We start from the raw sequence: 72,089 nt of genomic DNA on the forward strand, positions 1-72,089 counted from the left end.
CGGACCCTCCGGTCCTAACTCGGTAAGCTCAGAATAATACACAACACAAATCACAAAGACATAATGCAAGATATCACAATACTCAATATAACACATAAGACCCTCCGGTCATACTAAGATTACCACTCTAGGTAAAGTATAGTGAGAAGACTCACCTCGTAAGAAAATCGGATAACCTCAAACTCAAATTACCGGTCTAGCCTCCGCCTAACACATACGATAATTATCTCTAATTAATAACGGATCTCAAGGAAGCTAGACTAACCCTTCTATAAACTCATAAAAGGATAAAAGACCATTTTACCCTTCCATGGCCTTAATAGTCCACAAATTGACCAAACCCTAAAAGTCAACAAAAAGTCAACGGCAGCGCGTACAAGCCCTCTACGTTGGGCGTACTCCTTCAGCATGCATGCGTCGGGGATTCTCTACCCTACGCTGCGCGTACTGGGATTACGCTCAGCGTATGCCCCAGTTTTGCTCTTTCTATTCGTTTGGTCTTAATCTGCTAAGACCTTAGCTCAAATCTCATATCTGGACTCCCTAAAGGCTCTTATTCCCTAAAGTCTGTGACTTTAAGCCTTTGCATGGTTGATAAAGTCTCAAACACCAAAACTCCCACTCTCTATTCTCAAGAATGTTCATATCTCATGTATGGGTTGGTTTACACATCCAAGTCTCGATTTTTATGACTCTACATCACTAAAAACACCCAAAGAAGCTTATAATAAGCTGTGGAGCTCAATATCTCATAAAGCATTCAACTTTGGGACCAAACCCCTAAAATGATGTACAAATCAAAAGAGTGAGAAAGCTTTGAGCTTTATACCTCTAACTGAAGCTCCAACCACAGATAAGCTCAGATCCAAAGCGTGGCCTCCTACTCCTTCCTCTTCAAAGCTCCTTCTTCACTCCAAAGAAACACAAGAACACTTAATAGCTCAACAATGGACACACAAGCTCAAGGGACAAGAAATCAGGGTTTGAGAGAGTTGATGTCTGGGAATGGTGGCCAGAAATGAGGCCATTGTATCCTTTAAATAGGGACTCACCCCAAATTAGGGTTTTCACTATGTGCCTAGTATGCCCAGCGTACTCTCTGGTACACCTAGCGTACTATGTGGCTTTTGCATCAAAAACACGCACATGAGTATGCTGAGCGTACCTCGTGTACGCCCCGCATACTCATTTACCACATTTTTCTCATATAAGGGCCAAACTCAACAATCACCAAAAGAACGAGGGTTTATAAAGTATACCAAGTCTTGGGATGTTACATGGCCCCTAGATAGATATATAAAGCTTTGACTTATGCGCCTCCTCTAGTAACATATTTCTCACCCCACCTGATGTCGGGACACAAACTTTACCACACTGAGTCAACAATCCACGATTTTCCCTAACAAATAAGGAAATTTGCCCCCTGATTTGCTCGACCTTCAAATTATCTTTTTTCAATCCCTCCACTTGAGTTTCCTTGATCAAATCTAACATAGGCGAGGTGAAAACCATTCTCTAGCAAATATCTTTGATAGGAGTACTCGCCGCCTTGCGGTTCAAAGCATCCGCCACCACATTAGCCTTCCCAGGGTGGTACACCACATTGGCCTTCCCAGGATCTTGCAATTGTAACAGCCCAAAATTTCAAGCAAAAATTTTCATTTATATTCTAACAATTCATGTTTAATAGCTAGAAATTCCCATCATAAGTTTTTTCCAAATTTCAATACATAAACATATTATTCAGAAAGATCAGAGTGTCCATAGTAAATAGTGGTGGAAAATGTTGGAGAGTTCACGCTGCGCCATTAAGCCGCACCCTTTCCCTTAGAGCTAAAAGTACCTGAAACATCCAACAAAACTGTAAGCACACGCTTAGTGAGTTTCCCGAAACACACAAAACATATAACCACTTAATGCCATGCACACATATATATAAGGTTGCCATGAATACGTCCATGGTCTGCACTTAGAATGCCATGGGCTACCCCCATGGTCTTATATCACCGAGCCATGGGCTCCTCCTATGGTCTTGCTAAATGCCATGGGCTCCTCCCATGGTCTTCACATAATTCACACATAGATAAACTAGCAACCATCACATATTCAATGACTAAACATTTCATATCAATTAATGGGCCGACCTTGGTGCCTTCGACCCATGAGTGTAGTGAAAAGACTCACATCAAATACTTAACGATAGTTGAATAGGTCTCGACTCCGAATATCAGCTCTATTCAGCCCTTAAACAGAAGCAATTCCTTAAACACAATTCAAAATGCCCTAAAATCCCTTAAAAGTCAAACTTGGTCAAATACTAAAGTCAAAGGTCAAAGCCTACAGTCCGAGTCGACCCAACTCGCCGAGTTGTCCTTCAACCCGTCGAGTTTCTCCATTAACTGCACAAATCGGGAAATTGACAACAACTCACCGAGTTCACTAATAAACTCGCTGAGTTAGGCAGGAATCTAACAGGTTAATGTATTAAGCTATTTCCATCAAATCTAGAAACTCCAATTCTCATATCTCCTTCAAAATGATGTCTAAAAGGGTAAAGTTTCCAACTTTACCCTTAGGAATCAACCAAGTTGAGTCAAACCCAAACCTTAGACTTATTAAAGTGAGGCTTGTACCATTAAGCCATTAAACTCTCAAAACAACGTCCCAATATGCAGGCTGGAAAATTACGTTAAGCTTCCAACCTTACGTCCATGCATGCTAAAAGGAATCCTAGGGCTCCAAAATGGGTTTAATAAAGGACTGAATGTATAAATGGGACCTAAGACCTAGTAAAGTGTCACAACTAGAAAATTTAGCTAGGAAATTCTATCCTTTTGTAAACAATATCAATGACAACAAATTGTAACCTTGACCTGATAATGCATATGATGTTATTCAATGACAACAAACTTTCATCAAAATCCAATTATAAACCCCAAACTTCATGCAAAACACTACAAAGGTCAATTTAGGGTTTGGAAACTCTAAGAATCCTGGCCTAAGTCCATTTATGGATTAGGATTTCCTTATTGGGCCTAATGGGCCAATAAGCTTTCAATTTGATTGTTTTGGGCTTAGAACTCTTAATTGGGCTCTAATTGGATCCACTCTCATAAGATTTAACATTTTCGGCCATAATGGGCCTAAAATGAAACAAATTACCCTAATGGGCCTTGTTGGGCCCTAACTAACCTAATTAGCCTTAATGGGCCATAAAACCCATTCCTTTATGCTAATTGGGCCGTGAACCATCCTTAAGAGCCCAACGGGCTGAAAGATAATATTGGACCTATGGAAATTCGATCAAAGCCAAGATTAGAGCCTAAAATCAATTTCCTTCATTTCATTTGGCCATTCTCGGCCCAAGTTAAAAAAAAAAAAAAGATAACTGAATGAATAAATAATACTTTGACACATCATTTTTATTTATAGGTTAATTTGGAAATTACCCAACAAATAACCATGCACAATCTCATGTATCCATGCATTTCCCTCTTTCCCCTCTCTTTTTCTTTCCTTCGACCGAGAGACAAGAGGCACACCCACACACACACTTCTTCAATCCTTCTTGCAAAAACTCTCTCAAAAGTCTTTCCTTTCCTCCTTCAAATTCTTAAAGAACTAAGGTGCGTTCAAGAGGATCTTTCACTACATCATCAAAATCTTTGGTAAGTTACCATAACTCCTAGATACATAAACTTCATTTTAAGCTAGATCCTTCTACTTAAACATTTTATTTCATGATCCATACTCTAATATTCCATATAATTCGAGATGTACAATGGAGATTTTGTAAAAGCCGAAAATCACATCACTTTCTTCCATGTCTTCTTCAAAACCGAATCCAAAACTTCAAGGTGAGTTCATACCCCCTTGTTTTCGGTTTTTACTTGTTTTTTAGGGGAGAATACAAATGTTATGTGTTGATCTAGGTGTGTATGCATGTTATGTGTGATTTCTTTGGTTATTGTTGTGAAAAAAAAATGTGATAATGCTTGATATATATTTCGAAATCTCTAGTATAAATGAGAAAGACTCATAAACAAAAGCATATTAAACAACATACTTCAAGGATCTAAGTGTTTTTATGTATAAGAAAGGAAAAACAAAGCAAAAGATTGTATAAGTATCATTTTTACAAAAATAACAAAGATATGGGTAAAATATGACCATTTTCGGTTTTATAAGGGTTGTATGGTATTTATTTATATGAAATCTGATTTTTATGGAAATAATACCTTTCAAGGGGTCAAAAACATAAAATTTAGTCTATTGGGTTTACATTTGGGCCTTACGAGTTTTTGGGCCCAAAATTGTAAAAATGAGAAGTTTTGGGGTTGAAATTGTAAATTCATCTAAAGTATGATTCAAAAAACAAACAAACTATTTCAGGGGCTGAAAATGATCTTTAATGCAAGAATTGGACTAAAGTGCAAAGTTTTTAGAATTTGGATAAAAAATGTAAAACTTATGAAATTTGGGGCCAAAAGTGTAAACCTTTTTACAAATAAAGGCTGGAAATATCAAGTAATATATTTTTGGGCTGAAATTGTAATATAAATTATGTTTGGGTCGAAAATGTCAAGAAAAGTAATTTAAGGACCAAAAATATTATTTTTCATTAAAAGGGACTAAAAATGTCATTTTTATTAAGAAATGATTAAAAATGTAACTTTATATGAAAAGTGGGCTAAAAATGGACGAATAAATATTTTGGAGTCAAATATGTTAATATTAAAACAATTGAGCCAAAGACTATATATATATATATATATATATATATATATATATATATATATATATATATATATATATATATATATATATATATATATATATATATATATATATAGTTACAATTCAACATCAAATGTTTTACTATTGAAAATAAATAGTGGGAAAACTAGTGTCAATTGTTGTGTGGTTACATTAGATTATTGTGTCTATTCCCTTTATATAATTATTTTTTTGTTTAGCTTATTGATAGTTTTTAATAATATTTATGCTGTTTAAAAAAAACTTTAAACAATGAATACAGTTTTAAAATACAAAATTAGCCAAAATTACGTTTGTTAATATTTATTTACTCTTTGAAAATAGTTATAACTTATTTTGGATTTGAATGCTATGACGAAAGTGAAGTTAAGTTTGAGTGTGTTTGATTTCCACTTTTACTTTATAACTAAAGTTTCATGTATAAGTTGTCCAAAGTTCCGTGTACAAGTTATGGATGATAAAAGTTCATTCAAAAAACATGTTTCACAACTTAAATGTTCTCTAAAAGTTCAGGTAAATTACAAAAAAAAAAAAAACTATTCTTTTTATATTTAACCACATATTTTAATTTCTTTAACAAAAGCAACCAAATTTTCACAAAAAAAAAAAAAAAAAAAAAAACTATCGCGACCAACATTACGTGTTATTGATGACTCTTCAGAGTTTTTATATTGACATTGTGTATCGTTAACTTACCCGACATATCAGATGTAGGTAATGATGTACTAATAACATATCCACATAAAAAGCATGTACATGTTTTATTCTCGACTTCACCCGATTTGAAGAAAAAGTCCAACTATCAATGATTTCATCTCCTTCAAGCTCTACTTCTCGAGTTCAAGGATGGTGGTTAGCAGAAAATTCACGTGTAATTGTGGAGATCGAGCTCGAATGTGGACTTCCTGCCTTCCTGGACTGATCTCAACCCTAGTAGGGGATTTAATGGATCGACCCCTTAATTTCCCGGTTTTTTTTAACCTAATAAAGTTAACATGTAGTTGTTGTTTGAAGTAATTTTAATTCTTTATAATGGAAATGTGATTTTTGGTGACTTGATGAAAATATATTTGAATACTACAAAGAAAAATTGTATCAACAACACATGATGCAGAAGATGAAGAACCAATCAAAAAATGGAAACAAAATTTGAGAAATACCAGTTGAAAATAATGGAAATGGAATTGTAATTATAGAAATATAAGTTGGAAAAAATAGAAATGGAAAAGAAATTGGAGAAATGCAAATTGCAAAAGAATGAAATAAAAGTTCATAGCTGTAGAGTTGCTTGGATTTACTTTAGTTTTTATGTTTTTTTGTTGTCATGCTGATTTCACTTTTGGTTCTCATTTTTGTAAGGGTCTTTGTTCTTGCATATTATTAATATTTAATGAAAAAGAATTTCTTATTGTTTTCTATCTTAATGCTGTTTAAGAAAAACCATAAATGCTTAAAACTATAACAAAAAGCAGAAAAATAAATGTTAGTTCTTGGACCCCACGTGTAAAATTTTAACTATGATATCAAACCACATACAAGCAATATTTTGCTACATCATATTCTAAATAAAATTTGGTTCCGAGAAAATACAAAACAACAACAAATGTATAATAAGTTGTTAAAACTTAAAAGTATAATAACATGGCACCAACTAATGGCATAATATTTAAGAAAATAGGTGCATGAATTAGTGGAGTGGATTTTTCATTAAAGGTCGATAAACAATCAAAATGTCACCCACAAATCAAATAGGGCTATAAATTTGCCCATCAAACCCTATCTACCCACCATAAAACTTCCATCATATATTCAATGTCTACTGGAGTCCCTAATGCAACCCATATCCATCAATATTTTCTCTAAGGTTAGCATTTGTGATCCCCTATAATGGTCTTTGTATTTTAATTGCAACGGGTATTTGTTTTCTTATATGCAAGATTGATCATCATCTTTTGGACTTGTATGTAAGGAGTAAAATGTAGCAAGTAAAATACGGCACAAGCATGCACACATACTACTTATTCGTAAAGCTCCCATGACCTATATGTGCAATATTTCCAATCTAAGTCCATCATATAGGCTTTAAGTATTCCTCCACTCGGAAAGGAACTCTAATACTTAAACTCCTTTTGAATCTTGCCAACTTGGACATTTTCATGACATATATTGAGATTTCTTCTAACAAAGTCATTATGACTTTCTTCCTTCAACCAACGACATGTAACAATTGGTAAAAATAGGTCAATGCTCGGCAGTTAAACTACTACGAACCCTTATATATTAATGACCAATTGTGAGTAATATGGTGTTTTATAAAGTGTACTAAAGATATAATACTCATATATAGTTACATTTGTAATATCTCAAATTCCTCAACAAATCGTATATCCAAAAATCACAACATAATTACTATTTATGACGCTAAAAATAAAATTTTTGCATCGAGTATACTTATGACCAATTTATGATCAAATCGGACAAATTATACTCTCAAGACTTCATGGATATAAAGAACGTCAAAAACGAAGATTATATGCAGAATATACGTCCATTTTAAGAAATCAAATCAGTATAATACTGATTTTCTTAATAAACAAAAACCGAATTGGTTTGTTGAGGTACTTGCACATCTAATATGGAAATTCCGAGAATGTTTTTGAACTCATACATAGGTATAATATTTGATTTCATAATCACAATATTTTTAACCCATCAATTTATCAAAGCCGCAAAAACTGTCGAATCAAGACGAATTAGACGCGAAAATTTAAACATCTTTTCCTAGAGTTCTACATATCGGACTTAAGGTCCATCTAAATTATTGAAATCCGCATACCCGAGACTACCATTTGCCCTTTTCGGAAAAATTATTGGATGTTGGGAATTTGCACATGAATCGAGAAAGCCCTTTTTATGACATTTATTATGTCACAAGTGTGACATCACTTTGTTTGTACCTTTAACCATGCATTTAGACGTTATCCACCAGCGATGCTACTCCACGCCCTCATGCTCTTTACTTCCTCACACAATGCCGACCCTTAACATATGCCGGGTGTGCGACCGCACAGGGCCCGCATTGTTTGGGGGGCCCGATATTTATATAATTATATATACATATATATATATATATATATATATATATATATATATATATATATTTATATATGAGATGTCGAAATTAAAGTAAACAAAAAATTGGTGGTCGACATGGTAAAGGCGCTTGACATTTATCATTTAGTCCCAAGATCTAAACTTGGCACAAGCAGTTTTGTTTTTTATTTTTATTATAATAGTTCAACATATTCTTTTATTTCAAACGTAACAAACACATCTATCACATAAGGAATTATCTATGTCAAACCCATCTTTAATTAAATTAATATATAAGTCCAATTAAACTAAGTATATCACATAGAATTAGTATCTAACACAAACACACATTTAATTACTACATATAAGTCCTTAGCCTCTTTTATTTATTTGTTGAGTTTGGGCAATTCGGCAGCAAAGGAAGATATAAGAAAAGGTTCGTTTTTTTTTTCTTTCTCTAATGGTAATATTTATAATTCATCATTATTAGTATTTTTTTATAATCATTAGTATTTTTTTTCTAGTTTACATTGTTATTGGTATTGCTCATTCAACCTTTTGATATATTCAATTAGATTTTTAGAGTTCTTTTATCATAGTTTTAATTTTTATCGAGTATTTGGTTGATTATTGTTATTTTATTTTCAGAAATAATGCCTCCTAAGTATTTATCTGGTAGTCAAAAACGTAAAAAGAGAAAAAGAATTGAAGAATCAACAAAGGCTAACAGTGGTTCTCTAGATAAGTTTTTCCAAAAAAAACCTAAAGTTCCTTCTCAAAATCAAAATAATGATGATATTCCTGATAATTTGGGTGTTGATGTCGAACGAGATCAAATTAATGATGTTAATGTTGATAATGTTAATTTCGATGGAGATCGTGTTGATGTTGATGATGGTAATGACGATGGTGATAACATTGAAGATGATGGTGATGATGATGATGATGATGATGATGATGATGTTGATGATGATGTTAATGTTAATAGTAATAATGTTGATATATTCGATCCAAGAAATTGGGATGGACTAAGCACAGACATGGTGAAACGTTTGGTAGAGAAAGGTCCTAAAAGAGATAATACTATTGATAAGGGTCCACCTGATAGATTTTCTAGACGGTTTTCTGCAACTATGTATACTAGAACTCTGCCAAATAAACAGACATGTAACAGAGAATGGCTAGTATACTCGAAAGAGCTTGATAAAGTTTTTTGTTTTTGCTGTAAAATATTTAGAAAAGGGATCCCGAAAGGTCAATTAGATAGTGAAGGTTATGCAGATTGGCAACATCTTAGTACAAGACTTAAAGAGCATGAATTTGGTTTAGATCATCTCACAAATTTAGCTACTTGGTTTGAAATGCGTGAAAGATTGAAAGTTAATGAAACAATTGATAAAGTGGTGTATGATCAATTTAAGAAAGAAAGGGAGCATTGGAAACAAGTACTATTGAGGATTATTGCACTAGTGAAATATTTGGCTAAATATAATTTAGCATTTCGTGGAACAAATGAAAAATTATATCAAAAGAGTAATGGAAACTTTCTTGGAGCGATTGAGATGTTTGAAGAGTTTGACCTGGTTATGAAAGAGCATGTGCGTCGTATCAAAAATGATGAGATCCATGTACATTATCTTGGCCACAAGATCCAAAATGAGGTGATACTTTTACTAGCTGATGAAATTAAACGAGAAATCATTAAAAAAGTAAAGGAAGCAAAATATTACTCCATCATACTTGATTGTACCCCTGATACAAGTCACCAAGAACAAATGTCTTTGATAGTGAGGTATGTAAATTTCTCCTCCAATGATGTTACTGTTGAAGAATCCTTTTTAGGTTTTTTGAATGTTAATGATACAACTGGTAAAGGGCTCTTTGATATTACACACGATGAATTAAAATCTCTTGGTCTTGATATTGATGATATGCGGGGGCAAGGGTATGACAATGGATCAAACATGAGAGGAAAACATCAAGGAGTTCAAAAGAGATTTTTGGACATAAATTCTAGAGCATTTTATACTCCATGTGGTTGTCATAGTCTTAATCTTGCACTGTGTGACATGGCTAACAGTTGTAGTAAAGCTAGAGATTTTTTTGGAGTCATACAACGAGTATATACAATATTTTCCAATTCTACTAAGAGGTGGCAAATTCTGAAAGAGAATATCAAAGGTTTGACTCCAAAATCATTGTCTGCCACTCGGTGGGAAAGCCGTGTTGATAGTGTGAAGGCTATTAGACAACAACTTCCGGATTTAAGAGAAGCTTTACTTGAAGTTGCGGAAAAAGACAACGATGCTAAAATCCAAAGTGAAGCTAAATCGCTAGCAAATAATGAGCTTGGTGGATTTGAGTTTTTGGTATCCATAGTCATTTGGTATCAAATATTGTACATGGTGAACTTAGTTAGCAAAAAATTACAATCAAAAGATATGCTTCTCGATGTTGCTATTAACGAAGTGAATATGCTAATTGAGTACTTCAAAGAGTTTAGAGAAACAGGGTTCTCCAAGGCAATTGATGATGCGAAGGAACTTTCCGTTGAAATGAATATTGATCCGGTATTCTCTCAAAAGCGGCCGGTTAGTAGAAAAAAACAATTTCATGAGAATTCAAGTGATCAAGATGTTGTATTTTCAGCCGAGGAGAATTTTAAAGTTAATTACTTTTTATATATTGTTGATCAAGCGAGTGCTTCTCTTAAAACAAGATTTCAACAATACAAAGCGTATGAAAATATTTTTGGTTTTTTGTTTCCAAAAAAAATGAAGGAATTTGATGACAAAGATCTCAAGTCATGTTGTCGCCGTCTTGAAGCCACACTTAAGTCTGGTGAACAATCAGATATCGATTCTAATGAACTTTATATGGAGTTAAAGCTGCTTGACATGTTCTTACCGAGTGAAATTACGAGCCCTATTGATGTTTTAAAGTATATGAAAAAAGTCGATTGTTTTCCTAATGCAATTATTGCCTACAAAATCTTGTTGACTATTCCCGTAACGGTCGCGTCTGCAGAAAGAAGTTTTTCAAAGCTAAAGTTGTTGAAGTCCTACCTAAGGTCCACAATGTCACAATAAAGACTTAATGGATTGGCGATAATAGCTATTGAGAACGTTATATTGGAGACTATTGATTATGAAGAGTTGGTGAACAATTTTGCTTCCAAGAATGCTAGGAGAGTCTCGCGATTCATGTAGTTGTCTAAGATTATCTATTGTATGATCGTTCTTTTCTTTTGCTTCATATTATAACAATTATGAAATAATTAATGAATTTTTGATATAAGTAAAAAATAAATATATATTTAGGGGCCCATTTTTTAGTTTCGCACCGGGCCCCTAAAATCAACGGACCGACCCTGTCCTCACATAACCTCCCTCATCCTATCTCACATGCACCAAATAGCCAAGTACACATGCATGCATGATTAAAAAGTCAAGACATTGCTTGTTATTTTCACTTAAAGTACACCAACTATGGAGCATAAATGACATCCAAGATAGGAAATTCCTTCACATTTCATCAGCCACTCAAACTCACTAGAAGACTCTTCTTCCATTCTATATTTTTCTTCTTCAATTGGTTGCCAAGAAACACACTGGATGTATGTTGTTTTCCGGAGAGAACAAAGTGGTAGCAATCTCTTTCCATTCCTCTCTTTCATGTCGATCGGAGCTGCCAAACCCCCTGAAGTCGCTGATTTCTTCAGCCACTCCCTTCTTTTGTGTTTCTTGCAACAGAAAAAGAATAGCCTCATGTCGGTCCTCCCTTTAATTGGAGCATACCCTCATCACCATTGTTGATGGTGACAGCCTCCTATCGGTCCTCCCTTTTTCTCGACGGAACAACCACTCTCCCACCACCCTCTCGTTTGTGTTACTTATTCAAAATAGTCCTGATGGTTGTAATTGTAAAGGAGATGATTTTCTAAGCTTTTCAAGTGAAGATACACAAGCCCGAGTTCACGTTTTGTTCAAAAACCTTGAAGGCAAAGTCGAGAAAATCACGAACTAAGCCCCGATCTTCGAACCTAACACGAAACCACTAGGTATAAAATGAAGTTCATAGATAAAACGATGATTCGAGTACATATTTACATTTGTTGATAATAATATGAATGTATGTACTTTTACTTACTGAATCATAATATATATATATATATATATATATATATATATATACACACACACACATACACATATATATATATATATATATATGTGTGTGTGTGTGTAAATTAAAGACATCATTTCATGAAAAAATGTTATTTAACTTCATTTGGAATAAAATATAGTAAAAGTGAGTTTATTATTATTTCGGTTTAATAACTGATTTGTTTGTAGATTTGTTTTTCAAATTATGTTATTTATTGGTTAATTTCACATAGGTTGAAATCCGGATTTTAGTAAAAACACAACTGTTATGTTGTCCGATTTTTGTCAGAAAACTTATACTACAATTTAAAGTCTAAGTTTAGGGATTTAAGCACAAAGTATAGAAAACTTTATAACTTCACTTTTTAAAGTTTCATTTACTTTCTTGAACAACTTGAACAATTTAGTCAAACAAACTTTTCATTAAAATTTAGGGACTTAAGCACACACACACAATTATGGATGTGATAATTACGGGAACCTTTATATAAGAATGGTACTCTTCATCCACTAAGAACATGAAAACTTAGTAAAAGCCCTATGTGCTATAATCGTTAATCACCAAGGAGCATGAAACTTATTGGTATAAATCTATATGGGTTGACAGCCCCGCCTGTGGTTACTAACTACAACCGCCGTCTAACGAGTCTAATCACTGTGTCTTACAGAGGCTTCTCGTTTGTAGTTCGGTTATAAGCTCATTAGAAAACCTCACAAATTCATTCCAGAATGTGCAAGAATAAAATGAGAATGATTTATTCAAATGTTTTAGTGTCAAACATTGATTTAATTGAAAAAATAAATATTTAACTCGAGATGAAATTTTATCAAATTATAACTTAGGTTTGACAAGTTATGTGGATAAACAAAACATTTTTACTTGTATGGGATTACAAGTGTAAAACGTATTGCATTTTATAATTCATTAGTCTAGACACACTTTTGATTATAAAAACATAAGGAGTCAAAACAATAAGCAACCCTCTTTTATTTGTATGGTTTACAAGCCTAGAACATGTTGTACTTTACACTTTATAATCCATTAGTCTGGACACGCATTTGATTATAAAAACATAAGGATTAAGAACGATAAAAAATATCTTTTACTTGTATAGGTTTACAAGGGTAAAACATGTTGCATTTCACTTTTATAATTCATGAGTCTAAACACACTTTCGATTATAAAAAATTACAAAGTCAAAACCTAAAAAGCTCACCAATATTATTATTGACGTATTGTTTTATACATATGTATCTTCAGGAACTAAGAAGTTGGAAGACACATCATGTGTGTCATGAATTTCCTTGTTTAAATGTTTGACAGATTTGTTAGGTATTTTTTATTCAATTTGACATTCGTTTTCTGAACCTGTTTTAGTAATTACCATCTTTTAGTTTAACAACGATGTAATTCCTCATTCTGGATATATGGAAGAACGTAATCATTATATACTTATAAAACTGACATTTTTCCTGTCACCACATTCATTTGAAACTTCCATATATTTTTCCTTTCACCACATTCATTTGAAACTCCCATGACTTTTTAATTTCTTTCTAATAATAATTATAATTTGCTTAATTAGGTTAAATAAATATCAAATCTAAAGTATAATCATACATAAACTAAATTTCAATATTAAAATAATATTTTTACTTCTACTTATAAAGTTATGTTTTTTTTTTTGAACTTTTAACATATAATATTTAATTTATTAGTTTTAATATATTGTTGGATGTAAACCATTATCATTTTAAAGATACAATTTTGGAACTATTTGTATAAAATACTTAAATTATTAATTTAAATATATAACATTATAGTATAAACTTAAATACAAATTTTAGTTTAACTTAAACAACCCAAATAATATTTTGTAAATAGTTAAAAGTGATAAATTGTAGTGTTTTTCTAATAATGATTATAAGTTAGTTAATAATGTTAAATAAATATCAAACCTAAAGTATCATCATAAATAAACTAAATTTTGAATTTTAAAATAATATATTTACTTCTACGTATAAAGTTATGTCTTTAACGTTTAACATATTATAATTAATTTATTAGATTTAATATGTTGTTATATGTAAACCATTATCAGTTTAAAGCTACAACTTTTGAACAGTTTGGACAAAATACTTAAATTGTTAACTTAAATATAACATTATAATGTTGATATAAATATAAATTTCAGTTCCACTTAAAAAACCAAAGAATATTTTGTAAATAGTTAAAAGTAATAAATTGTAGTGATAAATACAAAAACTAAATTGCAATCTGAATTTAACTAAAATATTTCCTAAAGATATTTTTAAAATCATTAAAAGTTTTTAAAAAAGTAGCTTAAAATAACTTACAATAAATTAAAGAAATGAAAACAACTTTTGAGATTTTCCAGATCTTCTTATTTTCTTATTGGGATTCTAGGAAAATTTTCTTTTCAACAGAAAAGGAGATTTAGATTTTTTTTGTGAACAAAATCCTTTACATGCACTATTAACAACGTACTTTGATCATCAAGCCTTTAAGGTTGATGTTTATCACATGCATCACAGTTTGAAGACCATGCATAGACATATTTTTTCATAGTGATGTTTTCAAAGAAAGAATTGGATACATGTGGTGGATAAACATTTAAAGCTTGTAAAAATCCATATTTTAGGGTTTGACATAGGTTTCGGTCCTTGGATTTCACCATCAAACATCATGCATGTTGTTCTTTGGTGAATTCCTACCACAATCATCATCAAACTCGACATTCATGGTTATGAACATGAATTTTCATAAAGAATTGTGTAGAAGAAGAAGAAAGTGTAAGAAAACTTGTAAAACTTTAAAGAAAAGTGAAAGAGTGAAAGAGAGGAAGACAACCTCCAAGAGCCTAAAACACCACTTTTACCTTGACTTCGATGTTAAGCTTCAAGAACATCCAAGAACACCATAAATTTCATGGGTTTAGGTTATGGATGATTTCGGATAGGTTCAAGAGAGAAATAGATAATTGGAGTGGTTGAGTGTGAAGGAGAAAGAGTGAAAGAAAAGTGAAGAGTACATGGTTGTGTAAAATGATTAAATGTTTTGTGTAGATAATTTACGAAGGAGGAGAAAGGGTAGCTGGAATTTTGAAGGGAGAGGGGCTCCCTCCCTCCCTCCCTCCCCCCCCCCCCCCTCTCTCTCTCTCTCTTCCAATTTTATAAATTTCAAATCTTTTATAAAAATACCAAATTTTTATAAAATTTGCACCTTAATATAGTTTTTACTCATGAAATCTTGATTTTTGGCTTTGAAAATAAGGTTAAATATTAATGACTTAAATTTAATTTCTCATTGATTATATTTTACTAAATTTAGTTATTTAAATTGATATTATAAAGTCCATACCAAATTTTATGGATTTGTAGGTGTTAAAGTTTATAAATTTGAGTTTTTAGGGTGTTTAGGGTATTGAGATTTAATAAATCTTTTGATATCAAAATAAATTGAATCTTTAAGGCTTTGAATTATTTTTGGGTTTCCTAACTCTTATTCAAGTAAGAAATAATTTGTAATTTATTTTTATCAGTTTATTGGCATTTCTATGTAGTGATTCTGAGATTCAAGCGAAATTGAAGAATTAAGTATACTGTTTATAGTTTCAACTACGACTTAAGTTCCTATGAGACTTGGACCTAATTTCTACTTCTAGGTAAAGTGCATGAAGTGTCTACATGATTCATGTAAATATGTCCGAGTCAAAGAATGTCCCGAATATGGATAGCCACTACAGTTAAGTAGTTGTAGAATTCACATACCAATGTGAAATCTAAGTACACTATCCTTCGATTCTACTTGTTTCCAAGTTTCTAGTGGGTTATAACTTAGCTTATAGTTACAAAGTCTAGTATGTGTCATGCCTATATGTGCAACTAAGTTTATTCAAATCTAGAACTATCTCAAATTTTGACGGTTGTCACAACTAAGCCTGGAGGTTTTCTTAATACATCTTATCTTAATAAAATCCATAAGGATTAATATCCATCTGTGCATATAAAGCAAACATATCAAGATTGGAATCCTCATTTTAATATATAAATACAAGGCATGCTTTTATGTCAAAATAAAGATAACATTTTTGTTTACTAAGAACTGGTGAGAATAGTGATATCCCTAATCTTGTATGAATGAGACATACTTAATCATGATAAATCACATTCCAACTATGAAAGATTGTTTTGCCTTGACTCATAAAATGTTTCTAAGATGAAAGACTTAGGAAATACAAGATAGATTTTTGGAATGTAAAATCTGTAGAGATAGATAAAGATGAATGTTAAGGTTTTAAATTCTTATGCATATGTTGAAAATATCTTGAAAGAGATCAAGATAGAAGATTCCTTTAGAGGACTCAAGAAATTGTCACATAGCACCATTTTGAGCTTGTCTCGATAGGACCTGACACATAGGTTGAGCTAGACAAAATGATTTATATTTAGTTTGCTTGGCAAATGAATCCATCATTTGCACAACAATAGGTATATAATAATGTGAGTAACATATCATAAGATACTAATTGGATACATGGCTAAGTTATTGGATAATAGTATTAATACTTTTATTGTACACACTTAGACTTAGTATTGTAAACGTGTGCTTTTGAATGCTTCTAGAGCCAACAGCTATAGCGTAGGAACAAGAGAATTTATCTCCTTCTTAGTCTCAGGTTAATGTGTATATAATTAAATGTATTTGTTCAATATAGTATACAATCAATTCATTCATCACTCTGTATCTCTTTATGGTATCAGAGCTTCACAGAGATTATTAGGATTTTTTCCCGATCTTCTATGGCGGCCCCAAATCTTCTTCACCTTGCTACCACCACCAACTCAAACCTAAATTTCCAGATCCCTACCATACCCGTTAAACTCGATCGATCTAACTACATTCTCTGGAACACCACCATTATCTCTGCCTTGGAGACCTTCGATCTAGAAGAATATGGGCTAAAACCTAATCCGCTGCCTGCCACAATTGAAGTACCTGTTGTTGAGGTTGTTCCGATCACCGCCACCGCACCGGCAGTCGAAGTTGTTCTAGCTACCACCGCTGTCAATCCGGCCTATACCCTTTGGAAGAAAATGGATTGTTTTGTTCTTTTATGGTTAAAATACACGTTGTATGATCATGCTCATGCTTTGGTTTCCCGTACCACCTCATATCACCTAGCATGGACCACCATTGAAACATTGTTTCAAGCTCAAACACGTGCATCTCGAATGCAACTCAAGAACCAATTCCAGACTCTTAAAAAGGGGTCTATGTCCATTATTGAGTATCTTGAAAAGAAGAGATCTATCTCTGATTCATTGGCTCCAACTCTTCATCCCATTCATGATGAGGACTTAATTAACTATGTCCTAAATGGCCTTGATGTGTCTTACGAGCCATTCATCACTGCCTTCATGATGAAGACAAAATCTCTAACTATTGATGATCTTACAGGTTATCTACTGCAGGAGGAAGCACGACTTGAACAAGGTCATCTTCGTCCTGCTTTGACTCAACAACCCCCTACCACGACTCTTAATGTGAATCGCTCCAACCCACGTCAACAAACCACTCAAGGCTCGAGTTCTTCCAACAATTATTGAAATTATGATCAGAAGAAACTCTGACCAACATGTCAGTTGTGCTCAAAACCAGGTCATGAAGCGATCAACTGCTGGCAGCGTGGAAATCAAGTTGACTTTCCCTCACGAAAACCTAATCCACGCAACAACCAACGACAAGCCCACTTGGCACATCAACAAAACACTACCACTGCTTTCGATCCAGCTTGGTATTTTGACACTGGGGCAACAGATCGTGTGACCCCTGTGACAACCCGAAATTTCCATTCTGAACAAACCATATCAAGTCAATAGAAGTTAGAACAGTTACAGTGAATTTCCAGAATTTTGGGTATAAGTTTGAGAATTTCAGGGTTTACACTTAAGGAGATATCAGGAGAGTGGATGCACTAGGGTTTTGTGCAACTCTGTTATTCCAAAACACTATGATATTAGAGTTCAATTCTTGAATAAAATATTTTCTACCAAAAATCCCAGGACTATATATAGGATTCTGAACCATATTTATTCATTAGTTACATTTCCAACTAGAGAAAAGCCGAATTTTCTCTCACGGATCTTCGGGTTTTCATCCCAAATCGTGAGTACTTCTATCTAGTTGTATTAGATATCTTAGATTGTGCCTAATAACATCAAAATCATAACAAAACAGCAAGAATTGAGAGTTTACCGCCCAAGAACACTTGGAGAGTAAACTCTTTTATAAAGGCCAAATGGTGCCTAGTCCCTTCCTTAAGCAATGAAACTAGTTTGGACTTGTACACTAATGAGTTTAAGGCTAGAAAACAACCTCAAAACACCAAGTAAATGGTGTTCACGGCCCAAGATCTTCTTGGAGCGTGAACACTAAATTTAGGGCCAAAGAGTGCCTAATGTCCCTCCAAACTTTGGAACTAAACCTAGAGACTGACCATGGCTTGTTTAGACATCAAAAACATTAAGAATCAAGGGCTAAAAGTGAGTTCACGGCCAAGGATGTTCTTGGGTCGTGAACTCCATTTTAAGTTGCCAAAATGCCCTAAATGCCTTCATTAAGCCAAGAGACTAGCATAACACTTTAACTTGATGTGTCTAGGACCCAAAACAATCAAAATACTAACACCCATGAGTGTTTTCGGCCCCAAACACATGACCAAATGGTCCATGGGCCGTAAACTCAAGTTAGGGGTGTTTTGATGCCACAAAAACTTCCTAAGGCTTAGGCTTGAAGTTAGAATGCTTCCTTATGACCTTTAGGACCCTCATAAACATAAATGGCCATGATTTTACGGTAGTAAACTCATTAGGGTCGTGAACTCCTCAAAAACTCCAAGGAAAGTGGTCTTTTCATCCTAGGTTAGAGCTAGTGTCCCTAAATCATTCCCTAGCCTTCAAGCTTGCATTCCCACATGAGTAGCCATGAGTTTATGGCCGTAAACTCCCTTGGGCCGTGAACTCATTGTAGTAAACTCATGTGAGTGCCTTTATACCTTCCTATGTTGAATCACATGTGATTCCAACACTTGGTAAAGGTGTTTCCTAGTCCCGGAAGATGTTTCCTTTCATATAGATGTTATAAACACTATATTCATGTCAATATGTGTCCTTATATGTCATTTAGGACTTATTGTGTCTCGGGACTTCATTCGTGGAACTTCTCATCCCTACACGCATACCCGTTAGAACCACTCACAACAGGTGAGTTCATACCCCTTAATCAATGTTTTAAATGATTTTAAATGCTTTAATGGGGGGGGGGGGGGGATACAAGTAGAAAACAGTATGTTATTAAATCACTCATATGCATTTTATAACTGTGTTTTCATCCACCAGATTTCACATACTTCAAAATGTGAGGCATGAATGGTTTTCTATCTTAAAATACCTTGTTATCAAATGTATTAGTTTTTGAAATGTTTATTAAAATGACATCAAGTCATTGTTAATTGTTGTTCAAAACTCTTAGATGTCTTACAAAACCATTTTTATCTTCTTGAACAAAACCATATCTATACACTTATGTTCTTATATATGTATTGATGTTATAGTTTTCATCCTTCATTCAGTTCCCACACTCTTGTGTAGCAAGGGTGTATAAACCTGCTTGGACAATCAATTACCTTCCAGTTAACTATTATAGGGATAGTTAGAAGATACAAAACACTATTCCTATTACAAGGAATTACATCGGAGTTAGTTCATTCATGAGTCTATACTATACATTACATGTTACATGAATACACTTACATGCATACGCTTACATGGATACACTTACATGAGTACCTTACTTGAATACAGTACATGAGTACCTTTACGTATATACATTTACCTATATACACTTACGTGAATACTTGTATCTCGATTCACGAGGATGATTTATTAGTACCTTCTGTGTAAATTGTCCTGACTATCCCAATTCAATGGGATGTCTAGACGGGACTAACCATTCCGAATCTCGGCTGTTAGCACCAGTGGTTGATGAGCATCTACGGATGCCTACGGTTATTACTTATACTAGGAGTACCTTTACGGGACTAAATATTCCTTGGGCCTACTGTTCGCTACAGAGGTTGATAAACATCTACGGATGCCTACGGTTAATACTTATATTAGGAATACTTTTACGGGACTAACCCTTCCTCCCACCTGCTGTAGCTACAGAGGAAAATTGAACAATCTACGAATGTTCAAAGGTTATACATTTCGCAAATTGCGATGTCGTGTTAATCCTAATACAAAAGGATAACACTTAAATGATTATATTTTCCCTATTACTTTATTTTAGGATACATTCACATAAACAAAGAGTTAGACTAAGTACTGTTCGTAATAGTCAAAAAGAAGGAAAAACTATCATTATCATAGCAAAACATTCGGGTCTTGGTAGAAGACTACATTTCATACTAGTAGGAAATAAGGGATTTTCTAGGGTTTTCATACTTATATCAATTGTTTCATTTAAATATTTACAAGGCATTCATAACAGCTTTCCAAAACAAGACAATGACACTTAAATACTTATGAATTCAGCAGCTTTAGGTTGATACTCGCTTTCAAAATAACTTGTATTCTCAGGTCACCAGTTAGACAGGTACGATGGCTAGGCTTTGAGAAGACGGAACACAGAAAAGACTCGTCTTATTTTGATTATTCATTTTATTGTTGTACATTATGAAAGAACACACATGTGTTAAAACTTTACTTTTAATGCAATGGATGATGTTGTTGCTTGTTTACTACTTTACACTGTTATGATACTTCACATGACGTCCTCCACCCCGGAACGTTTCCGCCGTTCTTGGTTTTGGGGTGTGACAACCCCTGACATATCCAAACTTAACATTTCCGAGCCATACAGTGGAGATGATAAACTTCAAGTGGGAAATGGTAACCATCTATCTATTTCTCATGTTGGTTCCTCTGTTTTGCCTAATCTAAAATTGCTAAATGTGCTTCTTGTCCTTGATCTCACAAAAAGTTTACTTAGTGTTTCCAAACTTACAAAGGACAATGATGTATCCATGGAGTTTTTCCCTAAATCATGTTTTGTTAAGACATTGTAGGGGCATACAATCCTCCGCGGGGATTGACATCAAGGTTTATATTGGCTACCTTCTCATTCCTTTCGACAGTCTCCCATGGCCTTCAACAGCAGCCGCATCTCTCTACATGGATGGCATAGAAGGCTTGCACATCCACATGAACCTATCCTACGTCGTTTGGTGTTAACTTTTCAACTTCCAGTGTCTTCAAATCAATTTCTTAATGTTTGTGATTCTTTTCAGTTAGCAAAAAGTCATAGATTGCATCTTCCTACTTCTCATGTTACATCCTCTAAACCATTTGAATTAATTTATTCAGATGTTTGGGGACCCGCACCAGTTTATTCAATAAATAGTCATCCATATTTTGTGTTATTCATTAAAGATTGTACTAAGTTTGTGTGGATTTATTTTATGTCTCAAAAATCAGAAGTTTATCAATTGTTTCTAAACTTTCGAACAATGGTCAAAACTCAGTTCTAATGTGATATAAAAAGTATGCAATCTGATTGGGGGGAGAGTATAGAAATGTCTCATCTTTTCTTATTAAACACGAGATTAGTCATAGAGTCTCATGTCCACACACTCAAGAACAAAATGGGGTTGTGGAACGCCAAAATAGAGTTATTGTCGAAAAAGGACTCACACTTTTAGCTCAATCCTCTCTTCCACAAATTTTTTAGGAACATGCTTTTAAAACAACCACTTATTTTCACAATCGCACCATCACTCCCATTCTTAATTATGAGTCACCATATCAACGCCTATATCAAAAGATTCCTTATTATGCCTTTCTAAAAACTTTTGGGTGTTTGTGTTATCCATATTTTAGACCATATAATCCTCACAAGCTTGACTATTGTTCAAAGCCATGCATTTTCATTAGTTATAGTGCATCTCATAAAGGCTACCTTTGTTATCATCATGCTACTTCAAAAATATATATTTCTCGCCATGTAATTCTTGATGAAGACATTTTTCCCTATCCAAGTCTAACTGATATTCAGCCTCCAAACATTCCATCTACTTCTGAAAATAATCCATCTGTTATTGCAAATATCGATACCCAATAGCTTGTTTCCCAATCTGCCCCATTTGCTTCCTCGCCACAGCCCACGGGACCAATAGTGGAACCCACTTCCCTACATCCGAGCTCATTACCTCAAAACCTAACTCAAACATCACCTGATATTCCTACTTCTTCGTCTCAAAATTCCAGTTATGCATACAATCATACTTCAACACTGTTCTTTCCTCCACTATTGAACCTGTCTTTTTTCTCAAGCTGTCAAGCACAAGTGTTGGCAAGATGCGATGAAAGCAGAATATGATGCCCTCATGCGAAATAATACATGGTCACTTGTTACTTGTCCCACTAACACTAATATTGTTGGTTGTAAGTGGATTTACAGGATCAAAAAGCGAGCAGATGGAACTATAGAACGACATAAGGCACGACTTGTGGCTCAGGGTTTCAGTCAAGAAGAAGGGGTAGATTATTTTGATACATTCAGTCCGGTGATTAAACCAACCACAATTCGTGTTGTGTTATCTATTGCTTTGTCAAATGGATGGCGAATTAGACAGTTAGACATCAACAATGCCTTTCTCAATGGGGATTTCTCGGAGGAGGTATACATGAGACAACCCAAGGGTTTTTGAAGACACTACTCGCCCTAATCTTGTTTTCCGTCTAAACAAAGCTCTTTATGGCCTCAAACAGGCACCTAGAGCATGGTTCAACAAGCTCAAAACCTACCTAGTGTCAAACGGTTTTCGGGCTTGTCAATCGGATACATCCTTGTTTGTCCACATTACTACTAAAGTTAATATTTATGTTTAGGTATATGTGGATGACTTAATCATCACCGGTACTGACAATACATCTCCTCAAAAGTTTATTGACAGGTTAAACAACATGGTTTCTCTCAAAGATCTTGGTGATCTGAATTTCTTCCTTGGTCTTCAGACCACAAGAACGAAATCCGGCCTTACTCTGTCTCAACAAGCCTACATCACCGATATACTAAATCGTAGCAATATGTTCTTGGCTTCCCCAATGACAACACCTGCTGATCCTTACTCTAAACTTCAAAAAGACGGAGACCCATTCTCGGACCCAAAAATGTATCGACAGGTTGTGGGTTCACTCCAATTCACAACCATAACCCACCGAACATTTCTTATTCTGTCAATCGAGTTTCCCAATATATGCATTCTCCAACAAATCAGCATTAGCAAGCGGTAAAACGGATTCTTTGATATCTTAAAGGTACACTACATCACTGTCTTTACTTCAAAACTACTAAAGCCAATGGTCTTCACGCTTTCTCCGACTCGAGCTGGAATTCTGAAGTTGATGATAGTTGCTCTCAATATGGATATGCTATTTTTCATGGATCCAATCTCATTAGTTGGACATTGAGAAAGCAAAAGTTGGTTGCTCGATCAAGTACTGAAGCTGAGTACCGGTCCTTAGCTTACACCACAGCTGAACTAATGTGGCTGAAACTTCTTATAAGTGATCTTCGTGCACCTCTTACAGCGTCTCCAATTCTGATTTGTGATAATGTAGCGGCTATTTTCGTGACAAAAAATCATGTCATCAGCACAAGATCCAAACACATAGCTTTGGATTTTCATTTTATTCGTGAACAAGTTGAATCTGGCCAACTACAAATATGTCATGTATCATCGGTTGATCAACTTGTTGATATCTTTACAAAACCATTGGCCAAAGATAGAGTTTCTTTTCTACGATCCAAGCTTCAAGTTTGTCCCGCCCTTGAGCTTGTCGGGGGTAATAGCATTAATAGTTTTATTGTACACACTTAGACTTAGTATTGTAAACGTATGCTTTTGAATGCTTCTAGAGTCAACAGCTATAGCGTAGGAACAGGAGAATTTATCTCCTTCTTAGTCTCAGGTTAATGTGTATATAATTAAATGTATTTGTTCAATATAGTATACAATCAATTCATTCATCACTCTGTATCTCTTTATTGGATGGCCATGAGTACATTCAAAGAGTAATTAAGAAAAACTAAGAGAATGTATATGAGTTATCAGTTTAGAAGAAGATCTTCATGTAAAGTGATACACAAGATGCTACCCACAAAATACACACACACACACACACACACACACACATATATATATATATATATATATATATATATATATATATATAAACGCAAAGGTTTTCTTCAAAAATGAAACGCCGCATTAAAAATTATAAAATAATTAGATTGTGGGTTGGGCTCTAAACAATCTAAGATGTTGGGTTGCTTTGAATTATTATAATTATGTTTAGATCATTTACTGTGTCCGATGAAGCATTTAAACATATCACATTTATATGGATTCATCATTCATGAGATTTTTTGGCAGGCTTCTAGGCTCCATTTTCCCATCTGGATATTCATTTTCCGCCACAACAAAATGAAGCGTAGACCACAATCATTTTTTTGGACACTTGTACATTTTCACACACATGATACACACCGCCTACATATATTCTGCCATGTATTTCCCACTTTTCATTTTTTATCAAGAAGAGAAGAGCAAATCCCTCTTTCCTTCTCACCCATTGGCGCCTCTCACAATCATTCCACCTCCCTCAACCTATACACCACAATCCTTTTCTGCCTCTTTCCTATTGGTTATTGGTAATTAGGTTTTTTATTCTTTCATAAAGCCTTTTGAAAATCAAGTCTTCAAGGTTGTCAATATGGCGTTCCAAGTAAAAGTGATCAATAAACTAGAACCAAAAGCTATTAAGTTCTTCTCTTCCATTTTCTCTCTTTAGAAAATGATATTTCTTGGGCAAATGAAGCTCGTTTTTTATATTGGTTACTTTTAAGCATCATATTACACCATATCTATCTATATTCTCAAGCACTCGTACTACCGCTCGTGATGCACAACCCTGAAGAATCTTATTCCTACCCTGTTATCTGGAAATCAAGTCTTAGTGTTGAGGTAAATCTCTAATTTGTGTCTGGTCCTTAACTTTCTTATAGAGACTCTTATAAACCATGGATTCGATTTCCTTTTTCGTTCTCCTCCATGTTCTCACAATCCCCCCCCCCCCCCCCTTCAATTATTTTTTCCCCGGTCATGAAGACTTTTTGATTTTTCTCTGTCCTTTCTCTTCCTCTTTCTCTCATTCTATCAGTCAATAATGAACCATTAGTGCATTAAAGATTTCATCTGGTCAATTACTAATGTATAATTTCATATTGTTCGTTTGTTGATTCAATTGATTAAATTGACTTTTTTACTATTATCTACCGATGTTTATCCTATCTGTTTTTTTAGAAGGGCAGAAATATATCAACACAAAAAAAAAAAAAAAAACTAGCAAGAAGCGAGAAAGGAAGGTTCAACCAGCATTGCAATAAGGTTAAAATTGGGCTTTTAAGCCACAATACCCAATTGAGATGAAACTTAGACCTACTAGAACACTAAATAAAAGAATGAGAAACTATGTCATAAAAAATAAGACTCCTTTTTAGAAGCTCATTACCAAAAAATGATCTTATTTCTAAACATCCAAATGTACCACCAAGTGAAAAAAAACACCTTCCAAAACCTCCTTAACTTTCTTCTTCAATTTGACAGAATCAAACCACGCCTTCCGTCTTCAATAGATTGAAAAAAAATACGCATCTAAATCCCACCAAGACAAAATATTTTCGATCACTGCCTTAGCAAAAGGGCAAGAGAAGAAAAGATGATTGACATCTTCAACCATAAGATAACAAATGGGACACAAAATCGAAGGAACATCCATACCCTTTTTAGACAAGTTTACTCGAATAGGTAACCTATCGAAAAACATTCTCCAACAAAACACATAACTTTAATAGGAACCACCCTCACCTATCTAGAAGCCGAAGAAGTCGATCCAAGATAAATCAAGTCTATCTAATGACGAGTAGAACGGACTGTGAAGCCACCCAAAACCTCAAGATCCCAAACCCATCTATCAGGAAAAGAATTAAGGTTAATTAACTCCAAGCAAGAATTAAGACTAGCAGCTTTCTCACTTTCAATGCCACCCAAGCAAGAATGACGAAAAGAATCAAACCACAAGATAGCACCAAACTGGACAACTATCGAAGCATTATTGTTTAGCTCTAAATCATATAAACGAGGGAATCGATCCTTAATTGGAATATCACCAATCCACACATCTGTCCAAAACAAAGAATCAACACCATTTCCAATCAACTTCTTACAGTTTGCAAATAAATCTATCCCTTTTTTCTGCAAATCAAACATAACAAATAAAATAGAAACCCAAATAGAGGACCGTTTAGGAAGAATCATATGACCTAAACAACCATTATTTCCATAAATCACCTTAATAACACAAACCCATAACGTATCTGGATTAGACAAAAACCTCTAAATCCACTTAAACAAAAGCACTCTATTTAGGGAAAAGAAACTACCAACACCTAAACCACCATTTTCTTTCACAGGTAGCACCTTATTCCAATAAATCCAAGCAATTTTCTGTCATGAATATCCACTCATCTAAAAAATGAACTTCTCAAGGACTCAAGCCTATCAATAATGCCAATCGGAGCCTTGAAGAGCGACATAAAATAAGAAGGCACGAAACCAAGAACATATTTAATCAAAGTAAGATGCCCCCAACCATAAAAAAAATTAATTTTCCATTTAGACAACCTCAGAATAACTTTTTGAAGCACTTCCGACCAAGACCGTAATCGAGACATAGAACCTCCCACCATAGAACCAAGGTGCATAAAAGGAAATTTTAAAGCAACACAACCAATACACTTAGCCACCATCTATAACTCCTTGAAAGGCACACCAGCACCTAAAAGCCGAGATTTATACATATTTATCATTAAACCGAAAGCCAAGAAAAAACACTGCAAAATACTAACAATGTTAGTAAAATTTGACTCTTTCCAATCTCCAAGAAAAACTGCATCATCCGCATAGAAAATATGAGAAATAAGCATGGAAGACTCAATGGAAATACATGATAAAAAAAACCTTTCTCCATTTATCATCAAACATATGTCTATCCTATCTGTTTGATTTATCTGAATAATAGATTCAGAAGTTATTGTTAAAACAATTTTAAATCAACACTTCCTTGTTACAACTTCTTTCCACATGGCTGAAACTTTTTTTTTTCTATTATATTTTTCTAGAATACTGAAATAGGAATCAGTTGCCGTGTTTCTATAAGTTAGATGTTTCAAACGACAAGGCAACACTAAAATTCTGTGATTATGGTTTTAGTTCCATTTTGGCAGTCTATACGTAATTGGAATAACAACTCATCGATTTAATTCACCGTTTGTCTTAGGAATAAAAAAGACCGGAGGTACAAGCTAGCATGTAGAGCTCGTCAGTTTTTGTTGGCTGATTATGTATATTCTACACCTTTTCCACATTAAAATGAGAAATAGAAAATTCTTCAGGAGTAGTCTACGGCTTCTGTGAAATTGATAGTTGATACCCTGTTTTATGTCTATGCAGAAGTGAAGTCTAAGGCAACAAAACTTAACAATCGTGAGGCATATGTTATGTGTGTACATGTTAAAGTATTTTTGCGACTATCTAATAATTACTTTGCTTTTTCCTTTAACAGGATTGTGTAAGAATTATGTGGGTCATATAAACTTTTAGTGAAAGTAATGTCAACAAATTTGGAATATTCTGGAGCATAGGCAATTGATAATGTTGCTTTGCAAAATATAAACCCTTTCTTGATTCTTACAAAAATCTTGTGAAATTTGGTTGGGCTTTATAAACATTTTATTTTAAGCATGACTTTAATGTTATCTTATCTCAAATTCCAAAAGGTTCCATAATTTCAATTTAACAACTTTGTCAATAAGAGTGATCACCATTATAGTAGTAGTTTAAGGTATTTCACCTAATTACCAAATAATTCAACTGGAATTTTTTTAATCTTTTTCTTCATAGTAAGCTTTAAAGTGAATCTCTATGACAATTGAGAAGCCATTCCTCCGATCACTAATGATGCCAAGGAAAATAAACGTAACTTTATCAAAACCATTGAACTCCAGATTGGTCTTAAAAACAATATTGTACAAAATTAGAAACGACCAATGTTTCAGTTCTACTGTTATGTTTATTAACATTCGTTGCCCCAAGGTGAAAGAATATTTGGAGATGTATACCAGGTTGAAGAGGTAAGCTTTCATTTTAAACTATCTCTTTAGTTATATCCCATTTCCGATTTGTTGAAACACTTGTAAATATTTACAGCTCTCATAAAATAATAATTGTTGAATAAGGTTCATGCTTTGTGACATTTTGTTTTCTTTCAATTCTCAACTCCTACCTTCATGTTTGTGGGTTTTCTTTCATTTGGTTGGTATATGTATTTATAATTTAACAAGGTAACTGATTGATTTTACTTGTCTGTTATCATAGCATGCTCCTGACCACCTTTGTCCTTTTTAACGTGATAATTTAACTTCAAATTGATAATCAAGTTGTTTTTACAACCTCTCATCTTTAGTTGACATATTAACATTAACAACTTCATCTAAACCTCACCTTCTTACACAATCCATGGCCACACAGGTTTGTCCTTAGGACGACCATAAGACATGCCTTGTGTGTGTGTATGTGTGTGTATATATATATATATATATATATATATAATTATTAATTATAATTGGATTGTAACTTTATTATGGAACGGAGTGTATGTTTTGTTTGAATAAGGTCCAACCAAAACATAATTGCACAGTCTACTAAATAAGAATACACTGATACTTCGGAAGTTGAAATCGAATATGATTAGATGAACTAAGTCATTGAAAAACTAGGTTGAGTCCTTCCATCCAGGGATAACCTAGAAATATTTTATGACTTTAAGAGTATACTTAATCAAGCTAAGAGACTCTATGTCACATCAGAACACCAATCATATTCTCCAAGATATTTAACTCTACTTGGGTAAAGTCAAATATGAAGATGATAGTATTCTTGAAATTCACACAATTTAAATTTTGTCAGACCCATTAAAAGAGTCTTTCTTGTAAGTTAAGTATGAATGGTCACACTTCACCTATAAGACTTCATTATTCTAAAATGAGATTTTGATTTGAAGTTAGTACTTGGATATTGGAGCATTAAGGCAACAACTATTATATGGTTTTGATATATTGGGATATTATCATCACATGAATACTTGTTGTGTTCTATATTAACATGTTTAATCCATGAATAATATCATTATTCTAAAAGTTCATAGTCGGTTATAAATGTGGGAGCAATTATGAATTAAGACTAATATGAATCGGATTGATTGACTCTCACCAGATGAAAGTAGGCAAGTGGTTGTAACCAAAATTCATAGGTACTTGTCAGAGAAATCATACTAAACATAACCACATCAAGGTCACCTTATAGATCACTTTTATGAGTGATATTTAATTAAAAGTTACTATTTGTGTACCCTTACACCTGAGATATATAGTGGGACTTAAGTGTAGGGAGTGTTATGATTTGATATGGTTAAATGTTGTTCCTTAAACGGTCATTTATAAAAATAATTTACAAGTATGGTGTGAAGTATACAAGAGGCTTATGTACTCAAAAGGATAACTGATAAACTTACCTTATACAACAATTAGAGCTTTGAGCTTCTGGGAATTGGATGTTGATGAATGACAATCTTCGTTGTGTGTTACCGGGGGCAGTGAAATGTTGCTAGATGTTCAACACTGTCTATATCAATCTATCATAAGTTTTATGCAAGTGGGAGATAAAAATATCTTATATGCCAAAGAGTCATTATAGAATGATATTGCAAATGACATATGATCATATAGGGTCACACCTTATAGCAAGTTACTACTAATTGATTTTTTATTAGATTAATTTTGATTATTAGTAAATATAAACACTTGTATTTAATTCTATAAACATTATTTTATGAAAATAATATTTTATCACGCATTGTGAATTATTGTTTCTAGGAAATAATAATAAAAGAAAACAAAACTAGCTTAATATCATATGGTATGAATATTAATATTATGCATAACATTTTGGTCACTTTGAGTAACCATTAAGTTTTCATCCAACTAGCTAGTTATGGATAAAGTAATGGGCAATTGAAACCTTGTCTCATTGACCACAAAAAGTTAGCTTCCTCATGACTGTGATACGTTAATTTGAATTGTTTATTACTTCACCCATGCATGTAAGAAAGGATTTCACCTTTATGCTTTATTGTATTGACATTGTACATGCTTGGATACGCAAAAGAAAGGGGATTGAAAGCATGATGAGCTAGTTGTTTCACTTACTTCTTCTCTTCTTCTTTTCTTCCCAGTTCCCGAGAACAAGAGGTTGTTTTTCCTTTTCCAAGTTTTATTTTTTTGGTGCATGATCTTGGTTGATTGAGTTGCTTCTTCTTTAAGCATATTTTAGTATATGTATTAAAGGATTAAGAACAACTTAATACAAGTGAAGAATAACAGGTTTTAGTAGGGTTTTTTTGTGGGTACATTATATAAGACTTTTTCTTGAGTTATAATGTCATCTTCATCAACTTTATAATTGACAAAAGGAACCAAAACCATAAAATGTTGAAAACTTCTTCTTTCATTTGGTTATGTTTTAATCTTTCTAATCTTTTAAAAATGATCCTTGGTGGGTTAACATGATTTAGCTTATTCAAATTATAAAATGCTTCTGTTGCTAATTATGTTGAATTTGACACTATAATTAGACTATTTTTGAATAAAAACCAAACACTTTACAATCAATTCCTTCATGTATTGTTTTGCAATCCAATATGGGTTCACAACTAACCCTAAGTTATAACTTCTAATACATATGTTGCCCCTATAATCTTCTTTATTTGGAAATATTTTTGACTTTTATCTATAAGGCATGTGGACCAAATACACAATTATTCTCCTCTTCTTATTCTTCATACTTAACTTGTAGCCTTTGAATTACAGATCTTGAAAATTTGAGATGATACTTATTTGTCACAACAATTTTTTTTCAAAACACACTTTAGTTATTTAGGGCTCTCACATGTTTCTCTTTCAATTGGCTTCATGAGATTCCATTAAGTAATTGGATTAAGGATAATAAAGCCAATTCCAATTCTTTCTTCATCAGCATCAAGCATGTTTATTTCTCCATCTTTTATAATTAATGGACCAACTGGTTTTTCCTCATGCCTAATAATATGAATACATCAACAATATGAATACATGAAGTAACCAACTTCTTATCGTCACATATATTGATAAAATCATCTTTTTGAGTGTAGTCCATACCCCTACAAAGTGTAACATCTAATGACAATTGACTTTCATTGTCACTATTTCCATTATCAATATAATTACCCACATTACTTTATTGGAAAAAAACCATAAAAAACCTATTGTTATGTAAGTAAATTGTAAAACATAATGGAAAAACCTAGAGTACGTTCAAGTCTGAAACCATTATATTGGACCTTACGATTCAGAATAAAAAACACTTGATTATGACGCCGAGGAAACAAAAAATAGAAAACCTAGGTGGATAACTTACTTGGCTCAGATGTTTAGATTTGGTTCAAAACCTTGGTTCGATTGTAGATACTTGATCCAAAAACAACTAGTACAATTTTAGAAAGTTGATTGTTCAATGGGATGAGACCAACTTTCAAAACTCTACTCCTTACCAATTTTGAATAAACCCACTATATTGGATTTGGTCTAATTTTTTCAAATAACAGAGTCCAATTGCCATCATTAAAAGAATCATCTCATCAGTTTTACATGCTAAACCGACAATAATATGTACGAATGATCAAGATGGAAATTTTGTATAACAAATTATTGAGTTTTATCTTAAAAAAGTAAAAGATGTTATAACAGAATTTTGTCCTTATTTTATTATAAAAAATATAATTATTTGATTTTTTTCCATAATCTTTAATTCAAATACATTTCTTGGTATATCTTTACTATTATATAAAACATTTTAGACATTTCATGACATTTAAGAGGTACCATACTTACTACATCATGTACAATCAATGTATGTTTACCCTTTAATACACATATTACATTTCCATTTTAGAAATTAATCACATTAAACATTAATGATTCATAAATTAAATCAAAACATACTCTTCCATCAACTAAATAACTATTCTTCTTTATTCTCCAAATCACGCACTGTTATCTCCGTCATTCCCCCATTAAAACATAAATTAAATCAAACAATACCATCAATTTAATGATCTCCATTTTATTATAATCTTTTTTTTAAAGAAAACGAAGCATTTTCAAATCAATAATTGGTATCAAACCTATAAATAGGAATGAATATTTGGACCGGGGAACTGACCTGAACCTGTATTGGAACTGGAACTGGTACCGGAACGGAACCCGATGGAATCAGTCTGGCCGATACCGGGACGATATTCTTGTGGATTTTTGGAACCAGGAACCGGAACTAGTAGAACTGGCAAAAACCAGAACTGTATGTTGCTATTTCTCGATGACTGGTTCCAACATTGAAGATACGACAAGAACCAGTAGGAACCGGGAACCTGTAGAACCAATGGTCCGGTTCGGTTCTTAATTTCGGCCGACTTTGGTTCCCGGGTCAGGTCCGGTTCCAGTCAGTTCCAGCCGTGTCGGTTCCTTTGCTCATCCCTACCTATAACCATTGTATAATGGTGTTTGTATAATTAAGAGGTTGCAAATCTTAATGCGGGTGAGATACGTTATTAGTGGTTGTCATCATAACATAAAATTTTCCGAAGAGGCAATCATAAAAAATTGAAAAACACATGATAAAAAAAATAATAAAAGTAGAATACTATAATAAAGAAATAAACGTAGGTCTGATAATCGTATCGTGTTCGGGTTGACGTGTCGCGGGTTGGTGGGCAACCCAAACACGATCCATTTAAATACACAGGTTACAGGTTGGCGGGTTTGGAACATCAACTCATATATGACTAGCCAATCCATTTATTTATATGACTTCACAGTTTGACGGGTTTGTGAGTCAGATTTGGATTCATGGGTCAGATTCCATTAATAAAATTGACAATTAAACATGAATAAATTCTTGATGGTCCATACAAACATATCCAAATTAATTTTTAAATTTCTAAGTTTTAACCATTTTTCCAAACATTAATCAAATTAAAATATGCACTTATGTTATTTCGCCATTTTGTTTTGTTTTTCTTAGAATTTACTTTAAATATTTAATTACTAATTATACTAATGTCCTGCAGTGGATGTTAACAAAATGAAATCAAATAAAGTGTTGTTGTATTTATGGTTATATATTGGTTGATGAGAGAGTGAGAGGGAGGGGGTTAGGGTGTCCTTACTGCCAGTCTCCCTTTTGCTCTCTCTCTCTCTCTCTCTCTCTCTCTCTCTCTCTCTTACACACACTTGTGTGTGTGAATTAGCTCAAAGGCTTCGGTTTTCTGAATTTTCATCCAATTATCGATTCTTTCACCTCACAAATCTTGACAGAAATTGGCTCCTTGTGCTGATCAATCCTGTTGTTCTTTGCATTTCCCAATGGCGTTTGTTCTTCTACTCTGTAAGTTTTAGTTTTCTTCCGTCATGTTTTTGAGATTCTTCTCCCAATTACAATTTTTTGCCTTCTTAATTACCTAATTCATGTTACTGCTTGTTTTAGATAAGGTTTATATGTTACGCGATGATTTCATTTTCGATGTTTCGACTTCTGTTGTTAGTTTCATCCCTCCGAGGCTCTGATCTGTGGATTTTTGCGTATGCTTGATTTATGTTATATCTGTGAGTTCGTCACAAGATCTGATATAATTTGATAATTTTTCGTATACCTAAACCGAATTAATCCAAATGCAGCAAGTTTTACGTCCTCCGTGATGATTTTGTTCCAATTATCGACATTTTAAGCCTACAAATCAGAATCTGGGAGTAGACTTTGTCAAATCGAAACGGTTTTTAGAGATAATGTATGCTATTAGATGCTATTCACTTCAATTTTATGATTATCCGTTACTATATATGCTCGCGAAAATTTGTGTGTTGTGTGTTGTGTAAAACTTGACATGCGTATTCCGTTTCCCTTTTTGACCTTCACAAGCACCTCGTGTGTTCTTTTTTCTTCTTTATTTCTTTGAGTGTTTTTTGGGGCAATGTTCGTAGGGATTTTCCTTGTGAGTGCTAGAAGTAGTTGTTGATACTCAATCATACGTTCTCTCTGTGCTTTTTCTGGTTCTCTGAATTTTGTAGGCGAAAATGTCAAATGAGAATTCTGTGTATGAAATTGTTAGTAGTTGTAATCTCAAAGAAAAAAAAAAAGGTAAAAATAAAGACTTCGATCCTTGTGCATTTGTGATGAGGAAGATAGAAATAAACAATCTTTCTGAACAGCATTTAGTTATTATCATTGTGGTACCCTTCCATTTGACAGAGCCTTTTCAAATTGCTTTCACTTGGTACAATAGTACATCTGCACTGATTCATTTTTTTTGGCTCATGTACCTATCAAAACAGAATCCATTTATTTTTTTATCTTCTTTAGAAACTCACTCCTTCGGTTAACATAAGGAAATTCAGATATCCGCAGTGTTAATTTATGATATTAGAGTTGTCAATGTGTCATATGTTATGCTCTTCTCTTGATGCACATGGGTAGTTTTATAACACTCACCAACTATCCATCTTTGAATATAAGGTTAAAAACTTAAAATGTTCATACACAACAACAAAACTTTTCTTATTAATTGACATGTAACAAGTACATATAACTTTATAATAACTCATAACTTATAAGTTTCGATTCCATTCATGGGCTCCCACTCTCTTTGTGTGTGTATGCATTTGCCACAAAAAAGTCAAAGTCAACTCAAAGATGTTATTACTTATTATGAATAAACTATTTTTCCAGCTACTAAATGGAACAATAAATTAAGTATAGCTGGCTTGAAAGATATTGTTTTTAGTCATATATATATTTTTTCCATGTAGGATGTTATTTAGAAGCTGCACCATGAAATTTGTAACAAAGAAAGGACTGAAATCCATCGTGCCACTTCGTTTAAAAGGAAAATCCGCCACCCGTTTTTGTTTTTTCCCAAAAATAAAAGCCGAATATGGGCCCGGAAACACACCCGTTTATCTCAATGTCTATGACCTCACACCCATGAATGGCTATGCTTATTGGGCTGGTTTTGGCATCTTCCACTCTGGTGTAGAAGGTATGCTTTTCTGTATTAAGTCGTTCTTTCTGTATTAAGTCAGGTGTACTGAATAAGCCAATTATGATATAGTTCATGGTGTGGAATATGCATTTGGAGCTCATGACTATCCGACTAGTGGTGTGTTTGAGGTTGAGCCAAGACAATGCCCGGGGTTTAAATTTAGGAGGTCGATATTAATCGGGACTACATGTTTGAACCCTAGTGAGGTTCGAGAGTTCATGGAGCATCATGCTGCAAACTACAATGGTGACACGTATCATCTAATTGTCAAAAACTGCAACCATTTTTGCAATGATATTTGCTACAAGTTGACTGGAAAGCAAATCCCTAAATGGGTTAATCGACTCGCTAAATTGGGTATTATTTCTTTAAATCTTTACTTGAGATCATCTTGTTTTATCATTGGGTATTATTTCTTTAAATCTTTACAATAAAAAATGTATTGAATGCAAAATAACATGAAGTGTATTTGTACTCCGTTGCTTGGTTACTTATATCATGTGATAAGAGTAAATAAATAAATAAATAAATTTTAAAAAACTTATGGATGGAGGTTGATCCTATAATAGTAACATATTTTTATGTTAATATTCCTATTGTATGTATAACTGTAATGTCTTTTCGGTTTTGTCTTTTTTGGCTAGTGAATTTTCTTTTTTTTTATTTTACATCAAATATGATACTTCAATTTTTTGCTCAATTGATGATGTACCTTACACTTTTAAACAGAAATAGTAAAATGGTAAAATGACTTTACCCATTCAAATAGTTGATTAAACAGTTGTCTATGGACACAACATTTTATTTGAACATACATGTTTACACATTGGGTATTAGTTGTCATACAGCTTACCAAATTAAGTCATGTGTACAGGTTCAGCTTTTAGCTGTGTACTACCAGAAGCACTAAAAGTGTCTACAGTGCAACACGATCCACGATGCTTACCATACCAGGGTGAGGGTGAGGGTGAGAGTGAGATGCGAAGGCTAAGAAGCAGTAGTTTTAGTTGCCTGGCATCGGTTTCATCAAGGCAGAGACACTTGTCAACATCTTCTTTGCTTTTGCAGTCGCCTTTGAAAGGGTGCTTGCCACCTTGGGAATTGAGACGTTCTAGCAACAACTCGTGTGCACAATGATAATTAGATTCGGTTTTTTTCTTCTAAAAAAAAGGCGGTTTGATCGTTAATTAGTTGTGTATTTGTAATCAAACTACCTATATAAGTTTTAGGAGAACCAATGTGTTTATTGATTGCACTAGTAGAGAACCAATGTGCTTATATGATCTGAGGCTCCCAATCTAATCTTAATACATATCAAACCAAGGATAATAAATATCAATCTCTACAGATAACATAATACAATACAACTAACGTTTTACTTAAGAGAGATACGTATTCCAAAGAATTTGTCCGAAAGTTTCACTAATTTTGTTTTAAATAATAAAAAAGTATGTACGAGTCTGAATCTACCGTTGAAAAAACAAACCTGCATCAACACAAAAGAGATGGTTCAGATTAATTGAGGTAAGAGTGTATATGTAGCTTTTCCATCAACACGACGATCTGATGAGATTTGGGTAGTGTTGTATAATAAGTAATATATAGTTTAAATAATGGTGAAACAACACACACTTTATTGATAGATTTAGATTTTCTTAAGATTGATAACGTACATTACACGCGGGAAACATGTAATATTTAGTGATTGTTGTGTTTTTTCAAACTGTACAACTTAAACAAAGCGAACTAAGTTATGGTGGGTTTTTGGAAGGGAGGGGAGGGGAATCAATCGTCTTTCTCATGCAAAACAGTTAGCCTACCATTGAGAGCTGCATGATATACACGTTTCTCTGCCAAACCAATATCTGACATTATTAAGTTACCCTGCACAACCAACATAATAATAATAATAATAGCAATTATTATTGTCATTATAAATTATAAAATGAAAATGAAAGCATATGTGTATATTATAATACCTCACGAGCCATCAATCTGCGAACATTTTCGGCATATAATTTAGGATTGTCCTTCTCTTGTTGTGAGGGGTAATAAACTGGCAACCGTGTCACCGACATTTTATTTACAAATTGACATAACAGCAAAATCACATGCCGCACCTGAAAATTCGACAAATAAATTGGAATTCAATTCCATTCCAATCCCGGGTTTTGGGATTCACAAACTCCCTTCATCAAATACATTTCAACATTCTATGAATTCACTCATTGTTAAAAAAAGGTATAACGGAATTAAATTCCTTCCACCCTCCCCTAACATGGAATTGTTTGCGGACCAAAACGCCCTTTTAGAAGACAGATCAGCATTTAAATTTTAAACACTCACCCCAGATATGGAATCCCAGGCAGGGCTAAATCTTTCATAAGGATATTTCAAAATAACAGGAAGAACAGGAGCTTTAGCCAAAAATGCACCAGTTTTAAATGGAAGTATATAATCCCCGTTTGTAGTTGTTCCTTCTGTATAAACAAAAACAAAGATAATTAGATACAGGTGGGTGGGATCAAAAATTAATAATTCTGCAGCTAACATGTGAATAAAAAAAAAATCCTACGCTTCAGAAATACAGAAGAAATTATACACCTCAATACAAGTATTTTTAGCATTTAAAGAAGGATTTTACTTGATACAAATTTGAAAATGAGAAACAATGATTACATATAGAATATAATAACCTGGAAAAAGCATCATCATGGGTGCAGACTTATTTTCATGGGCTTCTTGAATTCTCTCGTTCACCACAGCTGCAAGTAACAAAGTTTTAAAAAAATGAAACAGAAATTACATTTAAGAAAAAATGTAGAAAAACATTTAAATATACCTGAAACGCCCTTTGTATTTGATGATTTAGACTCCCTCTGGACATATACACAACCAAGACACTTGCTGAAAAAACAAAAAATTGTAATTATAAAGCAATGGATAACAAATGTATAAACCATACAAGAAGCTAGAAAACAACAACTTCATTCCCATAAAAATTTATGGATAAATGTTCTTAATAGAAATTAGATACCCAACTCTTTCCTTGCTTTATCATTTTTTTTAAATAAGGAGAATAGCAAACGAAAAATCAGCATTGAAGGGATGTTTTTTTTAACAGATAACAAATGAAAATATGGATGGGATTCAAACCAACCTTATAAGGCCAACCAGAGGAAGCTTGCCCACTGATCTCTTCAGCAATGATAAGAAACAAACCAAACAATTCAGTTTATATTACCACAAACTTAAATGGAAATATAACTTTTTGGATCTAAAAAATCAAAAAGTAGACAAACCTTGGCAACAAAACTTGGAAATGAGGAAGACATATGGTACAAAATATCCAAATGTGAAACATGATTTGATATGATTACTCCAGGTCGTTCATCTTCTTCCTCAGATTGCTCATTCAAATCCACCTGACCATTGAAAGGAATCAAGGTAACCAAATGCCAATTTGAACTACAAAAACAACTGTGTTTACAATATCATGTTTAAACTATAATTGTTATATACTATCAGTAAGCACACACAATTAAGAATGTTAGACATATAAAGTGCCCTTGCTAATGATGTTCCTAATTCAGGAATGAAAGATAGAAATCATGAACTCGAGGAGCCATGACAGGGACTTCTATGACACAATTTGCATATCCCCAAATTACCTTAAGAAGCGATTAACAAAGATGGTAAACTGGAAGCACATGTTTTACTGCATGCTATATATATACACCAGAAATTAAGCTACCTCATTGTTGATGCTTCCATTGATTTTTGGATTCCTGCAAGTCTCCTGAATCCAATAAAATCCGAACGCGAAAAGCATAATCCTAGAAAGAACCCTTCCAGACCAATAGAGAACAGTTCTCCTCCACCCACCCATGTGAGCGTAATCCTCCTGTTCGTCTTCCCGATTTGGTGCCATAAACAGAGTACAAACCCTACAGATCAAGTAATACAGCACAACCACCGTCGTCGCCAACACCACCCGCAGAGGGAGGAGCGTAACGAGCGCAATTCCTAACAAAACCTTCTCCGGCCAGGGTAGCTCTCCACAGCCCATGGTGCCATACACATCGTGTCGGACATAAGCGGCGTATTTCTTCTCGAGCTCTTCGATGCTGGGGCGGGGTGTGGAGGAGTCAGATTTGTCGTCATCGGTGGTGGTGGTGGTGGTGGTGGCGGTGGTGGGGCTGAGGAGGGGGAGATCGTCATTATCAGAAGCGTCTTTGAGATTGGGTTGAGAAGTGGGAGATTGGGGTTTTGAAGATAAGTCTTTGAGCTGTGAATCCATTTAAGATGCGAAGGCTGATCTTGCTGGATTTGATGTTGATGGTTTGTATTTCATAGAAATGCGGAAGAGTGACAGTAGACGTGAAGATCGATGGTGGTGCCGGATGTAGGTGGTGGAGCTGGTTTAGATATAACCCAAATACGAGAAGAGAAGTCCCCACAGCGATCAGAAGAACTGAAGAAAGAGACTCCCAATCTCAATCTCAATCTCAATTATTACTTATTAGCTTATAAATCTATTTAAGAATCCCATTCTCCAGCTTTTTATTATTTTTATTTATGGAAAAAGCGATCATTAGTCGTATTTTTTTATTTTTTATGTAGATCAGGTCATCAAAATGGATCAAGAATATATGAGTCTGTTATATTATCTACAAATATAAAATATAATTTCTAATCATGATAAATAAACATAATAATCATGATAAAACTTAATAAAGCTTTTAGATAAAGTTGTAACAAAGATATATACTTTTTAGTTATTATCAAAAAATAAATATCGATAAAAATTATGAAATTCTAAAACGAAGTAAATCATGCAATTTAAATAATAAAATGGATGATATGGAATTTTTTCAGTGCATTATATGGTGGAATGGAATTAAATAATGGATATCAGCAATACAAGAAAATTTTAAAATTATCTAATTAAAATTATTAGATAAATTGAAGACTTTTTTGTTTGAGTATATATCAGTATATATCGGATATTACCCAATAGTTGATTATATTCTTAAGTTTTGATAAAATTGAAGAAAAACTAATAATCCTATAACTTCGTCCTTAAGAACGACTTGATAACTATAAGAAAAATTCTACCGATATTATAAAATAAAACTTTTTCTTCCTTTATCACTAAAATCATATGGAAATTCTGGATGAACATAAAAACATTTTCGCCCACTTTCTTTCGTTTCCCATGTTTTCATTCCTTGAAAAGTAATTAGAGTATCCTTTTCTTTTCTTTTTTCTTCAAAATATTTGAGAATAAAATTTTCGTTCTAAGAATTCCAAGGATAATAATAACAATGGTTTTAGAATAAGATAATTAGGGTTAGTTATTTATGGCATTTAAAATTAGTTATTTGACTTACTATGGTTTGGCATGAGTAAGGTAATCATGAATGGATCTTACATTGGTTGTGTAAGGCTGATGTGGAGGGGGTACTTTACGCGTAAACACCATCCCAAAGTCTCGTAATTGTGGTATTGAGTGAGCCGGGTTACACCATCAGTATTAGTATTAGCATAGCTTTCTATGATTCATATCAGTACCTGGAATACATGACATTTAAACGAAGTACTTAAGACAAGCATTGTCTCGTGAGCTACATTTGTTTAGACACATAATTATTAGCAAAATTATTTGATAAAACTATAATTTGACATATATTTATAAACACAATGAAGACCGTGTTATGCAAGTCCTCACTCAATGCAAATCTTTTTGGGCCTTCCCGAGCCTTGGCTACTTGTTGAATCTAATGTACATAAGGGTCACCACAAAATTGGGTCGGTCAAATAAAGTGACAATGATATACACCCCTAATTGGGTTGGTCAAATAAAGTGACAAAGAGTACTGGAGTTTATTGGAGAACAATCATCCGATCAATGCCCTGCAATTGGTCTCCATGTAGACCCCTAGGTCTAGCCGGTGCTTTCTCATTAATATGCAATTCGTTCATATGATGCATGACACCATTGTTCTATTACTAACTCAATCACACATAAATGATTGATGTTATGCTCAAGCACTTTCAATAATAACATTGCATAGTAATATATTCAAACATATTATGACTGTAAAATACAGTTCTTTAATACTCTTTTAATAATTCATGTAACAAATCGTAGCTAGATAACCATTACTCATGAAAGAGTTCATTTGTTCGATACCATTTGTCTTTCAAAACCTTAAGCTTACTCATTAGAAAAAGGGTGCATTTACTTGCTAGATAGGATTTATTACCTTTTCAACAAAAAGATTTTCAAATCACTTTCAAGCTTCTCACTAAAAACTTTACTAATATACCATGTACCTAGAGAAATTTTACATGTACTCACATGGCTCGTTAGTGAAGACTAATTTCCGTTCTGACCTCTAGCCTCGTGATATCTCTTAGCTCATTCACTTGTCCAAAGCTATTTGAAAAAACACTAAGTTCCTCAAAACTTGCCTCAAAACAATTAAGAGTTTATTCATTATATATATATATATATATATATATATATATATATATATATATATATATATATATATATATATATATATAATAGTGAACATTGCTAGATCACTAACACAATTGGATAACCATTTGTTACCAACATACTAAGCTCCTTAAGACTGTTACTAAACGGCTTAATGTCATAAGCCGATAGTCCAATATTGCAAACTGAACAATCCTGTAAATTTGGGTTTAAGACCCTCATTATCCAAAGCGAGAATTCCACCATGGAAACCCTCTATCAATCTCAGTTCATAACAATATCATGTTACAAATTTCAAATATTATATCGGGTTTCAAACTTTTACGACTCGACTTACATAACTACAGTTACTTATTCACAAATCAAGAGGATACCTTAGCTTAAACGATATTCATACCCTTGCTAAACAACCTCACGACCTTTGTCTCTAAGATGTAATCGTCGCCCACCAACTTTTATCTTAACTCTTGTATACTTTTTTTTAAAACGTACCTCCGAAGGCTACAAGATGTTGCTTAAGTGCTTGGAGCACTCATCAAAAAAACATGTAGCGAATGATGCTTGAAAGCTATTTATAGGATGAGAATTTTAGGGATGCACCGCGCCCTAAACCACGCATTGTTTCCGAAGACGCTACGTGTCCTTCTCTGATCAATACGTGTTTTGCTGATTCGCCTTGGATGCCTTGCATCTTTAAAGATATGCTTTGCGCCCCTTTGACTTCCTGTTAACTTCTCAGATTAGAAATGTACTTTCTATCTTAACTTTGGAACCCCATAACTTCCTTATACCGACTCAGGTTTTGACAAACTTTATATCCATGAATTCGTATCGAAGTGAACTGCAACATGCTCTCAATAAGCATTTACTAAAGTTTATACATTTTCTAATATAATGCAATGCGTATAAAGACATGCATATTACATTACTAAAAACATCACCATTTGACTACTTAAGTTCACCCTTAACCGTATCTAAACCAATTACATATTGTAACACACATTATGAGGTTTTTGGTTCATTATAATGTTTTTCTTATAACAGTCAAAACACACACACACACACACATCTAAATCATTCTCTTAAACTACACTTATGTCCAGTACGAGACTTGAGCTCTCAACTCCTTAGGGGAAGAATCTGAGCGGGCTCATATATACTCCATATGTTTTGTATGTATTGTGACATGTGTATGTAACCGACCCATAGTTATTTGTATTTTGTAGATATAGTAGGTGGAAAATATGGTTGTCGAATCGTGTTGGATTCACAATCTTCTCTGTGAGCTTCACTATCTGCCTTCTAAGGAAACAATTGTTTACCATGACAACATTAGTGTTGTATATATGCTGCCTAACTCGATGCTAACACCAATGCACTAAACACATAGAGATCAAGATACAATTTATCTTGGATTAGGTGGTAATTAGTGTCAACCGCGTTCTTTATGTTCCTTCTTCGTCACAATACATATATATTTTCATCAAGGGCTTACACATTGTTTTATGATTTTAGAACCAAATTAAACATTTGTTACCTTCCCGATCAAATTGTGGGTGTATGTTATCTGCCTCATGTATAGCAGCATTCGCTTGTATTTTATGTAAACAGTCCTTAATCATGTGTATTGTGTATATATTCTCCATATAATCATTTGTTCCGGTAATGAGAATGGTACCCATTTACAAGGAAGATTTTTGTAATTTGTACTGTTACGTCAACGACGCTTAGGTAAAAAATAATATATGAATTTGCTTGAATTGCTTTGACTTATAACAATCACATTGATGATATTGCATGTTTGACTATTTATAATTAAAGATGTGTTCTTATTGCTTTGACGTTTAATTATTATTTTAATTTTATAATGTTTAGTTTTTTGTGTTTGGATTAGTACCTTTGATTCTGAGTATGTAAGCTACGGATAAATCATGAAATGATAATCACTTCTTGATAATAACTAGGGTCAACAGTAACAAAATTGATCATCAAGCATAATATAAAATTACTATCGTACCCACTCTTAACTATAAGTTAAATAAAGACTTCTTTAGAAACTGATTTCAATTATTCATAGAAATAGTTGTTGGAATTATATATGGAGACTTTTAAATCTATCTCTTCTAATGAATAAAATCTAATTATACCAATTTTCTTTATTCTACCATGTTGTTTTGCCACGTGATACATTTCTAAGCTATATCCATAATTGTTCGGGTACATTTACATGAATCCATATTTTTTGGTAACAAATCAAATGCTTTTCAAATTTTGAAAAAAATAAAAATAATTATATCCTAATTTATTTCCGTTATCTTTGTTATCTTTGTTATCTATCAATTCAAAAATGCAATTAAGTATGTCATGTTTTTAATTCATGATTACTTACAATTGAGAATCCAATAGTTATTATTTTGTTTATATATAAAAATATTAATTATACCGACCGTGGTTTTTATGGGTTATAACATGATATCTATATAAACCATATTCTAAAGTTATTAATATGATTGGTGAAAAATAAAATTTTATAATTAATTTTATTTTAAATTCTACAACAATATAACAATGTTTGTCGCATCTGTTAATAATTTAAATAACCATAAATTCTCAAACACTTAAATTGTTGATTTTTATGTTGAGTACTAATTCTAATAATGTTGTCACCACTATCACATTGTTGTTGTTGTCAATGGAGACAATGAGTCAATAATTAGTAGAGGAGGTAATTTCAATATTAATGTAGTTTAGGTGGGGGAGAGATGACATGGTGTTTTCATTGTTATTTGTATTTGTAAAATGGATTTTTAATCAATGTGATTTTTGAAGAGGTTGGAGTTACTTCCCATACTTCATTACTTCTATAAAGGACTAAAATGATATTTTTTTCAAATTTCTCATTTATTTTCCTTCCTCATTCACGTTGGCCAACTACAAATAACTCTATGATCACGCAATTACAACCACTCTTGCCCCTCACAATCACACAATCATCACCTTTATGTGTTGTCCACAAAAACAATATATCAACGCACCTTATATCCTTAATATTGCATCATCATTATTTATGCTTTTATCATCCATCAATGGCATCACATCATCATTTACCTCCTTGTAGTAATCCCAATTATTTTTTTTTAGAACTACATATATTTCATATATAACAACTAGCAAGATGTTTGAAAAACAAAAGTTATAAGAAGTAAGCCAACAAAAACAATTAATTTTCAATTTAGAACTCCTATTGGAGGACCAAAAGAAAACTTTAGAAACTATGAAATTCATACATCAAACAATTCTATCATGCAATCCCTGAAGATTCCTAGTCTATCACTAGCATGCATTTCTATCATAATCATCAATAACAAATAACAGTGTGGATAACTTCAGGTATACTGCTCCGGCTAATTGTACACATCTTGTCCTTCCTTGGTTACTTTTGAAAACAATTTTCGAAAATAATTTTGAAAACTTTTGTAGATCATTAGTTTGAGTCTGGATTTGCACGAATGCTCATCCAACTCTCTCAAACCAATGCTCTAATATCAACTTGTAACATCCTAAAATCGCAATAAAAGTTTTCATTTTCAAATCAAAAGAAACCATTGTTTTAAAACAAAACCCATAACAAAACCAAATATAAAGTACAAATCTCCCAAGATCAGTGTATCATAAATCTCCAATAACATGTTATAGAAGGAGTGTACGATCACACATTCACATTGTCACAATCATCTGAAGTACTTGAAATAATAAACTGAATTTGTAAGCCAACGCATAGTAAGTTCCCCCAAAGTACCATACACAACATAAATAACATATACAATCATGCATGTTAGGTCTAATCAGTCATTGGATTGTAATACCTTCAGGTCCACAACTATCGAGTTGGATTACCCTCGGCCCAATCAGTCATCGGGATGGAATGCCACTATACAACGTCTCTAATCAGTCATTAGACTGATATACCCTCGGGTCCACTGTCATCAGGCTAGATTAACCATGGTTTGTTGGCTCATGCACATAGCAGTAAAGCCTCAACCCCAAGCCATATTATGTCGACATATGCAATATATAAACATATAAACAATCAACAGGCAACAAGCAGATCTACAAATCACTACTGCATAACACATCCTATATATCAGGATACAAATCTAACAGATCACTAAAACATAACAACATCCTATATATACCAGAATACAAATTTAACAGACCATTATATCATAACAACATCCTATATACCATGATACATAACCTAGTGGGTCGACATTGGCACCTTCGACATAAATACAGGAACATGCTCCGAATATTAGCTCTATCGGTCACCTTATGGAGATGTATAAGGGTGCAAAACTTCCAGATCCAAGGTTTCTCTAATCTTCCAATATATTCTCCTTTCCTTCTCCTTCCTCTATGAACACCAAAACACACAATAATGGCTCAAGGATGCTAAAATTAGATTAGGGTTAGCTAGGCCGAATATGGAGGTTGAGGTTTAAGAATGAAGAGGTTTCAAAGAGTTAAGGATGTTTAAATAGGGTCTAAACCCTAAAAATTAGGGTTCGACCCCTAATCACGTATGCCCAGCGTATGCATGCAACCTCAATTTTTCATTAAATGCCAATTGGGACCAAATTTTCAAACAATTCTCATACTAATGGTCAAAATGTAAAATACATGAAAATCAAGATGTTACACGATCGATACGGGGTAGAGGCTCGAATCTTCGGTCGGTGGGGGCATATGGGCAAATCGCTGATCGTCGCTGAAAGAGAGAAGAAATGGGGTTGCAGGCTTTGAAAATTGGAACGGTAGGGCATGAGCACTTTTGGAAACGTTAATCCCTTTCTCATTCAGTCGATATCTCTCATATTTTCCACTCATATTTAGCTTACTGAGTAAGACACCGAAAATCAATGTAACAAACAACTCTAACTGACCAAGCCAGCCAAAAATATTTGACCCGACTTGGTCAGAAGTATATCAGACGGGACCTTAGTGTATTTTGTATTATCATTGTTTTTTTATGATAGTTAAAGTTTTAGTTACCTTTGGCATAACTTATATATATATATATATATATATATATATATATATATATATATATATATATATATATATATATATATATATATAGAGAGAGAGAGAGAGAGAGAGAGAGGAGCTTTTTTGATAAGCTATTTTTTAACAAGAACTTGAGAATTTTTTCCACCGAGCCAACGAAATTGAGACGAAACTTACATTTGAATTATTTTTCGTACCAAGTGTAAAAAACAATATGTCGTATCGTGTCGTGTATAAAATTCGATACAAAATTGATAGGATTTAACATATGTTTGTCGTGTCTTGTCATGTTATGTATAATTAAGTATTAATTAAATAAACTAATTGTTATTTTATGTTATTTTAGTCCTGTCGTGTCGTTTTTATCATTTTTTTTAATTGATTCGGTTTTGTGTTAGTTAAAAAAAAACACAACATCATGTCATGTTCATGTTACATAAAAATTTATCATGTCGTGTTATACAAAAACACAACACGATTGTTTGATTTACCACCCTATACACCTTTATTTTTGTATATGTACATTTATTTTTTGCTTTTTTCAAGTTTTTGGAATTGTGATCTCCTAGACGAGGTGTCTAGATGCTTGTAGTGGTGTTTTTGGGTAAAAAGAATTGTTCGGAAAATTAATTTGTAAGTATTCATGCAAATAATGACCAAAAAATTGGGTTCAAAAGGGAAAATGATTAAGTAGGGTAATTATGTTTCAAAATCATTCAAAAAGAATCATTGATATCTTCTAAAACATCATCTAAATAAAGTATTTATAAAAAAATACCAACAAACTATATATTTTGTTCAAATATCACATTATGGTAACCGATATTTGCAGATGATAAGATATTAACGGAAAAAAATAATTGAGGGAAGAAAACAAAGAAAAATGATTGGATGATTTTTTTGAATGATTTTGACTCTAAATCATTTTTGCATGTTTTTTTTCATAAATATCGGTTTCATAGGGTGATATTTGAACAAAATAATGAAATATAGTTTGTTAATTTTTTTTGTATAAAAACCTTATTTAGATAATATTTTTTAAATATACAAAACTTGAAAGATATTTTTTTAATGATTTTAGAAAATGGTTACCTTCTAGGTCATTTGCTATTTTTTAATGATTTTAAAAAATAGTTACCTTGTAGGTCATTTGCCATTTTCAAAACAAATGACTTAAAAATGTTAAAGATAAACTTAAATATATGAGATAATAAGTTTATTGTTTTCAAAGATAAACTTAAAAATGTTAAAGAAAAGTTAAAATTATGGAATAAACATGTATTAAAAAAGCCGAAGGAAGATAAGAAGGATTGTTTGAAGAAACGTGAGATTGATTATACTTTTGAGGATGGTGGAGGTAATCACCAATTACTTGATCAAAGAACCAATCTTGTGAAATCTCTTGTTGATATGGAAAGAATTGATAATGTGGATTTTGCACAAAAAAAATCAAAATTAAGTGGGGAGTAAAAGGTGATGAAAACACTAATTTTTTCCATTTGATGCTTAAATGAAAAAGAAGAAAACTAGTTGTTTTGGGGGTAATGGTTGATGGGTCGTGGATGGCTGCCCCAGAACATGTAAAAAATACGCTTTTGGAGTTTTATAAAGACAAATTCAAGAGTTTTGTAGGCACTAAGTGAAACATCCCAAAAACGCAACACAAAAATTTTTGTTTTAACATTACTAAAGCCACAACATCAAATGTTATATAATAAAACCATGCATCACATGTCTTAAACTGCCATAATAAATGTATGAAATCAAATTGAAGTCAATATCAAATCAAAATATCTAAATAAAACTCCCAGGATAAAATTGTAACTGTGGTGTGTGTCATGTCATCATCCCGAGCTCTTCCCCTTGCTAGCGGAAGTATCTGAAACCAAAACTGAAAACTATAAGCACGAAGCTTAGTGAGCTCCCCCAAACTACCACATACCATACAATAACATATAAAGCACATACTGGGCCTTGCCCACTGCATCGGACCGAAATCCGAAACTGCATCGGACCGAAGTCCGGAACAAACCAAGGCCTTGCCCTCTGCATCAAACTGAAGTTTGGAAACTGCATCGAACCGAAGTCCGGAACTAACTAGGGCCTTGCCCTCTGCATCGGACCAAAGTCCGGAAACTGCATCGGACCGAAGTTCGGAACTAACCAGGGCCTTACCCTCTGCATCAGACCGAAGTCCGGAAACTGACTGAACATAGCATAGCATAGTCATGTCTACTAACATAACACATAAATTGCATACTGCATCGAACCGAAGTCCGGAACACATAACACAAAGACATCAAGCACATTGAACTACTGTATCGGACCGTAGTCCGGAACTACTGCTAAATAAATGGACCGACATTGTGGATGTAGACTCGTTCCTACTGGAAGGAAACTCACCTCGTAACGCTGGTTGCTGAGATGCTAAATCTAGAACTGGCTGACTGTTGCTCCGGAACTCCCCAGCTACAATCCCATAAACACTAAATCAGATACTGATATCTGCTCTCAGGGTAAAATGACTATTTTACCCCTAGTCAAAGTCAACTTCCTAGTCAAAGTCAACTTTCAGTTGAGCGGACACGCCGAGTTGGGCCGCCAACTCGTCGAGTCCCTGACACCTTTTCTAATCCTCTACTCGCTTCAACTCATCGAGTTTGGAACCAACTCGACGAGTTCTTCTTCCATACTAATGTCCAATATAACTTCATCCGACTCGCCGAGTTGTATGAACAACTCGTTAAGTTCTCCTGATGGGTTTTGGTCATAAGAACATCATATGTGCTCATACAAACCCTAATGCTTGGATCTAGGTTTCTCTATTGTACATACAAGTTATCCAAGACTGTAAACCCTAATTCTAGCATACAAGTAATCATATTAACATAAGAATGGGTTTAAGACATTACCTTGATTGTTATGTAGTAATAACAATCCAATTCCTCCTTGTATTGACTTTAGAAATCTTAGAGTCACAAATGTCACTCCTCTAATGGTTCACAAACACCAAGAGCAAGAGGATGAAGAGGAGAGAGGATGGAGGCTTCCCTAAAACGTGTGAAACCCTAGAAGGATGCTTAGCCACGTTGTTAGGTCATAAGGGATGTATATATAGCTAGGCTATTAGGGTTATCTAATAAGGAAACCCTAAATTGGACGCTTAAGCCCTAAGCAACCCATAGATTCCTTTCCTTAAGGCCTTGGACGATTTCCTCATGGGCTTTCCCATAGAATTCGTCCACTCCTTAATATAAGGCAACCCATAGCCCAAATTGCAATTATCTTATAATTACAATTCCAGTCCCTTAAGTTTAATTAATCTCTTTTAGTCACAAAACTAATTACCAATTAATTCTTGACTAATATTAATTAAACAATATGATTTCTCCTTTAATATATTATTCTCATAATATATTAATAAATCATATTTAATCCTTTCTCTCCATAATTCATCCTATCACATTGCTTTGGTGAAGGCAGCCCAAAAGGACCATGCACCATCGAGTCAAGTACATACCAAATTAGTTATGGACTTAGACACTAATCCAACAGTTCTCCTTCATCATATGAACACGTCCAGTCTGTGACTCACCAAATTGTATGAACAACTCGTCGAATCTGTTCTTGAGACAAGAAGATTGCCTTGGACTCGCCGAGTCTGGAATATGGACTCACTGAGTCTCTTGCATGCCATTACTATAAAGTCGATTCTAGTCAACTTTAGTGCATCCAATTCATAGATATGGGCTTCTAAGGCTGGTTTTGCACGTAAAGTTTCCAACTTTACGTGCACGCACACGAGAATGGGGCTAAAACACCAAAATCATCCAATAGTAAACACTTAGGGTTTGGAATAAGGCTATATTTGCATAAAGGTAGCTACATAGAGTTCCTAGAGCTCAATAACATTGTAACACCCCGTTCTTCAAGTGTTTAATTATGAGTCCCTGAGATTTATGAGAAAGGTAATTCTGGTCCCTTTCGAGAAATGAGTTTCATCCAAGAAGGTTTCGGGTGGGTGTATGTGTTAGAAGTATTGGGCTTCTCGTCACCCTCGTATGAATGTAAAGTTATTTGAGAATGGGTTTAGATTAGAGGAGTTGCGGTGCTTCGAAATTGATCATTGTTTATAGCTCTTTCTGGTATAAGTGGAAAAAGGATCCCATGCATGCATGGCATGCATGTAATTTTTTAGAAGGTGGCTAGGTACGCCCAACGTAAGCTGGACGTACGCCCAACGTAATGGGACGAAATGTTGCGGGTGGCCGGGTGAGTACGCCCAGCGTACTAGGGAGGTACGCCCAACGTACTCTCAGAAACCCCAAACCCTATTTTTAGGGTCAGCAACTATATAAGGAACATGTTGGTTCACCCCTCGGCCTCCTTATACTCATCTTCAACCTCAGAGAAACCCTAGATCTCGTATTCTCTCATATTTGGGTGTGTTGGATCATTGGAAAGCTCTTGTTGGCAAAAGAAAGGCTTGAAGGAGAAAAGGGAAGTTGTCAAAGAAGAAGAAGAACGTGTGGAACTTGTAGATCTGAAGAAATACCACCCTTTGGAGCTGGTTTAAGGTATAAAGTTTCTTGCTTGACCTTCATATGGCATAGATCTGTGTATTTTAAAGCTTTGTCTCCATTCTTGTCCCAAAAGTCCTCTCCTTGTTGTATAGTTCTATTTGGTCAAGATTATCTGTCCTTTCAGACCTTTGGAGAGGTCTTGAGTGATAAAAATGAGGTCCCAAGGGCTGTAGTTATTCCATGTATGAGTTATATAGGTCTTAATGGATTAAGACATTGGATTAAGAGCTTAAGGACGTCCCAAGTGATAAAGTCTAAGACTTTATGAGTTCTAATCATATTTGGCCTATGGATCTGAAGTTTGGGCTTAAGAGCTTAAACCATTAAGATGTTAAAAGGACTTAATGGATCTCGCAGTTACGCCCCGCGTAACCTTCGAGTACGCCTCGCGTAGCGGGCCAGTGCCCCATTTTATTTTGGCGATCATTGCAGTACGCCCAACGTACCAAGGAGAGTACGCCCAGCGTACTCCTCCTGTGGACTTTCTTTTGGGCTTTTGTGTTGGGCCATTTGTGGGTTGTTGGTGTTTGGGCCAAGTCTAGAAATTATGAATAGAGTATTTTGGGCCCAATTAATATTATGGATATTGGATCTAGGCCCATTTGGTGAGGTGGGCCCAATTTGGTAAATTGGGCCAATGTTGGACTTTGTGTGAGATTTGGACTTTGGTCTTGGTCCGATAAGTGGAAGTATGTTTGACCTAATGCTTATGCTTGTTATGTTGGTTAGTTCGGGATCTGCGGTGAGTTGGTGGTTCGAGAGTCTGCTTCTTCCGTTCAAAGTATCGGCATTCGCGAGGTGATTTATCCTCACTATATCGACAGGGTCTAAGGCACCAAGGCCGACCCTTTATTGGATTGTGATTCGGATATGGTTGTTATGTTATTGCTTGATATGTCTGCATCCTGGTAGCTAGGATGGTATATGCTAGAGACTTGATTAAGGTCGGTTTCCCGATATGTGGAGTGATGCTATGCTAGTGACCGGTTAGGTCGGTAACCTGGTTAGGGTAATGATATGATATGTGATCGGCTTGATCGGTTTGTTGACTATGACTGTTATATGATTGTATGTTATGTGCACATGGTTGGTTGGACTGGAGATGGGTTGAGGCGGGTCCTGCTTTGTGCTGTAGGCCAAGATACCCAGGGCGGACCGGTTGTTCCGAAGGCCCAACGAGCGGTCCGGATATGCTGTAGGCCCCACGAGGGCGGACCATACGTACCGAGGCTCGGAGAGTGGACCAGGCCGACTGAAGGCCCGATGCGGGCGGACCAGTCATACTGCAGACTCAGAGAGTGGACCAGGTGGGTTGAAGGCCCGGTGCGGGCGGACCAACCACACTATAGACTCGAAGGACATGACTAGACTCGGAGGGTGGATCCGGTGGACTGAAGGCCCGATACGTCGGACCAGTCACACAGTAAACCCGATATGCATGGATGTTCTATGTTCTGTTATGTTATGTATGGTTTTTATGCTATGGGCCGGAAGGCAATATGTTATGGGCCGAAAGGCAATATGTTTTGGACCAGAAGGTCGTAGCCTGGAAGGGCGTATATGTGGTTAGTATTTTGGGGGTATCTCACTAAGCTTTCGAGCTTACTGTTGTGGTTTAATGTTTTTCAGGTTCTTCAGGAGACTGTGGCAAGGCAAAGGCGTGATCGTACCGTTCCTCGCGTTTATGTTTTATGAAATGGACCTAGGAATACTCTGATAAATAATGTATTGAAAACCTTTTTGTAATAATGTTATTAAAATGGATTGTTTTGAAAAGTTTAAATTATGTTGAAATTTTTGGTCGTTACAAACATCCAAATCTATTGTCTCCATCCTAAGGAGAGCTCAAATCTCGAGTTTAAATCACATAAAGCTCCAAAAGAGACATAAACAAACATAAAAAGGGTTTAATGGAAGAATAAACAAGGTAATAACTTTATTACCAGAATATGAAGCAGATGGAAGCTAGCTCTTGGATCTCCTTTCTCTTCTATTGATCTTCTTTCCTTCCTTCCCTTCTACAACTCCCAAGCTATCACAAAACACTCAAGCTCAACAATAAGGACTAGAGTTTTATAGAAAAATGCTCTAAAGGTTTTGGAGGCTGGGGTGGGAGGCTATAATGACGTTTAAATAGGGTACAAACCCTGGGATTTAGGGTTTCTTTCAGACAAGCGGACTCGACGAGTCCGGAATATGGACTCGTCGAGTCGCCAACTAAAAACGCTTGCAAATCTCGTCTCTACTCGACAAGTCGGGCTACTGACTCGTCGAGTTCCACTTAAGGAAAGAAAATACTATATTTAAATCACATACCAGAAATGGGTCGTTACACTAAGTTAGTGCAGCCAAGTCTGAATATGAAGAAGCTTGAGCCAAATCAAAGGGAGGGGTTATCCTCGAGATTTACTATGAAGGAGATAAAAGATGCGGTATGGTGGTAATGATCGGGCGTTGGGACCAGACGGGTTCACTTTTCGATTCATTAAATGTGTTTGGGAGCTAATAAAAAAAAGATGTGTGCAGTTTTGTTGACAAATTTCATTCATCTTCGGTCATCCCTTTGGTTGTAATTCATCTTTTCTTCACAATTATACCGAAAAAAGATGGCACTATCTATATTAAATATTATAGACCGATTAGTCTAATAGGTGTGCAATACACAATTATTGCAAAACTTTTAGCTAATCGGTTAAGGGTTGTGATTGATGGCATTATTAGCCCGAAATAGTCTACGTTTGTTAAAGGTAGACAAATATTGGATGTCCCTCTTATGGTAAATAATAGACTGGTATAAGAAAAAAAAAGTTGATGATTTTCAAAGTATATTTAGAAAAGGCATATGATTCATTGAGTTGGGAGTACATTTTAAATTTTTTGGAGTTTATGGGATTTGATAATAAGTGGATTGGTTGGATAAGTGTGTTTTTAAATTCTTCTCATGCTTCGGTGTTGGTTATTGGTAGCCTTACTGTGGAGTTTAATATTCAAATAGGTATTCGACAAGGTGACTCTTTATCTCCCTTCGTATTTATCACATCTATGGAAGGGTTACTCTTTATCTCTCTTCCCATGGAAGACGCGGTTGTGCATGGCTTCTTTCGTGGTGCCCTAGTTGGAGAAGATGGGTTAGTTTTGTCTCGTCTTTTTTATGCAGATGATGCTCTTTTTTTGGTAGAATGGGATGAGGAAAACATCACTAACTTGGTTAGAATTCTAAAGTGCTTTTATCTGGTGTCTGGGTTAAAGATTAACTTACAAAAGTCTAATCCTTTTGGGATTGGAGTGGCTATTGCTGAAGTGGAAAACCTTGCGATTGGTACTGGTTGCTCTGCAGAAAAATTACTTTTTTTTTTTTACCTTGGGTGGAGGGTGGAGGGATGGAAAATGGTGGTTGAAAAAAATTTAAAAAAGACTTGCAAATTGGAAAATTAAAATGCTTTTGATTGGCGGCCGGTTGACATTGATTAAATTAGTGCTTAGGAGTTTAGGTATTTACTTTATGTCGTTGTTTAAAGTTCCAGATACGATGTGTAATACCTTGGAAATGTTACGAGCTCGATTCTTTTGGGTATGGGGATGAGACAGAAAGGAAAATACGTTGGATTAAATGGGATACAACTCTGACGTCTTTGGACAGAGGGGGATTGGGGATTGGGAGCTTGAAAACTTTCAATCTAGTGTTGCTTCAAAAATTGAAGTGGCGGTTTCTAACAAATAATGGAGTCATATGGGCTAAGGTGATTAAAAGTATACATGGGTCATTTGGGGGATTGGGTTGTTATGATGAAAAACCGAGAGTGGGAGGAGTTTGGTCAAGTTTAGTGCGGTTGTTTGATAAGCTAAATACTAAACATATCTTACCCTATGCTTTTATGCGAAAAAAGATTGGTGATGGTGTCTTGACTCGGTCTTGGAAAAATATTTGGGTAGGAGATACAAAGCTTATGGACCAGTTTCCTAGATTGTATGCTTTGGAAGTTAATAAAGATTGTGTTATCGTTGGACAGATGTCAAGATGGTAATTGGGAGTGGTCTTGGATTTAGACAAATAAATGGTGGTCATATAGTTGATCAGTTAGTGGTGTTGTGTGACTTACTTGAAAATGTTAATATCGGTAATGGTAATGATTCTTAGAGTTGGGATCTTGATACTAAGGGCAAATTCACGGTCAAGAGTGATCTTTAATTTTTTTCTTGCAATAACATAAACAAGAAAATTTTACATAGACGTAACGGGTAAACGAACAACAAGCTGTGCCGCAACCTATTTTTGGATGACAAAACTAATTATCAGTGGAAGAGGTATTGAGGTTCATTCTTTGTTATGCCCGACTTGTGATCAGTGTGTTGAAGATACAAATCATGTGTTTCTGTTCTGTGAGGTTGCTGCCCGGATTTGGTCTTGGATTGAATTATGGTTTGATGTTACTTTACCTATGTTGATCACTGTTGCTGAGTTGTTGATATGAACAGATACATTGAATATGGCGGTTGCGAAGGGGAAGGTTTTGGAGGTGATTATATTGATATGTAGATGCTTTAGATTTATCGAAATAATCAAATATTTCAATCGTCCAAAATTAAAAGTAGTATTTTTGAAAAAATTGTAATGTATTCTTTTGATTGGTTTTCCAATAGGAATTCTAAAAGTAGACTCAATTGGACAAAGTGATTATAATGTTTTGTAATTTTTCTCCTCTAGTTTTTTTTTTTTATTTTTTTTTTTTTATTTTTTTTATTTTTTTTATTTTTAAATAAAGTTCATCTTTTGGCTTTTAAAAAATAAAAAAAGATGACTTTATAACTAAAATTAGCTAATCTTCTAGGGAAAACTCTAGAGCTTCTCGAAGTAACACAATCCATATCACTCCTGGTGTAAGTAGTACCTCACTGAATCATAAACATGGGTTTCTATTTACTAATATGATGAAACAAATATAAAAAACCAAGATCGAATCATAATATTTCCACTCATTTAAATGGACTTGGAAAAGAATCGATAATATACCAATTTCTAAATCCTGAAGAAATCAACATTCCACTATATTTGAGCATTCCCACTTCCAAGGGTGAGCTCAAGATCATCAAAACCCACTTCATGAAACCTCTCGCCTTTCCATGCCTTCACCCCTTTACCCTTTTCAGCGATCGCATCATTCATAGCAGCCACTTGAGCCATTGATTTCACAAGATTGGATGTTGGAGAGTTTGGGTTCACCATCATCGGAATACAATCCTGGAACCTCAACCTCTGAAACGAACCGCCGGTGGACCAATCGGGTTCCTCACACTCCGGTATGGTGGCGGGCCTGAACCGCCGGTGGCTGGTTGGACTTGTGGGTACTGAAGAAGCGAAACATGGTAGATCAAAAGCTTCCCAATTGAGATTGTTTTTCTTCGGAACTTTTGGGGATGAGAGTGGTGGGGTCACCGGAGCGCTGTTTGAAATCCGGAGAGATGGGAGTGATGACGGAATTGAGTTGCTTAGAAAAGCAAAAGGTTTATTTAACGGCGGATCTGTAGAATGGAGATGTATTGGGCTGGGGAAGGATGAAGATGAGAGGCTGCATTGGTATGAAGGGAACGACGATGACGGTGGACTTGGTTTCCGAGAAGAACACGGAGTCGTGTTTGTTGACGAGCCACCGTGTTCGAAGGCGGAGGGTGGCGGCTTGCATCCCTGTAATTTTGGATAAAAATCTGCATCATTAATTTGTAATAAAGAGCTCTACCTTGCTGTTCCATAAAGATTTTGAACAACAAATGGGCAAATCCACAATCGGAGAAAGAAATCCCGAATTTGAATTACACCCACTTATACGCTCAAATTAAAACCAGGGAAGTTAAATTAATGATACTGGAAATTCGATTACAGAGAAGGAATACCAGTTCATAAACATCTGGATCTAATTAATCGTCATAAATGCAGACAGATTATACCTTACGAAAAGTGGTGCCATCAGGAAGAACAACCCAACCAGCTTCTTTACAAAGAGCTTTTAAGACCTCGTTGTTATCACAATGTTTAGGCAAGCTATAATTTCCTTGTGCCCTCAACCCATTGTATATGTTTGCCGCAATTGCCCTCCGCCGTCTCTCTCTCCTCCGGTTATTCTCTTTCTCTCTCCATGACGGCTTCCTCCTCCCTCCTCCACCCCCACCGCCGCCGCTGCTACCTTCCTCCGTAACCGCAGATGACGATCCTCCTTCCCACATCATTTTACTTTAAGCAAAAACCACCACTCAGATTCTCTTATGTGGGATTTTGTGTTTCAACTGATGAGAATGGCGTTGTGAAATGTGTGAAATTTCACACACTCACGATGAATTCGCCAGCCCCCCACCTTCTGTGTGTATGTGTGTGTCTTTTGACGTAAAAGCGATCAAAGTCTGAAAGTGGGCAATAATCATGTGTTAAGGAACACGAGGAACTTGATGGTATGGGGCAATGAGATTCTCAGCGGTCGTTTGATGGATCTATTGAATGGTTAAGATTGAAGTTAAAAAGCGGATAACATGTGGGTGCATACATATGAACAAATTAAGAGCAATGATTGTTCGGATAACATGGACGGAAGATGTATCTTTTATTTTAAGGCCATAGGTATTTATTAGTCGAAACTGTATCTCCTATAAAAATATAAAATATTGTTTGGGAAAAACTAATTGATCGACTTTAATGTATCATAGCTCAGCTCTCACAAATGATCACACAAGCTTAGGCTCAATATATCGCAAACTTCATACAAGCTAAAAGACACTTTTCAAAACCCACAGTTTTATTTTAAAGATAGAATTCATGTTTTAACATAATTACTCGCATTGTACTTAAGAGTAAAAGACAAGTAAAAATATGTCAAACGCAAAGTATGCATATGAATGTTTATCCATGGTGGAAACTCTCCACAATTGCATAGTCTATTCTTCTATGAACCCATCTAAGATATAGAAGGAATATAGGACACCTAAATAACCATAATACGACATATACTTAATACTAATCACTCAATGATATGCATATTAGGTTACTACACTTAGTTAATTATTCTTAAACATGTTTTACTTATTCCTAAGGCAATAATGGATGTGATTAGATGCCTTCTTAAGGCCCAAAGATCAAGTTATAAGGTCTTTTAGGTTTGGAGACGATCGTAATGGCCCGTGTGGTCTACAAAAGGATTTCACACAATTATTATAATGTTTGAGATTCTAAAAACATTAGTATTTGTTATCCACTCAAACTTGTGGTAATTATCCAGATCTATCATCCATTCGAACTTGCGGTAAACATTAAAATTCCTCATGCTACATTGTTTCTTCCTAATAATGAAAGTTATAATTTCTTTAATCGAAATTACTGTAAATATCTCAACTTATTGGTTATTATTTTACAGTTCTAGGAGGTGTAATGTTAAAGCAAACAATTGCAGACCCTAAAAGAGAATCATGGTAAGATTTTCTATCTTACAAGATTTAGTAAGTGCAAATAATGAATCTTACTGATATATTATTTGGATTTTGGTAAATGGCTGTAAAAAGAAGTAACGACTCATATTCTGCATCAAAATATGTACATTGTTTTGATAATTTATGCCAATTAAATCTACATTGGGTTTGTTGCAACTCATAGTGAAGTTGATAACTTTAACCATTGTTGTCATCTAGTTTGGAATGACGGTGATTTCTTGTCACTCGTTCCACCCTAAGAAACTTAACCTAAGATACTAAAACACATACATAATGTATAACCACACAAAAACTAAATGTTTTACTGTTAAATGTTACCTTGAAATGGAAGTGAAAACCTCTTAAAGCTATTGAATTTGACTCGTGAAAACTCCAAATTACTACTACAGTTTGCGGTCAACTTCCTGTTGTTTGTTTATTGACGGGTCCGATATGAAAATAGGGTAATCGTTTTGATTGGTATTAGCAAAGATGGCTAGTGTTTATGGAGAGAGCTTGTTAAGCGTGTCAAAGCTAACAAATAAAAGAGTAAAATAACTCCTTAAACACTACACTTTATACTAAAAATGTAATACAAGGTAAGTAAGATTGATCCACAGAGACACGAGATAAATGTTTATACCCTTTTATACAAGGTACAAATGAGATCACAAAAACGGGGGTTTAGAAGCATTAATTTAAATAAAAGACTGAAGTAATAAGTAAGCAACTAATTAAGTAAAATAAACTCAAGATTTGTAAGTACTACAACTCTATGCAGGACTAATTAACAATGTGATTCAAAATATGAAATGATATTTGTTAAATTCTATCAAGTTGGTATTAGAAATGCTAACAAGCTCTAGCAATTCGCATTCACCATTTTATTGAATTAAAATAAACTCTTTAATTAATTCTAATCTAACCAATCTAATCTAAACAAGTTCTTAGAGTTAGGTGGAAAGATTGCATTATGCTTTATGTGAATTTACCAACAACATTCAATACTCCTCATAAGTTTGGGAGTGTAAGAATGTGTCAATTTGATTTACACCAGAATTATTCTAAGAAAATTCAATCTAGTGTTTGTTACTTGTTCTATATGAGAAAACAATTACATATTTTGCATATTAGATAACTCGAATGAATCAGTCCTAACTCAATTGGCCAAAAAGAACTAGAATTGAAATCAAACCTTCAATTAAAGCCAAATCAAATTCACTAGATAGGATTTAAAACAAACACCAAGTCAAATGATTGAATTCACACACATAATCGTCAATACATGAAGTTGGAGAATTATGTTTCTAGCCACTCATAACTTGACCAAAGCACAAACCTAGAAATGGATATTAAAAGTCTTACAAATTGAAATCCAATTGTTTTCACGCAACAATTGTCTTCAAAATACTCCCCAAAATCGCCTCTAGAACTTACAAAATCGACCCCCTCACTTCTGGAACTGGTCTCTTCTTTTTAGAAAGGAATTAAACTGTTTTAAACTGACGACCTCGTTTATACGGCTCGTGTAAATTAACACTACCATTTACACAGTCGTGTAAACACAAAAAGTAGAATGCTCAATTTGGTCAAGCTTTCAAAGTTCGATGCTCAATAGTATGCGTTTACATTGCCGTGTGAATACAAGGCTTGCATTTACATGTCCCGTGTAAATCTCTATAAAGCCAAAATCCTATTCATCACCTCAACTAAGATTCTTCCTTCAAAAATCCTTGAAATATTACAAAAGTGTGTGAATGAAATTGCATCATGAAAAATCCCAAAAAATATGCAAAATGCATAAGTTTAAACCTAAATGCAATGCACTTTTATAGAGTAAAACTACAAAATAGATGCATGAAATACACCTAACAAAGCTTAATATTAAAATCGTCTGTCTTTGTAACATTTGAGCTTAAAATGATTCCAACAATTTAGGAGAGGGACAATAAGGATTTTTTTTTCTAATTATAATGATTTTAAATGTAAAAAAATATAAAAACAAATATTTAAAAATGTTTTTTTAAGGAAAATTTTATATTTTCAAAGCTTAATCAATGTAGGTATGAAATTTATAAATTTGATTGGAACAAATGTGATATTTTGATATTTAATAAGGATATATATATATATATATATATATATATATATATATATATATATATATATATATAATTCTTCTTAAAATAATTATCTTACTTTTGTAAGGACTGAAATGCAGTTTTTCAAAGTTTAGAGACGAAAGAAATCTTTCGTTTAAATATTTGTCTAAACTAGCGGGATCATGACATGTATGTATCGGGGATGATTTTTAATCTTCTTTTGTTCATACCATTTATGTAATGTTGTCATATATATTTATGTAATTTTTCTATTAGGCTATAAGGAGTGTGCTAAGGTGCTAAGGATGCTACACTAAGAAGGATTCTAAGAAGGAGTTGTTATGGATGCAACAAAAGGAGAAAGGAGAGAGAAAATATGAAGAGTTGTTGGGATTGGTTGATTTGTATTTTTTATATATTTTAATTTTTTTTCTCTAAAATTAAACTAATTAAATTGTTACACTTCTACTTCTTATCTTTTTTGTGCTAGACATGTTAAACTTATGTAGCATAAAAAAACTAAAATATCATATATGGCAACGTGCTAAGAATATTACAACTCCCTCCAACCTTACATCGACATCATTATTGTTATGTTGTTTTACACCAAAGACCATTTATGTAATTTTGCTATTATACAAGGACAAATTCTAATAACTTTGATTTATACATGGGTCATTCCCATAGTTTTATTTTACACAAGAACAATTTTTGTAATTTCACTATTAGACATGGACTATTTCTATAATTTTGTCATAGTTAAGGACCATTATATATATTTTTTTCAACATGGACCTTCATATAATTTTCTCATACCCAAATTTCTCCTTTACCTTGAACAATCTAATCATTTCCCCTATAATAAACACAAAATAACTAAATAAAATACATTAAAATTTAGAATCTAACGTTTTAGATATGTAAATACACCAAGAATCAAGAGTTTGGCCACACAAAAGAACATGCATATTAGTCAATGAGTAAAACCAAAGTTTCTAGAGTATACATGTAATACAACAAGCGTACTATCATAATAAGTAGGGCACAGAAATGAGTTACCAATTTTTTCAAGAGCAAAGACTGATTCACAAAAGCATCACTTACCAGCTAAACAAGTAAAATTAAAACGACTTTTGCAGAAAGAAAGTTAAAAAAATTTTGTTCAAAAAACAAAATGCATGAATTTTAGGATCAAATTACCGAAAGTGTTGACAACGAATTTAACATGTAATTGTTGTTGTATGATGCATAAAAGCACATAGAAGATAAGCTGTTCAAGGGAAATCGGTAGAGTGTTTGAGATCGATGGCATATTTAGAAGAGAGTTATTAAAGCGAATCTAAAGAGAAAGTTGAAGAAAAGTTTGCTTTCTGAAAAAGTTGTATTAAAACGTATTTAGGGTGTGGATCTAGAAAAGAGTAATAAAAAGAAGTTATAATATCAATCATCAATTTATTGTATAAAATATCTATTCTAAGTTTTTATAAATAAAAGTTTGTTACAGTTGTTAAACTCCAGTTCCTGAGTTTATATAAATGGTAGATGAGGGCGCTGTGATTATTTGTTTCAGGCCGAAAAACATATATGAAAAAGTGAAACGCCGTTGCCGGGGATCGAACCCGGGTCACCCGCGTGACAGGCGGGAATACTTACCACTATACTACAACGACTAATTTGTTGATCTTATATAATTAACGCAAATTAATTACTACCTGACAGGCGGGATCTAATTATTTAAGACTATTAACTAAACAGTAAACACCACCCAAACTAACTTTTATGATCCTAATTTATAATTATTAATTTTGCATCATATCCAACCAAGCATCTCTTTAGTGTTAAATTAGTTGCGAATGATCAGATTGGTCTTTGTATATCTCCTAATTTAGGTGTCACTCTTGAAAATTCTAAAGGTATTTGTTGTTTGCATTGAGAAACATTTTATACAATTGATTAGTACTTTATTTTTATTTTTTTATAATATTAAGTCAAACGTTATGCTTTCTGAAGTAATAAATTGAGTACTATGAATAGGGATGTAAGCAAGCTTTGAATTTATTTAATTATACACATAGATATCACGGTTGGTTAAAAGATATGTGGTTTTTATATATTTTCTTAGAGTGTATGGTACGGGCAACCAAAAAAAACGCCGTTGAAAGGCCACATAGGCATAAATCGTTGTGAGGCAAATTTTAGGGGTGGTGTTCCAACTCACAACGCCGTTGTGAGGCAAGATTAAAGAAGAAAAACAAAAGAAATTGGAGAAGAAACTCCCCGTTTCACCAGGTGGTAACGAGCACGAATTGTACACGACGACAAGCAACGAGTAGGGGGGGGTGTTCCCCCCGTTATGACCGCGTTGTGGCCATCCAGGTCAGCCATTTCGTTTCTCGTTGTGGCCCATACCGATCGATCTTAAGCGTCATTGCAAATTACAATTATACCAAAATTGTTTATTAATTACAGTGTTTCTTTTCGGAGCGATCTCAAATCTGGTTGAGGTAGACACTAAATGCCCATATTAGAGCATCAATATACCTAAATACTTAACAAGCTTTTATAATTTTATTAATATTTTATCAAACTTACTTATGCATGTTACTAGCATAAATATATAGAATGAATGTAAAACTATCTTCATCACCAACCTAATCCAATACAATCTTCTATTTAAAATGAACTGATAAATCAATGACATTTCTTTTAAAGCCACTTAGGCTAGGTCACTATGAACCGAATGTGCATTAGTGTTTCATTCTTGAATTCCATTTAATATTATCTTAATCAACAATTCAAATTCTTGAAAAAACTTCTTGGTAGATTTGGCAAAAGTAGTCCCGCGGTCTCATTGCCTGCTAAAAACCGCATCAAGATGACCAAGAATCATGTAGGCACATATCTATATTCTCACTTGGTACCTTGATAAACTGCAAAGACAAATGATACCCCGATGATATATTTGGATAGGGTTTGATTGGTTTGATAAATCAAAACCTTGAGTAAACAACAACAATGGAGGCTAGTAAAATATTTCAGTCAGATTTAGATTATATTCAATCAAAGCCTTGAAAAATAAACAATCGGGTAGGTATTGCAGGATGTTAAATGAAGAATGTAAGGGAATATACAAAGAGAATGAATATGAATACGGGATAATGACAGATATGATTCTTGATTGATAAATGCAAATTGATTACATGGAATGACACTCCTATTTATACTACTTAGGAGCATAACGGACAAATGAGACAACAAGGACAAATACAGACTCCATAGCAACCGCATGACAATGCGTCGCGGTTGATCTTGTCTCCTACAACTATTACATAGAACAAAAAAAAAAACAAGACAAAATAGTACAAGTCTTCATTTCACCTTACATTCTCTCTCCTTCTGAATACTCAACATCTCGAACACACTTGAACTCTGGATACATATCAATCTCGAATAGTCTAAGGGACGCTTTATTGAACTTATAATAACCTTAAGGTGAAGCTACCTGTTTAAGAAGGTGATCAGTGTCATATTGTCCTCTTGACCATGGAAATTAATGTTAGATGAAGTGCCATTTATGGTTTTGTAACGAATCTCCATCCTAAAAAGTAAATATTTTGTAGTCTGAAGTGTAGAAGGTGTTTCAATAAGAAATGGAATTTCAAAGATGTGTACAATGTAATTATGCAACAATATATACCTATCTTTAGCATTTATATTTGCTTTTTGTTTAATTGTAACAACCCTCTCTAACACGTATCACAATATTTCCAGCTTTGGGTTCCCAACACGAAAATTTTCTAAGGGGTCACCCTGATGGGTTTTGAGCACTACAACATTCCTATGGTGTACATGCAAACCCTCATAGCATCTGGATCTAGTTTGTCTAATGAACATGCAATTGAATATCCAAAGCTATAAACCCTAGATCTAGCATACAAATAATCAAATTAGCATATAAACTAGGGTTTAGATCTTACGTTGATTGTTATGTAGCAATAACAATCAATTCCTTTGCTTCAGAAAGCTTAGTGCCTCAAGTGTTGCACCTCTAATGTAGTCACAAACACCAAGAACAACAAGGATGAAGAGGAGAAGTGGAGAAGCACCCAAAAGCGTCTAGAAACTCTAAGGGGAGTCTTGTCTACGTTTTTAGGGCTTATGGGTCCTTTAAATAGGTAGGCTATTAGGGTTATCTAACAAGGAAACCCTAATTTGACTGCTTAAGCCCTAAGCAACCCATGGACTCCCTTTGGAACATCCCCTGGACGAAAATCATATGGGCTTCCCATAGATTGCATCCAACCTATATTCCAAAGGTGATCCATAGCCCAATTGCAATTATCTTATAGTTACACTTCCAATCCCCTAAGTTTAATTATTCTCTTTTAGCCACAAAATTAATTCTTAATTAATTCTTGACTAATATTAATTAGACAATATGATTTCTCCTTTAATATATTATTCTTATAATATATTAACAAATCATAATTAATCATTTCTCTCCTTAATTATTCCTACAAGTTGCTATGGTGAAGGCAACCCAAAAGGACCATGCTCATAATCGGGTCAATTACATACCAAAATAGTTATGGACTTAGACACTAATCCAAAATAGTTATGGACTTAGACACTAATCCAACACAAAATTAATTCTTAATTAAATCTTGACCAAATATGAAAGTTTTTCATTCATCACACAATGCAGGTTGCATGATTCCAAGTTTCTGTCCAATGGAAACTTGGGCATTGAGAAAACTCTCCTTATTTGGCAAATTCTCGACATTTCCACAAATAACATAATTAAGAATCAAATGGAATTCAACATTGCTAAAATTAGAAATACACAAACATCCATTTTCACACATGTCATTGCAAGGATAAATAAATAAGATAAAACTCAAAATTTATTTTATTGCGAAAAAACTTGTCCTTACAATGCAATTCAAATGAAAACTATGTTATTACACATTTCTAAGCAATCTATTCTAACTCTAAAGTAGCAGCTCAAAAATCCGATCTTTGAATCCATGTGATCGAAATCCATTTCTTCATGATCAGATTCAACACACTTCTTCCTTAAGCTTCATTTCTTTTCTTCGATCCTGCAATATGTCAAAACGTAATCTTATCACATCATGTATTAAGAATCAAAAAAATAGGAACTTATAGATTTAGTTAATGGATTTTACCTGAAGTAGAGCCATACGTCTTGACTCTCTCATCTCTTACATCTCTCAGGTAAATAGGCCAGCTTCATCTCTAATGCCCCTTCTCTTGGCAATAAAAGCAAATTGATCCTTTTGGAACAGCACACGACACTACTTCAGACCTTGCCTTTCTCTTATGGTCAAACCTTTTGACCATGGCATGCCTTTCGTTACCATTGCCTATTTCCATGGAGGTTTGGAAGTCAGATCTACCAATCAGCTTTGCTTCTCCATTGCGCCAAATCATTGTTGATTCAACAACAATAAGCAAATAGGAGAGATCGAAGGTCACGCCATGCTCCATCATATAGTACTCTTTAATGAACTCACTATATGATTCAGGAAGTGACTTAAGAATCCAGTCGACAGCCAGCTCCTTGGGGATGACAACACCCAACATACCCAACCCGTCAATGTGTGACTTCATCTCTAAGACGTGTGCACACACAAACTTTCCATCTTCGTGCTTATGTGCTAATAGGGCTTTAGTGAGCTTGCACTTTTCAAGCCTTTGAACTTGTGGGTTAAAGAGAACAACAGGAGGATCTGGAGGAAGTGAAGCATGACCTCGAGTGTATCATGGAATGTCATCTTCATTTGGAAAGCTTGTTCCATGGAATTTGGAAAGACCATTGTAAGATTCATACATCTACAAAACCGGGAGAAAATTCAAGATAGTTGATAAGAATCGCTGATGTAACACCCAAATGAAACATCAAGGCTAGGATCCAACACAATACTCTACAACCTAGAAAAGGGATGATGTAATCTAGTTGCAGAATATTTGAAGGTAGGTAAATGAAGATTTACCAATTTCCACCATGAAAAACGAAAATGAAGTTTAAATTTTAACTGAATTGAAACTCCTAGATCTTTTGAGATTCATTGAACTTTTCAATGGCATGTTTAAATCTCGATTATGCCCTTCAGGTTTGCGACTGGGATGCCGAGGATCACAAACAAGGTGTGAATAACCATGTGAATCAACACGGTGCACTCAATGCTACTATCACCTAATCAATGTGCCGGTTAGCCACACACGCTCCATTGATCTATGATAAACATCGAGCCACACTTAACTACCAATGTCAACCCCAAATTAGTGTGTTGGTTAACCACACACGCTCCACTAACGTTTGACAAGGGTATGAAGTGTAATTCCATGGATTAGCATACAATTTCACATTTTGCCTAAAGTAACTATGATTTGGGAATTAGTAAAAGCATTTAGTTACTTTGTACTTCATTATACTTATAATGGAAGGTTTCATCCTATCCTACCCGTTTGGCTAACGACCCTCCACTAATTAAAAGTGCGGTGGGTGTAACGCCCGCAGATCCGGGCTAGTCAATTTAGAGGCAATAAGGGTCGAAAATGACTTTTCGACAAAAGATTATTTAGAATAAATAATCTTAACCAAGTTTTGGAATATGTCACAAGGTTTCCGTACATATAAAGAACGCCGAAATCCGAGTTATAACGAAGAAGTTATGGCCCGTCGAAGTTTTACGGCAAAACCGGCACGGCACCGGGAAGCGTAAATAGTGAATTTACGATAGAGCGAGATTTATCCTTAGCAATCCAAACGAAAGTCGTAGAATATGTTAAACTAAGAGCGTCGATAAAAATAACGCCCAAATCTGACTTCGTATGAGCAAGTTATGATTTTTCTAAGATTCGGTTTAGCAGTGTACAGCCCGAAACTCGAATTTTAGTTCGAGTGGTTTTTGGCTTATGCGACCTAAATGAGAGTTGAAGGTCTCATTAATAGGAACTCAATGGTAAAAAGATAGACGAAAACGGAGTCCGTATGAAGGATTTATGAATTCTTCGCGGTCATTTAACAGTCTAAACGCCTCCTACTGTTAAATTTGAGATCGGTCGAGAATTAGACGATGGAGTCTAAACAAAAGTTGTAGATCTTGATTTTACCTACGCGTGGATATAAATAACATAGAAAACGGAGTTCGTATGCGAAAGTTATGAATTTTTGAAAATCGACTGATTTTCACTCGGTGTGCGATGCTACGTGTCAGCACCAGGCTGCGCCTGGCTGTAGCCAGCCTGGCTCACGACGTGAATATTAAAAATTCACGACATGAACCTTCCTCCAGCCCCTATAAATAAGTGGTGAGGCCTCCATTCATTCCTCACACCTCCCATAACTTCACTCTCTCTCTAGAACTTCTCTCTAGCCCCGAAACTCCCTGAAAAGCCTAGGGAACCTCCCTAGCACAAGGCGGAAGCCCCGGAGCGCCCGGAGGATCCGAGAAGAAGAGCCTTTTGGCTCGGGAAACGCTGCTCCAGCGAAGCCCGGTTTTGCGAAAAACCCGCTGTAAGTGAGCTACGCGTACGCTAGTTTTAATATAGCTTCTAATTAATTATAGTAACATTATTAGGACCTTAAAATAATTATTTGGGCTATTATTATGAGTTATATTGAGTGTTATTTAACGCTTATATAATAATAATAATAGTCAGACTATTAATTTGTCGCGGATATCGGTAGACTAAACCCTAGTGGTGTTGATACTAGGTTTTATCGAAGGAAAGTTGTTTTGAGAGTATCGAAGCCTGTCCGAGTGTTGAGTCACCACCTATCAAGTGAGTGCATGGTCCCTTTCATCTTACACATAGATATGAAGTATTTATTATATAATTTACGTGTTGTGAGTGCATAGTCCCTTTCATGAACATGATTTTAATACAAGTATTGATTGAAGTATTAATTATATGTTTATGTGCGAGTTAATTGATGTTGCTTGAATTTCGTGTTAAAGAACATACCTGACTATATTTGATAATTTAGGATAAAGAGTAGACCTAAATTAAATATGAGGAATATTGGGTAGTATATTCTTACGAGTACAAGTGAGTTAAACTCAGAGAATAGGAGTTAGTATATGTCACTTATCCGGGAGTATGGATTAGACATAGTCATTGTCCCTAGTCCAAGAATATGGATTAGGCATAATCATTCGTCATTAATCCGAGAGTATGGATTAGTCATTGTCCCTAGTCCGAGAGTATGGATTAGGCATAATCATTCATCATTAATCCGAGAGTATGGATTAGTCATTGTCCCTAGTCCGAGAGTATGGATTAGGCATAAGCATTCATCATTAATCCGAGAGTATGGATTAGTCATTCGTCCCTAGTCCGAGAGTATGGATTTGGTAAATTCGTTCATTTCGGATCCGGGAGTATGGAGTAGGTAAAACGACTAATCTTAGGTCCGAGAGTATGGATAGCCTTGTTGTGAGGATCGACGGGGTGGGATAAGAGTTGTTTATATATATATATATATATATATATATATATATATATATATATATATATATATATATATGGGGAAATTGTATATTTTGTGAATTTTAAACTATATATATGGTATAACATTGTGGGATTGAAATCCCTATGTACTCACCAGGTTTCCCAACCTGACCCACTCAGTTTATTTACATCACATGTATTGATATGAAGTCACATTGAGAGATTAAAGAGATGTAGACCACTAGTGTAAATAAATGTAAGTTCTGTTTATGCTTATGTTTCTGTATTGATGATGACATCCCAAACATTTTAACATAAATAAAATACGTTTCTTCGAAAATGTTTTGATAACGTATTTATCGTATTTTTCTGGGAACAAATTCCGCAACATTTTATGAAAAGAAGTACTCTGATTTTTATAAAGCATAAACAAAATCGGTCTTTTCTGGCCGTGAAAATGGGGATGTCACAGTTGGTATCAGAGCATTAGTTTAAGCGAACTAGGAATATGGATTTATTTCTAGACTTAAACTTAGAATGCTAAGCGATGATTGTGAGGTGTGAGCACTAGATTATTTTAGGAATTGTGCCTAAAATGCTTTTATGTGCTAAATACTTGTGCTTGATATGCTGTTAGTTGTTCGGATCTATGGTCTGTTGCCGACCGGATCTGGAAACCTTATGTGTTTAGGATTCTAAACGTACGACTACGATATTAGAACTAGCATATAAACGTTTCGGAGTGATAAGGATGATTTAACTGTCAATCCTAAGTAAAGGTCTAGATTCACCTTATTCGGTGTATAGATCAAGATGACAAGAACGCGTAGCGGAAACGTGAATGCAAATGGGAACAGAAACCAACCCCCAGTGATTGAGCAGATACCGGTTGTGGTAGCCACTGCTGAGCCAATCACGATGGCCGGAGTGCAAGCGATGATCCAGGTGATGTTGGATCGTCAAATGGAGGAAACAAGGCGTTTACTTCAACAAGCTCGAGAGGAACTTACGATGCCTATTGAGCAGCCCGAGCTGAATGACGGGCAGTCTGAGGAAGGGAACGACAGCAGGACCGTTGGTCAAGCTGATCCACCGGTGATTAGAAGGAACAATCAAGATGACGAAGTCGAGAGGAATAGATGCAAGTACAAGGATTTTCAGACCTGCAAGCCATCGAATTTCACTGGAAAGGAAGATCCGATCGGGGTCATGGATTGGATCTCAGAGATAGAGTTAGCTTTCATGACGTGTGGTTGCAGAGGCAAACTACAAACAACGTTTGCGGTACGCTAGTTCAGAGGAGGCGCGGTTCGTTGGTGGAACACTCTGGGGAAGACTCTAAGCCCCAATGAGCCCCTGCAACTGACATGGGCAGAGTTTTTGGTGCAGTTCAAACGTAAGTACTGCTCAGCCCAAAATTTGCTTGAGCTAGAAAACCAATTCCTTACCTTGAAGAAAGGAAGCACGTCTATTAATGAATACACCAACAACTTCACAGAGAAGATGGAGTTCGCCTTGCGTCTTGTTCCGGATGAGCTGACGAAAATCGACAAGTACGCAAAAGGACTTCCATGGGAGTACGCGGTGCCAGTGCGTCAAGCACCTACTCTAGAGGCAGCTATCTGGGCTGCCAAGTCTGTCGAAGATATGATCAAGGAAAGAGCCGCCAGCAAGATGGAGGTTGGCGAGAAGAGAAAGTTTGAAGGATCTTCAAGGTCCAGCGAGAAGAGAAAATTCTCGAAGTCTGAAGAAGGAACGCAATGGTGTGATAAGTGTAGAAAGAAGCACATCGGGAAATGCTCTAAATACACGACATGCTTTAAATGCGGGAAGACTGGTCATTACGCCAGCGAATACACAACCAAGAGAGAAGTCTGCTTTAAGTGTGGAGAAGAAGGACACTTCAAACAAGACTGCCCAAAGAGAGAAGGGGCTACAAAGCCAAATGTTCCACCAAAGCCAAAGGCGAGAGCATTTCAAATGATCCTTGACGAAGCAGATGATAGTGTGAGGATTCAAGAGTGAAGGCTTGACATCCGAGGATCGAGTTATGGAGTAATCGTGTAGATAGTACCTCACGATGTAGCCCGTTAGAGGCATAGTCTAGGGTGAACTTGAACACCTATGTAATAGTTTCAAGAAATAATATAAAACCTTTGTTTTGTTATCTGATGTATGGTTCTCTTGTATGGTGACTTGGAAAAAACTGCGGGACAATACTTGGGACGAGTATGAGTAGGTGTGAATGGTAGTAGAGGCCTATACTACCAGAAGCACAGGACTCACACTTGGATCAGGGAAAGTCACAAGGTTACCAAGAAGCCAATAATTGATTTCGTTTTATTCAAGTATGTCGTTACCATTGTTTCGGTAATGACTAAGAAGATTGTTGTTATCCCGACCCTAGTGGTCATATCACATTGCGTCCGACTACGATGAGTAGGTTACGTGGTTCAGAGAACCAAGTTTG

At 34.6% G+C, this 72,089-nt stretch overlaps 4 protein-coding genes and 1 non-coding gene across 7 annotated transcripts; 2 read left to right on the forward strand and 3 right to left on the reverse strand.

Moving 5' to 3' along the window:
- Window positions 1-8,522: 8,522 nt before the first annotated feature.
- LOC145002893 (uncharacterized) lies at window positions 8,523-10,958 on the forward strand. Its single transcript, XM_078962080.1, has 3 exons — window positions 8,523-9,036; window positions 9,151-10,322; window positions 10,368-10,958. The coding sequence occupies exons 1-3, from the start codon at window positions 8,523-8,525 to the stop codon at window positions 10,956-10,958; spliced, it is 2,277 nt and encodes a 758-aa protein (XP_078818206.1).
- Window positions 10,959-33,515: 22,557 nt separating this feature from the next.
- Window positions 33,516-36,712, forward strand: LOC145016761 (deSI-like protein At4g17486). 2 transcript variants are annotated; one of them, XM_078974998.1, is made up of 5 exons: window positions 33,516-33,778; window positions 33,878-34,178; window positions 35,197-35,426; window positions 35,499-35,786; window positions 36,304-36,712. In XM_078974998.1, coding segments are annotated over exons 2-5 (783 nt in total). In that variant the 5' UTR covers window positions 33,516-33,778; window positions 33,878-34,176; the 3' UTR covers window positions 36,567-36,712. The 2 variants fall into 2 exon arrangements, with proteins under 2 accessions (XP_078831124.1, XP_078831152.1); XM_078975026.1 differs by lacking the exon at window positions 33,878-34,178 and having other exon boundaries at window positions 33,517-33,778.
- A 2-nt stretch (window positions 36,713-36,714) lies between these two features.
- LOC145016652 (Phospholipid/glycerol acyltransferase family protein) lies at window positions 36,715-39,952 on the reverse strand. Of its 2 annotated transcripts, XM_078974956.1 has the most exons (9): window positions 39,184-39,952; window positions 38,732-38,854; window positions 38,590-38,627; window positions 38,272-38,336; window positions 38,126-38,194; window positions 37,776-37,909; window positions 37,409-37,549; window positions 37,250-37,313; window positions 36,715-36,915 (listed from the first exon to the last, which is right to left on the reverse strand). In XM_078974956.1, the coding sequence occupies exons 1-9, from the start codon at window positions 39,727-39,729 to the stop codon at window positions 36,896-36,898; spliced, it is 1,200 nt and encodes a 399-aa protein (XP_078831082.1). In that variant the 5' UTR covers window positions 39,730-39,952; the 3' UTR covers window positions 36,715-36,895. The 2 variants fall into 2 exon arrangements, with proteins under 2 accessions (XP_078831082.1, XP_078831036.1); XM_078974910.1 differs by lacking the exon at window positions 36,715-36,915 and having other exon boundaries at window positions 37,041-37,313.
- A 16,576-nt stretch (window positions 39,953-56,528) lies between these two features.
- Window positions 56,529-58,122, reverse strand: LOC145016889 (protein BZR1 homolog 1-like). Its single transcript, XM_078975072.1, has 2 exons — window positions 57,531-58,122; window positions 56,529-57,270 (listed from the first exon to the last, which is right to left on the reverse strand). Exons 1-2 carry the CDS (start codon window positions 57,807-57,809, stop codon window positions 56,632-56,634), a joined length of 918 nt encoding a protein of 305 aa, XP_078831198.1. The 5' UTR covers window positions 57,810-58,122; the 3' UTR covers window positions 56,529-56,631.
- Window positions 58,123-62,736: 4,614 nt separating this feature from the next.
- On the reverse strand, window positions 62,737-62,808 carry TRNAD-GUC (transfer RNA aspartic acid (anticodon GUC)). Its single transcript has one exon. It is a non-coding gene; the product is annotated as a tRNA-Asp (tRNA).
- Window positions 62,809-72,089: the final 9,281 nt, after the last annotated feature.

The sequence above is a fragment of the Lactuca saligna genome, chromosome 1 (assembly GCF_052625555.1).
Source record: "Lactuca saligna cultivar CGN05327 chromosome 1, ASM5262555v1, whole genome shotgun sequence".
NCBI classification, from domain to species: Eukaryota; Viridiplantae; Streptophyta; class Magnoliopsida; order Asterales; family Asteraceae; genus Lactuca; species Lactuca saligna.

What these genes read in the sequence shown, in the direction of transcription:
- LOC145016652 (XM_078974910.1), bottom strand. Translation starts at nt 39,729, where the DNA reads ATGGATTCACAGCTCAAAGACTTATCTTCAAAACCCCAATCTCCCACT. An exon ending in CCTCTGGTTGGCCTTATAAG is followed by an intron (nt 38,337 to 38,589) that starts GTTGGTTTGAAT and finishes TTGTTTTTTCAG; the next exon opens with CAAGTGTCTTGGTTGTGTAT. An exon ending in CCTGGGATTCCATATCTGGG is followed by an intron (nt 37,550 to 37,775) that starts GTGAGTGTTTAA and finishes TCGAATTTTCAG; the next exon opens with GTGCGGCATGTGATTTTGCT.
- LOC145002893 (XM_078962080.1), top strand. Translation starts at nt 8,523, where the DNA reads ATGCCTCCTAAGTATTTATCTGGTAGTCAAAAACGTAAAAAGAGAAAA. An exon ending in TCTGCCAAATAAACAGACAT is followed by an intron (nt 9,037 to 9,150) that starts GTAACAGAGAAT and finishes AAGGTTATGCAG; the next exon opens with ATTGGCAACATCTTAGTACA. An exon ending in CAAAAGATATGCTTCTCGAT is followed by an intron (nt 10,323 to 10,367) that starts GTTGCTATTAAC and finishes TACTTCAAAGAG; the next exon opens with TTTAGAGAAACAGGGTTCTC.
- LOC145016889 (XM_078975072.1), bottom strand. Translation starts at nt 57,809, where the DNA reads ATGATGTGGGAAGGAGGATCGTCATCTGCGGTTACGGAGGAAGGTAGC. An exon ending in ATGGCACCACTTTTCGTAAG is followed by an intron (nt 57,271 to 57,530) that starts GTATAATCTGTC and finishes CCAAAATTACAG; the next exon opens with GGATGCAAGCCGCCACCCTC.
- LOC145016761 (XM_078974998.1), top strand. An exon ending in CTTCCACTCTGGTGTAGAAG is followed by an intron (nt 35,427 to 35,498) that starts GTATGCTTTTCT and finishes ATTATGATATAG; the next exon opens with TTCATGGTGTGGAATATGCA. An exon ending in TAATCGACTCGCTAAATTGG is followed by an intron (nt 35,787 to 36,303) that starts GTATTATTTCTT and finishes TCATGTGTACAG; the next exon opens with GTTCAGCTTTTAGCTGTGTA.